General features: G+C 35.7%; 2 long non-coding RNA genes across 5 annotated transcripts; one reads left to right on the top strand and one right to left on the bottom strand.

Annotated features, from left to right (window-relative positions):
• The first annotated feature begins 20753 nt into the window (after window positions 1-20753).
• On the top strand, window positions 20754-33635 carry LOC131052382 (uncharacterized). 2 transcript variants are annotated; one of them, XR_009107333.2, is made up of 5 exons: window positions 20754-21302; window positions 22165-22440; window positions 22525-22702; window positions 23020-23107; window positions 33406-33635. It is a non-coding gene; the product is annotated as an uncharacterized LOC131052382 (long non-coding RNA). The 2 variants fall into 2 exon arrangements; XR_009107334.2 differs by having other exon boundaries at window positions 22533-22702.
• A 6542-nt stretch (window positions 33636-40177) lies between these two features.
• On the bottom strand, window positions 40178-46847 carry LOC131052383 (uncharacterized). Of its 3 annotated transcripts, XR_009107337.2 has the most exons (5): window positions 46645-46847; window positions 46353-46464; window positions 45156-45460; window positions 44881-45071; window positions 40178-40497 (listed from the first exon to the last, which is right to left on the bottom strand). It is a non-coding gene; the product is annotated as an uncharacterized LOC131052383 (long non-coding RNA). The 3 variants fall into 3 exon arrangements; XR_009358997.1 differs by lacking the exon at window positions 46645-46847 and having other exon boundaries at window positions 45156-45418; window positions 46353-46636; XR_009107336.2 differs by lacking the exon at window positions 46645-46847 and having other exon boundaries at window positions 46353-46636.
• Window positions 46848-72089: the final 25242 nt, after the last annotated feature.

Below are 72089 nucleotides of genomic sequence, written 5' to 3' on the forward strand. Positions count from 1 at the left end.
AACAAGAAGATGAAGAGAAATTCTATTATTGCCAAAAATCTATTTGACACTCTCAATTCTAATGGAAAGAATACCAAAGAAAGAGATAAGAGAGTCGCTTGAAGAGTGATTACAACCTCCTTAGTAAGCCATCAATTGAGGAAGGCTCATCAAATGAGACAAACTTGTGTTGATTTTAACATAAACCGTAAAACTTTGGATAGAGCACTTGCACAAAGACAAAGACTTGATGATCAACTTCAACAAGATACATAGGCTTTTGGTGGGAGGCTTCCACATGTTGATAGAAAGTTGACTGACAATGTGAAGGAGGAGATTCAAAAAAATTGGCACTCTAATTCTAAAGTGTCACCCAATGTAAAGGACGTTTTGAAATTAAGAATTGGCAACCAAGACCGTACACCACATCCCAAACATTTCTTGGACTCAAGCCAAACAATGTTGTACAATTTTTTTTGTGAAGTACATCCAACTTTGCAAATATCACAAAGGGCCTTTGAATCTTTGAAGCCATTTTATTGTGTTCCTCTTAAAATTTGTAATACTTGTTGTTGCAAGTACCATGTGGAGTTTTGAATGTACCATGAACTTTTATGTCAAATTCGTTCTACGATGCATACAAATGAGATGTTGCAGGAGTGTGATGCAATGCTATTTCTGAGATCATCAAGAGACTTGCAAGATCTATTTTTATGCCCTAGAGATGATGACTGCTATTTCTATAGAAATGATTGTTTGAATGAGAAGTGCTCAGAATGTGGTGGGTTGTCAAAGTTTGTTTCATTTTTTCATGAGGGCAGCGAACACGAGTTTGGAAAGAATTATGTTGAGAAAAAAAGATATGAGACAGTGAAATAGACTTTGAAGAGTGGAGGTGAAGGTTCTAGATGCGAATTAGTCTCAAGAGAAGTGAGTATTGCTGATTTTATTTTGGATTTTAAGGAAAATATTTTCTACAAGTATGCAAGGCACACCCATAGGTCTCAGTGGTTGGATCAACAGTTCAAGATGTGTAAGAACTCTTTCCCGATTGGCACTATTGTAACAGTGGTTGATTTTGCAGAGAACTATACATTGCAACCATAGAATGAGGTATAGTCTCAGTACTACAATTCAATCCAGGTTGTTATTTTTGTTCACATTACATATATACATGCTCCTGATAGTATAGAAGAGGACAAGAAGATAATCAAGGAGTATCATTTTTATATGAGTGATGATAGATCACACTCCTCCGAATATGTGCAACATTCTTTCGAGAATTTTTTTGAGTTCTTGCATGAGAAAGATATTGCAATTGCTCGATATATCATATGGTCAGATAACTGTATGGGTCGATTCAAGAATGCCCATATGTTTTATTGGTTGAGTAGAATGCATGTAGAGAGGCGTATACCTCATATTTGGTGTTTTTTGGAGGCAAGGCATGGGAAGGGGGAGCATGATGGAGCAAGTGCATGTTTGAAGAGAGCTCTAGTTAAGGAGCAATTGAGGATTTCAGGTGCAAATTTCTTTGATGCACATTCTATTGTTGATTGGTGTGGTTCAGCATTGTCATATGGAGGTACTCTTGATTCAGCAGTGACCAAATTATTTTGGTTGGTTAAGGAGGGCACAGTGGGAGATAGATTGGATTGTCAAACAATTAAAGATTCTTCAAAGATGCATTCATTTCTCAGCTCAGATGCAAGTACATCGACCATTTGGAAATGAGCGTTGGCTTGTTTTTGTCAGAGTTGTGTTTGGTGTGATTGGGATCAGTGTGAGTCAAGTGAGTGGGTTGATACGTGGGTTCCCCAATATCTAACTCCTTTATCTCAAACAATATCCTTGTCAAACGATGACATAGAAAGTTCACTTGAGTATGACCGTCTATCAGATCTTGTACAACCAGGACATGTTTTTGTAGTTGTTTCACCACAAGGGAATGAAGAGAGATCAGAATATTGGTTGGTATGATGTGTACAGGGAAAAAAAAGCTAACACAACCAATGACAGATAATGATGGGTTCACATATCCTACAGGTTCAGTTGTTGTTGTGGGAACTTGGTTGCGAACATACATGATTAGAAAGAATGACATACCTACATTTGAAGACTATGAGAGACACAAAACCATTATAATATATTCACACCTTATTATAGCTATAAATGTCAAGTTGTTGAAGCATCAAGCAAAACCGAAGACCAAAGAGCTATGGCTCACTGTTGATCATGAAGCAATACTGGATACTCTTAAGCAAAGATATGACCCTTCGGGCATACTTGAGTAGTAGGTCTTTAATGGTGCCTTATTGTTTTTATCATGCATTTCATTTCAAACAATGATCATTAAACCTTAATGTTCAAGTTTTTACGTGTATATTAAGGATGTGTTCAAAGTGCAGGTCTATTGATGAACGCATTTTTTGGCAACACGGTTTTTGCATGCACATAACGGGTACACTCGATATAATTGGAAGGGACGTATTTTTGCAACACGACTTATTATCATGCATTTGATGAGCTTTACAATTTTTGTTATTAGATAACACTATTTGACAATTTTTGATGATATAATTATCGCAAAACCTTTATGCTCATGCAGGTCTTTTTTGATGATATACAACAATATCACATTATGATTTTTGCATCAACATAGTGGGTTATGTTGATATAATTCAAAGGGACATATTTTTATGGTATATAATCCCACCTTTTCATTTATTATAATGCATTTCAGTTGAAGTGATTATCAAAAATCCTTTATGTTCATCCATCCATTTTAAGTGTAGACTAACAATTCTTAAAAATATAGGTTCATGCTAGATCATTCGTCATTGACAAGACCCTCTCTTGGTGATGGTACATATTCCTTTGTGCATTAATGAGATTAAATTTTGTTTATAAAAACTAAGTCAAGTGAATGTATTGCTATTTAGAAATGACCATATCTACCATCGTCTTCAACAGTGCAGAGAAATGCAGTGAGAAGGGCTTTAATCAACATGCGTCTTTCTTCAAAGTTATGCTTGTATACTTTGCAGAGAAATTGGAAATTTTTGTAATTATACAATCTTGTACGTCTTAAAAATGTTTCAAATGATCTATTTATAATTTGACAAAATAATTTGTATTGTGTTATAATTTGTTTCTTGTAGCACATCCATTCTGCATAAAAAGGTTACTTATTTTGGTCTTCATTTATATGCAGACATTGTTGTACGTAAACTTTTCTCTTAGGACATGAGGATGTCTGATTCCGATGAAGTGGGATGTTGTATTTGTATATGGATATGAATTTATGTAACTTTTTTATGATGATATACAATGTCCATGAGCAAATTGGTTTAGTTATATTGATGATATACAATGTATCTGTACATGAGTACATTGGTGTAGTTGTATTGATAATGAAAAAAAATCATGTTTGCATATCCCTTCATGGATGTCACATGCAAGTGTAATGGTAATTATGTGTATACAATACATGGAAATATTGATGATCATTATGTGTCTACAGTGTAATGCTTGTTTATCTATATTTTTCATTGAATGAGACTGACGATTTTTTTTCCAACTTTGCAAAAAATGTTGCCCTGATAAAACCTAAGGGAAACCACCCTAGTTCTCGGCACGTCGAGCCTGAGAAGGTCTGGCTTGACATTCTTACTGGAAAAGTGACCCGAAACGCCCCCACCCCATTCTAGCCACCGGGGTGGGGGGGGCATGTTACGTATGGAATCGAGTCCTATTATTCTATTATGAAACTCTAGTCCCACCGTTTTCGTTATTCACAACAGGCTGATTTGAGAAGGAACTCGAGATGCCCTACTGGAGTAAGAAACGATAGGCAAAAGTTAATAGTTAATTAATCAACTTGCTAGGATAAGGTGCTGATTAATCACCAAAAAAGCGGATAATATAAATAAGGAATAGCGGAACAACGAATTTTTTTTCAACTATTATTGCGAGCAGATAATTGGTTCGGATTTTATACGTAACATGCCCTCGGTTCATCAGGATGGCGCGAATAGTATGGGCCCCCGAATAACCCTACAATAACAACTATGATGGGGGGGTGGCCCCCTAATTAATGTACACCTGCTATAATAATTGAATGGTAGGGGCTCCCCCTACCCCTACTATTTGCCCTTTTTCATATTATTTCCCCTTTTTCAGATTCTTCTAGTTGGAGGTAGATTAGAACCATACTAGCAGTCGGGCATGTTATGTATAGAATCTTGCCCGGGAAGGGTGGGGGATATTGGTGAATAGTTCTTCCAGGGCTACCCCTACCAATAGAGAAAGAGGGGGGTGGGCATGTGTAGTATAGACTCAAGACTAGTCTAGCCCTCCTCCTAGCCATTCCCACCCACCCTGCATGCTAGGAGGCAAGTTACGTATAGAATCTAGTGTTTGCCCATAGAATTGGGCGAGGCTTCTTTAGTTAGGTAGATGAGAAAAAATTGAAAAACTAGGATAGGATTTTTTAGGGACCCCTCTCGTAGAACCGTAGGTTCAAACAGACCATTTGCAGGTGCCACAGATTCCGAGTTAGGGCCCGTCAAAGTTTGACAATTTTTAGCACTTAGGGTGCTCAAGGGACGACGTCGATAAGGTATGACCTTGAGTGTTCGACCGAGTGGGGGGCCAAAATAGGAGCATGAATAGGGTAATAATTCCTAAATGGACATGTCGGAGCCGACTGTTCGTTATCATGATGAGCAGAACGAGAAATTGGTCACACGACAACATTCGATTGAATGAGATTGATGATTTTTTTGCCAACCGAAAAAATGCTGCCCTAATAAAACCTAAGGGAAAATTGAAAAACCGAGATAGGATTTTGTAGGGACCCCTCTCATGGACCCATAGGTTCAAACAGATCATTCGCAGGTGCCATGAATTTCAAGTTAGGGCCCTTCAAAGTTTGACAATTTTTAGCACTTAGGGTGCTCAAGGGACGACGTCAATAGGGTATGACCCTGAGTGTTCGACCAAGTCGAGGGGGGGGAAATGGAGCATGCATAGGGTAATAATACCTAACTGGACATGTTGGAGCTGACGGTTTGTTATCACGACAAGCAGAATGAGAAATTGGCCACGCGACAACATTCGATTGAATGAGACTGACAATGTTTTTGCCAACTGAAAAAATGCTGCCCTAATATAACCGTAGGGAAACTTGAAAAACCAAGATAAGATTTTGTAGGGACCCCTCTCATGGACCTATAGGTTCAAATGGATCATTCGCAAATGCCACAGATTTCGAGTTAGGGCTTGTCAAAGTTTGACAATTTTTAGCACTTATGGTGCTCAAGGGACAACGTCGGTAGGGTATGACCCTGAGCGTTTGACTGAGTGGGGGGCCAAAATAGGAGCATAAATAGGGTAATAATTCCTAACTAGAAATTTCAGAGCCGACGATTCATTATCACGATGAGAAGAACGAGAAATTGGCCATACAACAACATTCGATTGAATGAGACTGACGATTTTTTTGCCAACCGAAAAAATGTTGCCCTAATAAAACCGTAGGGAAAATTGAAAAAATGAGATAGGCTTTTGTAGGGAGCCCTCTCATGGACCTATAGGTTCAAATGGATCATTCATAGGTGCCACAAATTCTGAGTTAGGGTCCATCAAAGTTTGACAATTTTTAGCACTTAGGGTGCTCAAGGGATGACGTCGGTAGGGTATGACCCTAAGCATTCAACCTAGTGGGGGGGAAAAATAGGATCATGCATAGGGTAATAATTCCTAATTAGACATGTTGGAGCCGATGGTTCATTATCACGATGAGCAAAACAAGAAATTGGCCATGCGACAACATTTGATTGAATGAGACTAACGATTTTTTCGCTAACCGAAAAAATGCTTCCTTAATAAAACCGTAGGGAAAATTGAAAAACCGAGATAGGATTTTATAGGGACCCCTCTTGTGGACCCTTAGGTTCAAATAGATCATTCACAGGTGCCATGAATTCTTAGTTAGGGCCCGTCAAAGTTTGACAATTTTTAGCACTTAGGGTGCTCAAGGGACGACATCGGTAGGGTATGACCTCGAGCGTTCGATCGAGTGGGGGGGGGAAATAGGAGTATGCATAGGGTAATAATGCCTAATTGGACATGTCGGAGCTGACGGTTCATTATCACGATGAGAAAAATCAGAAATTGGCCACACGACAACATTTGATTGAATGAGACTGACGATTTTTTTGCCAACCGAAAAAATGCTGCCCTAATAAAACTGTAGGAAAAATTGAAAAACCGAGATAGGATTTTGTAGGAACCCCTCTCATGGACCCGTAGGTTCAAATGGATCGTTCGTAGGTGCCATGAATTATGAGTTAGGGCCCGTCAAAGTTTGACAATTTTTAGCACTTAGGGTGCTCAAGGGACTATTCGCAGGTGCCGGTAGGGTATGACCCTGAGCATTCGACCGAGTGGGGGGCCAAAATAGGAGCATGCATAGGGTAATAATGAATTGTATCAAGTATTGTTCATTAAATGAATTGTATTGTATTATTCATTAAATGAATTGTATTGTTCATGAATTGTATTCTTCATTAAATGAATTGTATTCTTCATGAATTGTATTCTTCATTAAATGAATTGTATTGTATTGTTCATTATACAAACAACACTTACGATGAAATGAAATGAATTGTATTGTTCATTAAATAACCATTATTAACCATTGTTAATTATTGGAATGAAGATTAAATATTTCCATGATAACACCATGCACAGATGAACAACAATTAATATGATCAAATATCAACTTCTGTATATATGAAAATGTCAAATGATTACAAATGTATGTCCATACACAAATATTGCATAAACGCCAACTCAAATAAAATGTATGTCTATATACGTGAATGTATGTCCATATACAAAATATGCATTCCAACTAGACATGTAAGCATCCCAAAACTATCTATAGCATCCTAAGCTGTTGATGGATCATCAAAATTGATCCTCTTCGCAACACTGCTCGGCTCTGAAGGATCCTGCACAAGAAAAGAACAAACCACGATTAATATTAGTTATATTATATAACTCACATTCGAAAAGTTAACATAAAAATGAACTATTCTTGTTTACCTCATCTCCACATTTTCTCTTCAGCTTTGCAGGACTCTTGATGTATGTCTTCAGTAAAGGAGGTATGTTTTCAATATTTTCATACACAACCTACATATGTTCACAAACATGACATTGATACAAGTTAGCATATAATTGTCACTGATAATAACAAATTATATCTACTAAACACAAAATAAAATAAACACACATGTACTCGATGCATCTCTTCTTCTTCTTCATCTTCAGGTATACTGGGTGTAGTCAACAAGGATGTGAAGCCAAGAATTCTCTGTACATATACACAACAAGTATATGAAACTATCAATCTATGTCTAGACGTGTACAATCACTATAAGTTATTTAAACTATTCATTCAATCATATTTGCATGCAATTACCTTTCCCTTGTCTCCAACTGCACTACCAGATCCTAAATCACACTGCTTCGCACTCATGTTGCTTGTGCCCTACAAGAGTAAAATAAGATATACATGCAAGTTACTACATAATCTAATTAATACCAATATAAATGATGAGCATGTATGTACAATAAAATACAAACAACTAGGTGCAATAATATATGCACCGTCAAGCTATCAAAGCCAAATGAAATGGTTGTCAAGGTGCCCTCATGAATCTGTGTCAACTCCTCCTCGGTCATCAACTGTAAAATAGACCATGTAAATAAAAATTAGTACTTAATATTGTTTAGATTATAAATATTCATTTAAAATATAGCATGAACTGTGAAAATACAAATCTTACCACTACATCATCAATGTATGATGATGGTGCCTCCTTGCCTCTAGCATGTGAGGACTCCCCAGGGTATCCTCCAGTCTGTGTCATAACATATGGTGCATCGTGCATCTCATGTACCTCATAATCTACACTATCCACAGGAGGATCCATAGGTTGTCCAACTGGACCCAAGCATATGTGCCCACACATGACACAACTATGGGGCACACAAATGTGTGGAGCTAAGGATGACGTAGGCTAAACTACTAACCCAGCCTAAGAAACCAAAATGCTACTCAAAGAGTGAATAGTCGATATGGTTCGTGATGTCGCCTCATGAATGATATTTGGATGCTTCACTGGAGGTAGGGGATCAACAGGAGGAGGGGGGACATATGGGCCCTGGACTACTCTGACTGCCTCCACTCTATTTTGGGGCATACTTAAACCCACACCCTAGAAAGGCTGGATGTCAAAGTAGTTCACATGTTTTCCTAAAACAAATGCAGCATACAATTTTTTTATGAAGTAGAAGGGGACATCAAGATTGTTGTTGGGTGGTTTGTTGAAAACCATCCACCAACGATCCCAAAAGTTTTTCACAATACCATCATTTGTGCACCATTTAATAGAAAATTTTATTTTTTGGGGTCTACAGGTTGACCAGTGCAGGGATTCACAAACAATGAGGTGATATCGGCTTTGGATATCTCGAGATCCTTGATCTCCTTATAGGACAAGCCATCCGCATATTGTTCCCTCATAGAATCTCGCCACAAAAGGATGACATTGTGCTCCTCAGACATGGTTTCCATACTCTTTATGATTGACGTGAGAGGATGAAACATTGGGTTTAGGCGAGGGATCCTACGATATACATCTGCAATCCCCCTCAATTCATTCAAATTTTGTGCAATTAAATCTGAATTGAGGGGGAGTTTGGCAAATGAGGGTTTGGTTGTTGCGATTGATCAATGTTTTCACTGTTATCCCCCATTTTTAACCTAATTGAATGTAAACAATTGAATTTAGTTAACAAACTTAAACAATTTTATATTTGATTTAAAAAAACCTAGTTTTCATGAAAAACAAATAAACATTAAAAAAAATACAAAAATTGAATGAAAATGATTGAAAACAATAAAAATCTTACCTTTCAATGTATTTTTTAGCAATTTATGGGCGAAAAACTGGATATCGGATCCAACCGGATATTGGATTCCCAAAAATCGCGTAGCCTGTGGGTTAAAAATAATTCACAGGCTGTCACAGTCCAAATATATTGTCTTAGAAAATCGGATATCCAATCCGATTTTCTGAGACAATATACAAATAAACATTAAAAAAAATACAAAAATTGAGTGAAAATGATTGAAAACAATAAAAATCTTACCTTTCAATGTATTTTTTAGCAATTTATGGGCGAAAAACCAGATATCGGATCCAATCGGATATTGGATTCCCAAAAATCGTGCAGCCTGTGGGTTAAAAATAACTCATGGGCTATCACAGTCCAAATATATTGTCTCAGAAAATCGGATATCCAATCCAATTTTTATACTTAAATTATTTTAAAATAATATTATATAATATAATATAATAATATATTATATAATATATTATTATATTATATAATATATCATATTATATAATATATTGTAGTATTATATAATAATATAATTATATATTATATAATGTAATAATATATTATATAATATATTATTATTTTATATAATATAATATAATATTTTATAATCTAATATTATATTATATATTATGTATTATATAATATATTATATATATTATATATTATGTATTATATAATATATTATATATATTATATATTATGTATTATATAATATATTATATATATTATATAATATGTAATATACAATATATTATTATATTACATTATATATTATATAATTTAGTTTTTAATTTAAAATTACAAATAAAAATCGGATATCCGATTTGCTTAGGTGTTTACCATGCCAAGGTGTACTGACACCCAGGCCAAGCAAAAAGTCAACACGGATTTTCACGTTTTTAGGCGAGTGGAGAAGGCTATTTTTTTTCACATCTCCACTTTTTGCCCCCCCCCTCCCCATGATCCTGCACTAACCCGAAAGCTAAAGCAAACTATGCCTAAGGCATATGAGGGGCATAAGCCTAGACTGGAGGATTTTTGAGCAAACCTCCAAGATAGTTTTGAAGTGAGAAAAAAATTATAACAAGTTATTAGTACCCCAAATAAGGGATCTCGAAATTGAAACCAATCTCCCTAAAGACTTGAGGGATGATGGAGACTTGCTTGATGTTGCATATAAAGAATAAGAAATTGATAAAAGAGCTCTCTCCCCAATAAGGTGGTTTGCAAACGAGGATGTGAATATAGAAAAGATCTCCCAAGCAGTTATCAATAGAACCAAACAATGGCTAAGTCAAAGGGTCAAGTCGAGTGCCTCAAAGGGAAAACAAAAGGAGTCTACCTCAGTCAAGGGGTTATAAGGAGTATGCTCGGAAGACAAGATTGAACTCAAGAAAGAATACATCTACTGACCTTGATGAAGAAGTGGGGCCCCAAGATAGCAACAGGGATCTAATGAGAAAGCTTAAGGAGAAGATGAGGGAGTTTGAGTTATTAAAGAAGGTTGTAGACCTGGGGGTGACAGATGGATTAGGAGCGGTGCCACTCGCCAAAGTCCTTCCACCAAGGACAACTATAGGGAAAGCAATAGGAGAAGGTGCTAAGGAGCAAGAGGAAGGAATAGAAATAGATAAAGATGTACCCACTCAACCTCCTCCAAAAGCTGCAGTGCAGGTTCCAGTTACCAACACCCCTGTACCACCATCAGTCAATCCAACCATAGGGCAACTTGGGATATAGGGATTCAGGTCGAGCACTAAGGAGGTAATTATTAGAAATGTTGAATCGGACTTGGACCAGGAAGAGGAACAACCCAAGGAACAACAGTCACTTGGAGGGGAGAAAGAACGAGATGAGGCAGACGATTTTCTAGGTGAAAGATTAGTCTTAACCCCTTAGGATCAAGAAGACCTCTTTAAGGACATAACTGTTGGGCAAGGTGGAACAGAGGTGGATGAGGAAGAGATGACATTCAACTAAGAGGTCAATGATAAGTTAGGAGAGTTGCATAAGCAACAACAGCTGAATGTTAATATTGCTCTCCAAACTAATCTAGCTCATCAAGTTGCTTCACCTCAAGATCCTAAACAAACAGACGCAGAAGAGAGGGATGAAGCAGAGGAACAAGCATATATTCATATTGTAACTACCAACATAGTGTCACATCAAGGTGACAAAGATGAAGATATATCACAGTGGCTTGAATTTACTTTTGAGAAGAAGAGGAGAAAGGTAGAGCTTCCTAAGGTGACATTGCAACAGGTAATCATAGAGGAGCTCCAAAATGTCAAGAAGCCAAAGATTGTACATCATATGTCAATAACAGGTTCCGGTGAAGTGGTTGCAGATGTGACAATTCCACTCTAGACTGAAGGTCAAACCTCTCCCAAATACCAAGTATCCCAAGTAAAATTGGGTAAGCAAACCAAATGGGGAGAGTTAGACACTTTAGAACTGGCCACCAGTGTTGTCAGGGGGCGCATGGAAAAGGAGCATACCTCCAACATAGATCTTAAAGCACAACTAGGGCAATACAAGAACTTGCTAATAGAGATGAGTAAACCTTTAGACTCTTGTAGGACTGACAACCTACCTTCAACCTCATCGCTGCCAGAGGGAGAAGTAAAAGCATTGATTGAGGTGAGACAGGTGGCTACTGCAGCCAAATCATGGGCTCAAATAAATGCTGCTAAGATTAGTTTATTTTTGCAGGATACCATGGGAGTATACCGAGAGGCAGTATAGGCAAGCAGAGCATTAGCTTCTTGTTCTATGCAATGGGAATGAAAACTAAACATTTTTAATAAATAGTTCTGAATTTTGAATAAAGTTTTGCATTTAGGAGAAGAGGTAATAATGGAGGAGGATCTCTTGGGAGGAGATAGTTGTAAGAACTTGCAATCTTATGAATACATTTTGGAACTGAAGATTGAAATGCTTCAGCAGTATGTGAAGGATGTGGCAGATATCTGAGTCCCTCTCCTTAGGGAAATTTTGAAATATGAAGAGTTTGTAAAGCATTTTCTCGGAGCTTTTGGGTTAGGGTTAACCAATACGGGGATCATGGAAGAAGAACAAGTATTGAATTAGTGGGACACATATGAGGCCCAACATCTAGGACCTCCAGCTTAGCTCGATGTCACACTGATGGACAGATATACATACCTGATTACCCAATGTGAATAAGTGGTTGAAATAGTAGGGGAGTTAGAGAAGGGGAAGAAGCATGCAGATGAGGCTTCGAGGAAGTACAAATTTAGAATTAAGCATGTAGCTGACCCTCCTATTCAAGAAGTTGCATGTATTATTAATAATTATAAATCTTATAAAAAGAAGTAGAAGATGAACCTATAGTTTCTAAAGATAGAAGGATTTATAAGAAGATATTTTTGCATGGCATCTCCACTAGCACTCCAACGGTAGTTCCAGCTCATGTTCCAGTTTTGACCAAAGTTCTGCATGACTACGAAAGCTTGAACCACATAGCATGGTCTTCGTAATGCTCATTCAACCTCCATTTTGTAGTAGTTAACTGGAGTATTAAGGCAAAAACTTGCAAGTTAATTGCGGCTCCTAGTTTTGAGTTCTTAATTTAGGTTAGATTTATTTCCTAGATAGTAGGGTAGAAAACTCTATAAATTGAGAATTTGGATTCATTTGTAGGGGTCCCCAAATTGATGATTTGTGACCCACTTAGAGATTTTTAGATTATTTTGCAAATTGTTAAGAATTTGAGTCATTTTTGTTACACATTCTTTGAAATTAATACAAGAAGCAGCTTGTAGATTGCCTTATCTACGTCTATATTCTACAAAATTGTTCTATGTAATCTGGTAATGTCTGTTATTTGGAATTAGCAACGTGGTTTGATCTTTTGTTTATTGCTTTATGAATCATATTGCGCACGTGAGTGGTGTATGAGAATTATTGTGGTAGGCGATATTGTTTATGATTTTATTTCCATAAGTCTATGAAATTGATGATTTTGCAGGTTTACTGGAGGTCCATTATTGAATACTAATTTGAATAATATTTGATAATTTCTTGGATTACAGGGAGCTAACTGAGTAGTTTGTTAATTTATTATTGAATTGGTTTCATTGTTGTTTTGTTGTTTCCTTTACTCTTCGCAGTTTATTTTCCAGAGTATATTAAATCATAAAAATACAAAAAAAAAAGAGGAAGTTAAGCCATCAATGATCAACGGGATTTAGTTTCAACCAGCAAGCCCCTTAACAGGCACAACCATATCAACCATTGGGTTGCCCATCACCGTTGTGACCTGACTATAGAGACCTTGGAGTAGTGAGTTTTCCTAAAACTTATTGCTTTTTAGGAGAGGTGGTGAGTGTTCACATTGGCTACCTGACTGTTGGCGGGTGTGTCCAAACAGTCGTCAACAAGACCTCTGAGACCAAGTGGAGTCGATGTCTAGTACCTGCAATCCTAAAAGCAATGCCAACCAAGATGCAACATATACAACAATATATCATAATTTAACAAGCAAGTGATAGAGAATTGCAACGCCATATCATGCTCGTAGTGAGTGGTATGACCTCATCCCTATCATGAATATATGAATGAGACAGTCACACACATCATAGCATCATCTCCTCTAATGTAATCATCAAGTGGGGTTAGCACAGTCATGATATAATCATAGTCCCATAAGAAATATAATCTATGCATGAGAAATGAGTACATCTAGATCACTACACATAGGTCTACCCATCATAATAGTCCAAGACATAACTTCATCCACATAAATCATAATGAATCCACCAAGACTATCAGTATAAAGAATGAGACAAGAGATATCAGAACATACACAAATCTAAAAATGTTTATCACATCCTCTCATAAAGGATGAGTCGGGTAGGGGCACTGCACCTGGAGTAATTTCTACATATACCAATAATTTCTTCCAAAGGAATTCTATTGATATCTTCTTTTCCCATTAAATTCAAAGCTTCTCTAGACTCATAATCAATTCCTCATAAGAAAATTGTTCGACTGATATTATCATTGAGTCCCTCAACATATCTTTTATATACAAACATGAATTTATCATCATAATCCTCCAAACTCTCATATTCCAGTTGTTTCATTTGAAACAATTCATCCTTCCTATCTCTTACTAGTCAATAATCTTGGTATGTATCCAAGAATACAGTTTCCATCTCTTGCCATGTTGAGATAGAACCAACTTGTAAACCCATAAACCATTTAAATGTTGATTCTTTTAAGGTAGAAGGAAATAAATTTAACTTCTGGTTATCAGATGTATAGTCATAGGTTTGACAAAGGACTTTAAATTCAAAAAGAAATTGATCGGGATCTTCAAAAGTTTTTCCTCTAAAAGTTGGTAATACTAAGGGAAAAATATTTTTCATAGGAGGCTCATGATCTCCTATATTCAAATTAATAGGTTATGAAAATGTCCTATTGGGTGGGGGATCTTCATCTACTACACGATCACCCATTTCTTCTTCGCATTGTTGTTGTTCGAATTGTTCAACTTGTTCTTCAAAATCATTTTGTTGTTCTTCTTGTAATTGATCAAGATTGTAATGTCTTGGAAGAAATCTTCCAAATTGATCTCCTCATCATTTGCTCAACTCTTTCCTTATCAACTTTGAGGCTTTAACTTTGGTAGCCATATTTTTTTAATCCCTGAGAACGGTGCCAAAAATGGTGGGCAAGGCTATTGATGTCACAACTTGCACCATTTAATTTCTTTTAATATCGAATCAGGTGTGTCTTAAAGCTATCTGCAATAAGGGTTTGGTTAAAGTTGGGGGTTTTTGCACCATAAAATATTGACTTAGGTTCGATCATACTCTATTAGGAGCTTTCAGGGTCTCTTTTCTACGACTAAATTCGAAGTCTAAAGATGTTGTACAAGTCTATGTTAAAGAAGATGAAACTAACCTAAGTAAGATTTTGGCTCTTGTATCAAGAGTTAAACAGGACACGATCAAGACTCATTCGTGGAATTATCTACTTTAAAACTAGAACAAACTTTAATTTCCAAGGAATTCAAATTCTAAGTTACATGATAAAAAGTAAATCTATTTTATGTTTGAATGAAACAAAGTTTATTTTACACTTTGCGAGAAACAAAATCTATTTTACGCTTGCAGAATTCAAAACCTATTCTATTAAACATTTGAAACAACTAAATTCCACGATTCAGTCTGATCAAATCTTTATTCCAATCTTAATTCCAAATTCCATCATCTCCATCAGTTATTATGAAAGAAAATACATGACTGGAAATGAAATTAAGCAAAACTACAAAAAGATTTTTAACAGTAGATCCTTTCACTAAGGTACTTCAGCATGAAAATGAATAACTATGATTTCTTTTGCAATCAATTTCATCTACTCAAAATCATTACAATTGAACAAAACATAATGTAATGACATCAATGCACAGAACATAAATGGAATTTAAGCAAAGATCACCTCCCTTCGGTCAAGCGGGCTCTGCTTTTCCTCCGGTGGGATTTGTAGCACAACTACTCTTGTATCAACTTCAAATCTTCATTGAAATAAACTTCCAAAAGGAAGTAGAACAAGTTTGCGAATTACAAAATATGAGACTCTAAACTGTTGGCTAAGTTACAGACTATCTAACTAACTAGCTAGCTTTCACAAGAAAGCAATGGGATATTTATACATATCCTTATTTTGATTCAAATGTAAAGTTACCTGCTTAAAATAGAGCAACAACTAAAAACTAAACTAAAGAAGACTTAACACTAAATTAATAACTTCAAATAGAAGTTAAAGTTCGTTAGAAATAGCCGATAGAAACAGAGTTAGCGGAGATCAAGGAAATCTCTCTAGTTAGAACAATCAGGGGTGTTCATCATTCGCATAGTGATTGAACTGAACTTCAAAACTCTTTGTCTGCTTGTTAGATTCAAACACATTTGAAAACGCATTTGAAAAAATAGAACAAAATAAAAAGGCAATCATTCTGAACATTCAGCCATTCATCCATATTAATAAGCAAAAAGAAACATTTAATCACAAGATATTACTTCTAATATACTTCCTAATTAGCAAAATATAATAGTAGAAAAGAGTAAATATGCATGCATTATATCTGCCGCCAGGCATAATAGTTCACAAAATATTAAAAGTTTTAAGTAGAAAGTATAATTAAAAGTAACATCATTAATGCTCATCAGGAAGGCCTTTTACTCTACTGTGAAGAGTAATGAGATCATTATCCTCCTAAATGAAGTCACTATGAGGAAGAGTTTTAGGCCACCTTAAAATTATAGGCCTAAAGTTTTTAACCAATTATCATTGATGTTCCTCCCGCACTTATCTGAATTGTTGTCATAATAGGTCACAACTAATTGCATATCAATATTGGCATATTGATCTATGGGTGGGAGCTTGAAAATTGTGTCAAAGAAGTCCTCATCAAGCTTGATGAGCGTCTTCTTTCCATATGCATTCTTCACTGATCTGGTTGTAGGGTCATACCTATTAGCCAGGGCTAACACAAATTCTAGATTTCGTGCAAACATGGGAAAGGTTGCCACTAGATGAATTCCACTGTTGATGGTGGGCTCCATTTTATAGGACATTGGCGGCTCTCTAACTCTTTTCAATAATTCTTCAAGGTCTACATTTCCAATTTCCATATCACTGATATTGTCAACATTGGATGATACAGGAGAAGGAGGAAAGACCAGATGGAGTTCTTGCTTTTGGAACTCCATTGTTCTTGTACTTGGCGAGGGCTCTGTCATTTGCAATAAGTACACTACAACATGAAATGTTTATCACCATATCGAGATGATTAGCCTCCATAGAAATCTCATTTGATAGAACAAAAGCCATCGATCAATCATAAATTGGTTAAAAATCACCAATTTTATGAGTGTGTGTATTAGGTGCAAATCAAACTTACAAGTTCAATTTGCACTAATATAAGTGAAATCAACAACAAGTGCATATCGGACTTGTAAGTCCGATTTCCACTTAAGAGAGGCAAAAAACAAACTAAGTGTATATCGAATTTATATCCTCGATATACACCAAGAGAAGACCACAAAATATCAAGAGGTGCATATTGGGTTTACAACCCCAACATGCACTTAGGAAAAAACACCATAAGAAGGTGCATATCGGGGTTGTAACTTCCATATACACTGCATCTTATTAAAAAATAAAACATTGACTAAGTGCATATCGGACTTGTATGTCCACTTTGCACTACTCAAAGAATAAAATTACATAAGGTGTGGATCGGGGTTGTAACCTCGATTTACACCTTAAGGGACCAATTTGGTGTAAGTTGAGGATACAACTCCGATCCACACCTAAAGAAACACACTTAGCAAAAAGCACAGTTAATATGCAAGGTGGCATCGGACGAGGTTATAAACTCGCTAGACACCGCAGTGAAGAAAGGCAATGGTGATGGTGGGCGGCAAGTTTGTAACCCTACCACACACGATTGAGCAAGGCTCTAGTGTATGGTGGGCTTACATCCCCAACACGCACCAAGGAATGTGCAAAGTGTAAAGTGTTGAAACGATGTGAGTCGGGTTTGAATCCGACACACATCGTAGCCATTTGCTTTGGTGTGTGCCAGGTTCAAAACCCAACTTCACACCATACAAAGCCACAATAAAACAAGTGGAAGGCAATAGTGATGTGGGTTAGGTTTGAAGGCCCGATACACATCAAAGCTGAGGCTTTGGTGTGTGTCGGGTCTTAAACCCGACCTTACACCAAAACTAGGGTTTCAATGCAATCAATAAAAAAGATAATGCAAGTTCCAATATCAACAATATTCATCGAAGTAAAATTTCAATGTATATTATTGATGTTAAAACTTTGACAAAGATCAAGCTTGTAATAAAATACGAGGATAGGGCAAAATTATACATACCACGGGTTGAGAAAATTCGACTTCAAAAGAAATTGCAGTGCCTTATGAATCTCCTTATGAATAATGAAAACAAATAAGGGCACAAATCAGTAATATAGGAAGAAAGAAATCCGATATGAATCGAACTCTCAAAACATTAAATGACAATATGTGATACATAATGACGTAAGTCCGATTTGCATAAAAAAGGACTTAAAAGTGCATTTTCCGGGTTTAAAACCCGATTTTACACCTAAAGACTCAAAATGATGTAGAGTCGAATTTAAACCCTGACTTTTCACCAAACAAGAAAAACTCACTCTTAAGTTAAAATTTGAATTTCAACTAAGAATACGAGATTTTTAAGATCGAACACAAAGTGTTCAATGACAAGTGAAGCGAAAAAAATGCTTCAAAACTCACAACTTAGAGAAATGAGGACAAATTTAAGAAAAATTTGTAGAGGGTTACCTTGTTTTCATACAAAACGAAAACAAGGATAACAACCTTATTATATTTTATATTAATTTAGATAAATTTTGAACCATTTAGAAATAAGTAGCAATAGAAAATATTTGATTAACCTCAAATAAAATTCAAAAGGATGATTTTGTGTAGGGCTTTAAATTATATCTCTAACATGTTTAAGGTTCATTAGATAGAATTAATTGAATCTATAGTTATTTATTTTATGTTTATAATTATTCCTCAAATCTTTTTAGCATACTTGTTAATCTAAACACAAAAGGGAATGAGTTTTATTTCAAAGTCTAAATTGAGATATTTTAACTAAGAATACGAGATTTTTAAGATCGAACACAAAGTGTTCAATGACAAGTGAAGCGAAAAAAATGCTTCAAAACTCACAACTTGAAGAGAAATGAGGACAAATTTAAGAAAAATTTGTAGAGGGTTACCTTGTTTTCATACAAAATGAAAACAAGGATAACAACCTTATTATATTTTATATTAATTTAGATAAATTTTGAACCATTTAGAAATAAGTAGCAATAGAAAATATTTGATTAACCTCAAATAAAATTCAAAAGGATGATTTTGTGTAGGGCTTTAAATTATATCTCTAACATGTTTAAGGTTCATTAGATAGAATAAATTGAATCTATAGTTATTTATTTTATGTTTATAATTATTTCTCAAATCTTTTTAGCATACTTGTTAATCTAAACACAAAAGGGAATGAGTTTTATTTCAAAGTCTAAATTGAGATTCTATTAATGTGAGTTGTTTGGTAGTTTTTATCCTAGTTGATTTCCTAGTTGAATGGTGTGGAAAACTACAAATGTGTGTGATGGGCATGAGTAGTATTCAATGACCATTAATTTTGTGGAAATATATATCAAATCTTTTTTTTTTTTTGAAATGGTTGTCATGTGAGTTGGAGTAGATGCTATAATAACTCTAATTCTTAGTGAAAGAATTTTATCCAACAAAAGGTACTGAAAGTAATGGGTGTTATTTGAATATTAGCAAAAAAATTAAAAAATATTTTTTGAGACCCTCTTTATGTTTGGATTATTTCAAACTTTTAAAAATTACATTACAAAGGATTTCATGAAGTATACAACAAGAACATTAAAAAGGTATATATATAGCTATATAGATTATATAATGGTAAAATACATTTTTTTATTTTAAAAATTTCATGACAATTCTTATTTAGATAAAATGTTTGAAAAATGTTTACGACTACGTAGCAAATGAGTTATCAAAATTATTGAAGGAGCTAGGGTTATAGTGGTCTCAAGTTCAAACCTCATTTTAGTCTTTCAATCGAAGTATACATTGCGACAAACAAGAATCCAAGCCACAATCACCTATTGCTTTTTGAGAAATAATGTGTTAAGTGAAATAGTAAAATAAGATTCTAAATGTATTTACTTATCCATAGGTCCTAAGATGAAAACCAAGAAATATTTAAGGTTTTTGGCATAATGGAGTTTTTGAAATCATGGATTTATCTTTGGAATAAAGGGGTATTTTTGGAGTCATAAACATTGCAATAAGGGTGCATTTTCATTCAACAACTTCTTATATTTGTATGGATCTTATACACATGTCTAAAAATCTTATTTTTGTTGATAATGATTTTAGAGATTGACACGTTGCATATGATGAATGGAGTTTAATAGGTTCAAAATAGAATTTGCGGATTCAACAAGAAGCTAGAGCATAATTGCCTTCTCCAACTAGTTATTTTCTAAAAGTTTGAGTGAATTGTGTAAAAAATTTCTTATAGGGGTAGATTATTTTACTTTTAAGGTTTAGTGAATTGGCATTGCAATTTTGATGTGTAGTTATAGCTGGTATATTTATTCAATTTTTGGTTTTTACTTTTGAACTTTCATGAATAGCAGACTAAGTTTTTTTATTAGTTTCTTATTGCAAGAGCTTATCACATTTTGCTTGATAAAGGGGATGAGAGTGTATTGGCCATGAATTAATTATTTGTGATTATACAAGTCGATGGGGCTTGCTAACACCAATAGTATTGAGCAATGTTGTTGAGCACCAAGGTAGATATGCCATACACACTAGTCATTGGTGATTTTATGATTTGATGTGGCTTGCTAGCACCAATAATATTGACCAAAGTGAGGTTAGTGGACATCAAGTAGACGTACCATATAAACTTTTGAATACTCATTGAGACATTACCGTTGATGTGGTTGAGAAAACTATGATTGTGTGTATGCTATAGTACACATATACAATAATAAAAGATGATTTACATGTCAAAGATAAGTTCATCATCCATATCACAACTCATTGAGATAGTGAGATTCTATATAACATATCATTATTAATTAATACTAATATGTATAATATGCAATTACAATATCATCTTTTGATCCCTTGAGAAACCCTTAGCAGGATGGAAATCAAACAAAAGAGATAACAAAAAAAATGGAAATGCCCGTGGTAACCAAAGAAACCCTTAGCATTTGGGTGGGTCATCGTGTCGGAGCCATTAGCTGGAAGGCCGCCGGCGACAAAGAATATCGCCCATAAAAGACTAGCCGTTGAGAGAATGCTAACTACAAAGAAAATTCAAATGGGAGCGTGAAAAAGCATTTGAATTTCAATATAAATATAAACAATTCAGTTTCATTCTGTTACAGACATTCTTTCTTTCTCTGATTGCCCCTTTCTCTCGATGTTCTGTTCTGTGATTCTCCTTTTCTGTCAATGTTCTGTTCTCTCTGTTTTCTTCAAAAAATTTTATAAATGTTCTGTTCTGTTCTGTTCTCTCGATGTTCTGTTCTGTGGTTCTCCTTTGCTTTGTTTTCATTTTTCATTTTTCTGGTTTTCAGCGTGCACGCTGGTCTGTCTGTCTTTTTTTTGGTATTACATTTTTCTGGCAGCGGGGGAAAGGTAGAGCAGAGGAAGAGGCAGAGCAACCGAGAGCAAATTCTTCTTCCAGGTAATCCTTTATAGACAAGAAAGATTTCATTATTGTTTGTTGCAAATCCAATAAATTCAAGTTGGCATGACAAACTTTGCAAGGAACTTTCATTTTGGATTGAAATTATTAAGTCTCAGTAGGTTTTTTATTCTCTTAATAGCAACTTCCTGATTCCTTTCTTGTCTTTTCTGACCATTCACACCATTTTCATCCTCCATTTGAATGGATTCAGTCCCAATCGTATCAGGTGGAGGAAATGGTGAAACAACCGCCATAACCAGAGTAATACAGATCACCTTTAATGGGTCTTTTCACATTTCCCATTTTGTGCATTTAGAGATCATGGCACGTCATGAGACCACATTTCTTTCAGGAATTCTGTCAAACAGTTCACGAGCTAAGCCTAGGGTTTCACATTCCTATGCATATATATCTGCCAGATCATTTCCAACTATACCGTCTGACACAATAATGTTAACGTAAAATAATTAAATGAGTTTTATACACCCTTAGTATTATTATCGTCTACCCTTGAAGCTGTAAGCCCTGCTTATTTACCCTTAATATTATAATCTTCGAAGCTTTTGCTGTTGCTTGCATTACGATGACAGTGATGGTTTTGACCTGTTTGGTTTTGGAGATAATTTAATTATATAATGTAATTAATACATTTTCACCTAATACCCATTAGTTATTCTTGAGAAAATTGATCTGTAGATAAAACATTTTAGATTTGGACGGCTATTTTTCTCTTAATCTATCAGGTTCCACACTGTTTTTATTTTTTTGGGGAATGAATGGTTTGGTTTATTTTCACTCATGTTTATTTTTAATCCTTTTGGCTTGAGTGAAGGACTAATGAAGTGAGATTCCAATCCAGGCATGAGATGCAGAACCCAGCAAGTGTTCATATAACTGATGCAGAGAGGAAGAAATGGGAAGTTCCTTATGACCTGCTTTGTTTATAGCAAGTAGCTGCTCTAGAAGGAAACCATATTTTCAAAACAGCTAACCCAGTGTTTGAATTCTCCGTGTTCTCAGGCAATGAGTTAATCTTCTCCTACACAGCTAACCCATTTGGATTTGCTATCAAGTGCGGATCCCATGGAGAGGTTCTGTTCAACTCTTCATATGGTAGCTTTGTTTTCAGTATCCGGTAATCAGCACAAGCCTTCCTACATCAGCTTCACTGTTACTTTTGTATGAATCGATTTATAATAGGAAGAGTGATTTTGGCTAGGTGAGCAGATACAAAGTTGTTGAGGACTTGGATGTGCTATCTGTACCATGACTGTAATCCTGTGGTTGTGCATGGAGATGTGCACTAATGTCACATGGAAGCTCGGATGTCTGATTTTTCTTAGCCAGACTCATGCAGAAGGAAGCCACCATGTGCTCTAGCGCGTACATTGTACTAGGTATTTACTTGTCACTGTCATTTAAGTTGTACATTTGAATTAAGAAAATTCAATGTGTATATTTTGATATAGGAAATAAAGCTTTGAGCCATTCTATATTTTTTTATCTTCCTATGTTGAGATTGAATATTTCTTTAAAAGTGATTGGTTTTTTAAGACGAGTAAAATGATTATAGATTCCCCCATGTTCCATACTTTGTTTTCCATACAAATATTTTGTAGGTTAAAAGCATGGATCACAAATTACTGTTCCAAAAGTCATTACTTAAAATTGTTCCAAAAGTCATTAATTAAAATTATTCTGTGATTAAAAACAGCCACATGGAAGCTCAGATGTCTGATTTTGCTTAGCCAGAATCATGTAGAGGGAAGCCACCATGTGCTCTAGCGCGTACATTGCACCAGGTATTTACTTGTCACTATCATTTAAGTTGTACATTTGAATTAAGAAAATTCAATGTGTATATTTGATATAGGAAATAAAGCTTTTAGCCATTCTATATTTTTTTATTTTCCTATGTTGAGATCGAATATTTCCTTACAAGTGATGGTTTTTTTAAGATGAATAAAATGATTATAGATTCCCCCATGTTCCATACTTTGTTGTCCATAAAAATATTTTGCTGGTTAAAAGCATGAATCACAAATTACTGTTCCAAAAGTCATTACGTACAATTATTTTGTGATTAAAAAGAATCATTTGATATTATGGATTTCGAAAGCCTAAATGTTTATTCCAGATATATTTTAATTAAATGTTAATTATGGAGTTCTATTGATGAACAACTATGTAATGGATATTTTTTATACCAGCAGTAAGCTGACACACAAGCTAATAAGGGGTTTGCTGGACTTTTACGTTCGTTTCCACTAGATGTAGTTCAACAGTTTATCTTAAGTTGTTTCAGATTCAAGGATTAAATCCAGTAGGCATATAACTAGGATTATGAACTTATTCTCACCACCAGATTAGCAACTTTCCTACACTGCCATGGATGATGTCATGCCATGAAACTCCATATAACACAATTCTAACCTAGAGATGCTATTCACATGTTGTAAAATAGCAACGCCACAGGTTGAAATGCAAAGCTATGTCAAGTATTATTTGACCATCTTATTCAGTTACAAATTATTAGCGTGTAGTACCTAGTAGTTATGAAGGGGAAGAGCCAAATCATGTGCAAAATACAAAGATAAACTCATGTCCTGATGCACATCCAAATAATGTAGTACCTAGTAGTTGAAATTGCTAAATACAAGAAAAGTTGTATGGACAGTTTTTTGCCAGTTGCCTTGGTTTTTTCCATGTTTTGAAAAGGTGCAATATCAATTGGTGGTGCACCTATATTGGCAGCATTCATACAATCTCATTTGTGTTGCCATTGTCACCAAAATTGCACCCATGATGCTCAAGCTGAAAGCTCATCAATCTTGTCAACCATGGGATGATTTTCGAGCGTGTGGGTTGCCTATGATGGAAATCAACCTCCAGAGTGATTTCCGTCGTAGGCAACCCTATAAAAAGGAAAACTGGTTCTCTTTGATGAATCTCCTGTAAATTAATCTCTGATGGGAAAAAGGATAGAAGGATAACTGAAATGAAACCTATCCTAAGAGGAGGTTTTGCACCAAATGCAAAGACTTGCTTGTAGCCCCTGAATCACAATTTATTTCAGAAAAAGATGTTTGTTCACAACTCAGCACAAGATGCTCAATACATAAATGTTTCATGAAAAGGATCTAAGATTTTAATGCTTGTTTGAAGGAAAAATGTCTATCTCCACAACTCCCACACATTAAAACTCATAATCACAATCCATGACCTGCATTAAACACATCATTCCTGCATGCATTCTAATAGGAATGAGACAAAATTGAAGGATTTATAGGCAAATCACAACAATTATATCAAAATCATTCATCGTAAGATGAGACAAGAATGATAGGAGAAGGAAAACTACTTTTATTCAGTAAAAAGGAATTGCTGCTATTACAAATCTGGAAAACTGAGTTACAAATGCCTTCTTCAGCATGAAAGAGCTGGAAAAGCTACAATACATGCTCCAAGGAAGAAAAGAACTAGAGAAAAGAAAGAACACGAGACTTATAGAAAAGAATGTTGGTTTTAGCAATCAGATTAGCAATATAGAACAGAAAATCAGAGTGCAAAGTAAATCATACGCATAACACACATGTACCCTGGGATAACCTCCCTCTTGGAGGTGAAAAACCTAGCAACAACTATCTCAGATTGTATTATATTAACCACATAGTAGATTTACAATATAGCCTTCTAGGGCACAAGCACAACTTATCTGAGATATAACAATTTGAAGAATCAAATCCCTGTAGCTCAATTTGGCAGCCCTCAGTTCGTTGTCTTTGTATGAAGTTTACTCAGCCTTGCAAGATGTTCGCACTGGGTTGTAACTCTACTTCACTTGCTGAAGATTGCAGATCAGAACACAAGGGTAGATCGCTGACTAGTAGTTCGCTCACAGCTGGAAGGAGTTTGCTGACCTCTAGATTATGTTCGCTGATCTTCCAATCAAGTTCGCTGACTTCTAATACTGATTCGCTAATCACTGACTACTTGATGAAGATAGAGGATATTCGTTCTTGTGACCTCAAGTCACTTCCTTTATATACATGCCTTTAACCCTTATGCCTAGGTCGGCCTTGATGCCAAATTACAAATTCAATTTGCAAATTACATAGAACCTACCCAAGTTACAAGTTACATATTCAATAGGTCTTGACCTATTGAATTACAAGTTACACAATGAATAGGTCTTGCCCCATAACCCTTATAAGTTACATAAGTTGAGCGCCCAAATAGGGCCTGCCCTTAACATTCACAAGTTACATTGATATCTATCTGGGCCCAGCTCAATTACAAGCTATCCAAATTGGGGCTCAGCCCTAAACATTAATCAATTATATCAATACAATTAATTTTAAGGCCAAGGGCCACATTAAAATTAATTATGCTAGGGATTTGACCTAGCTACATTTCAACAAAGAATCCCTAAAAGCAGGTGATTGAAGAGCTGGTAGTGCCTCCTAAATCTGAGCCGAAAGTGATTGCTTTCCACCTTGTCTTTATCTTCAAATCTGCATGATGAAGCCTTGGGTCGAATTTGAACTAAAGCCATGCAGAAAGGAGGTCCAAACTGATGGTAACTAGAGGTTGACTGCTTCAAAGTTGTCCTCAACTGATGGTTAACCCATGAGGGGTTCATAACTACACTAGGACTGCTAGAACTGCTTCAAACTTCCCCTTTTTGAGGGCCAAACTGATGTAAACTCAGAATCCCACTTCTTTTATCTCAAACTTATACTTGCACTGCTTGATGATGACTTAACAGATTGATAGGTTTGTGTACTTTGAGCTTGAATTCGAACTTGAGGTTTACCTACCCTCATGAAAGTAGGGTTTCTAAGTTTCTCTTCACTGATTTTCCTTGACCCGTATGACATTCTCCAATGATTATGTCTTCAATTAGATGTATGATTTTTGAGTATATTGACATATGCTTTATCAAAGTAATAACTTAGAACCCTTTCTTTATGACTAAGATTAATATCATTTCTGCTACTTTATCATGACATAAATTTTCATTGTATTGCTTTTTAAATCATCTCTGTTCTGATGACTGTAAGAAGCCTCATATCGTGTGGATTGACCATTACATTGACTGCTTGACTGTAACAATACCCTTCCTCTTTTTGACAGTTATGAAGATTGACATGAAATTTACTAGTCATGACCTTACTGTCTTTACATATCTTGATGGCATTGTGACTGTCTTGGCTGTGTCTTGAACATTTGAATATATTAGTAATCACTGGTTCTTTTAGATATGATATCACCGTTTCTTGTTCACTGAATGATGGTTACCGCAATCTCGGTCTGTGATCTTTTGCCTGGTAACTCAGACCTACCACGACTATAGCTCACCTTACCCATCTATCTCCTCTCCTAATAAGCTCCTTGGTTGATACAAACTCACCTTGTATCAAGACTGTTTAATGACTACTGTCTCATGATTGGTCTATCTTTGGGAGATCTGCTCACAATATAAAACTGCTTTATACATGTTATGATAGTTATTTTCATTGTTATTGGACAGTCATCATTGTAGGAACTACCATTGCTTTTCACTGTAACTATCCATTGATCTTATGTGTCTGTGACTGTTATACTTACTAGGACTATCATTAAGTTTTTGGGAAACACCAACCTTGCTTCTTTGACTGTTCATATGCCCTCTTAGCTCTAATGCTGGCATTCCCATTACTGCTCTTTTGTTGAAGACAGTCTTCATAGTCTCTATGCTAGGTGCTTTTTATCTTGCGTTTGTAGTTTAATGATGACAGACCATTTTATTTGCAACAGTTTCTGTTGAATAGGCTCTGTCATTATGGATGATCCCTTTATGGCTATAATCTTCTCATGTCTTTGACTATCTTTGTGACTGTTTCCTTGATGTGGGTGCATGCTGGGAACTATCTCTTCATGAGCCCTTGCCCATGAGGCTCTGCTTGCAAGACCTTCATAGAGACCTCTGATCTCCATTTGTTCATCTCATGGCTGGGAACTATCTCTTCATGAGCCCTTGGCCATGAGGCTCTGCTTGCAAGACCTTCATAGAGACCTCTGATCTCCATTTGTTCATCTCATGGCTGTGGCTTTTTTTGAATCCAATAATGACTATGATTTGTCATTATCTTGTCTATAACCCTGCACTCTTTAGTATGATTGTAATGTTGCATTTTTTAGATGCTGCAACCTCACCTTGCACCTCATATTTTCCAGAAACTCTTACTGCCTTAACCCCATTATGCCTTGGACTGCTAAATGAGTATACTCTAAGGCTTGCTACTCTAAATGGGCTGCCCACCATTCATTATTGATACACTTTGTGACTCTTTTTCTGGAAGGCTTGAGGCTGCTCCTTACTGCTTGTCAGGCCCTAGGACTGCTATCTATCTATACTGATCACTGTAATTTCATTTGGTTTTCTTTACCCAACTTTTATCTCCTGGTTTGAATCCTTTCTACAACTGTGACATGGAAACAGTTCATGCCCTTGCCTGCTGTTATATAAACTCTGCCTTTCTTTGAATGTGCTCTGTTCTTACTATGAAGTAATGAATGCCTTGAATTTTGAACCCTTGTCTTGATCTTGTATTGGCCTGCTATCCCTGTTTTGACAGTGATGAGATCGCTGTGCCTGCAACTTTTACACCTCATTATGCCTCATGACTGCTAAATCAAAGTTATTTTCAGACTTGCCCATACTTTACATTCCTTGAGTATTTATGCCTCTTGTACAACATGATATAACATCATTAATGGCCTTCAATACAACAACTAGGCCTTTTAGGGTGCACAACAGAGTGTGATTGCAGATGTAAAGGAACTGAAGTGGATCTGCCTTGGAATTGAGTGCTGTTATCAGATCAGTGCATTACCTGTTGACTTCTAAATCAAAGTTATTTTCAGACTTGCCCATACTTTACATTCCTTGAGTATTTATGCCTCTTGTACAACATGATATAACATCATTAATGGCCTTCAATACAACAACTAGGCCTCTTAGGGTGCATAATCTCTGTCATATTGTTGATTTGACTGCTATAACCCAGCTCAATATAGTCCTTTGATCAATGTTCATGAAAAAGCTCTTTGTTGTAGGCCTTCACATTGTTTTGTCTATCAACATGTTCACTTTGATGCATGGATGGTCCTCTATGTACTGTTACAGTAATCCTTATGGCTGCTTCTGTCACATCACTGTGTTTACTGATCATGCTTAGAACTTACCAGGTCTTGAGTTTCTTTGGTGAAGATTTGACATTATCACACTGTGATTATATCCTTGAAACGGCCTAGCTTTTGTTTGATGATTTTAACTGTGATTTTCATGCTCTCCATGGCTGTGACTGCTCTGTTCATGGGCTTATGACTATCATGCTTATTCTTGTTTTTCTACACCCATTTCTCCTTTGCTTAAACCTTGCACTATGAGCTATCTCAGACTTAGGGCTAAGTCTGTTATTATGCAGAGATCACTGTGCACCCTTCATACCTTTACCACTGTATTTGCTCTTTTAACTGATTTGGTTGCCATGGCATATATTTATGAGGTTCATCACAGTCTTTCCATCTTTGGGTTAAGGTGCTGCTCTTCTAGGCTGTCAAAGGCTCTCTCTTGGCTGTTGTGGACAGTGATATCCATCTTTGCTGTCTTTATGCATGCATCCTTTGACTGCTATTTAGCCTTCTAGTGGCTGTCCTTTGTATGCAACAGGGTATTGTCTTTCATGGTACTCTATACATCATGCTACTCATATAAGCCTTCATAGGGTATATGTCTATATTTGAGCGATGAAACCTTCCTTTATTTTACTTTGTCAATTCCTTGCTAAAGATTTGTTGGGTGTCTCACCATTAAGGACTATATTTCCTTATATTGTATGCACTCTTCATTAACTTCTAAGTTCTCGAAGCAACCTTATTTTTAGCATACGTAATAATAGAAATATTCTCGTAGGCTTGAAAAAATGAACATCCCATTGATGAATGGCAAAGAGAGGGTTTTAGAAAGGTGGAACTGACCTTTTATGAGCTGTTTGTGTGCATGATCTCTACATGGCTTTGCATGGACTTGATGCGGATTCAAGAAGATATATCCCATGTGCCCTGCATGAACCTGACTCCATCACATCCAACCTCTAAGAATAAGCTGTTAATGACACTTCAAACTACTGATGCATTTGAGTGAATTCTTCATAACTGAGAGTATACATCAGGTTCAAACATGGGTTTCTCTCTTTAAGTTATTGCTGGAGATCTGATCATTATGGTGACCATTATGGGTCTGTATCAGCAAGAGAAACTCCATAAATCCAGCTTTCATGTATAATAATTCAAGCTCATGTTAAGTAAAAACCCAACTAACTTATGCAACGTGTAAAGCTTTATTTCTTTTAAAAGCTTTGTTTCCCTCCAAAGCTTAAGACCGAATTTTTTCAACTTCATGCTACATGGACAACTCTTATCTTGAAATTCCAATTTCATCTAATATGAAATTAATTTATTTGATCTTTATTTCAACATGGAGAGTGCTTTTTGTGGACCTTCTCAAATATGATATAAATAAATCCAAAACGTTATCTACTCCTTTATTTAAACGTGACCATTAGCTTGACTTCAATGATCTAAGGCTTTGGAGGTAAATTTTTGCCATCTTTAGAAAGTTTAAAACCTTTTAAAACTTCATTATGAGCTCCAAACCTGTATAGGCTATTTTTCTCCTACATACTTGAAAAATAGGTAACAGTTGCGTTTTGCAAAATGAATCTACTTGTTCAAATTTTACCGTGGAAATGCCAAACCCTAAGCTCATAAACACTTCTAACTGTTTTATCTCTAATTCCACTCGCTCTAGTCACCTTTAGATGATAAAAGAATAGGCTTGAAATCTTGCAAAAACGTTACTGAATTCAGAGGCAGCAAGAAGCTCAGTGACAGTGGTAGCAAGTTTTTGGTTAGGTATTCATGTGTGCGCAAAAGAGTTACCAGACAAGTTGATCAATCAGTTTGCACCCAATAGGCCTACTGCTAAGAAATATGTAATTCAGCAGCAAATAAGCTAACCAGATTTGAAAATTGACCAGATTGGCAAAAATGTAGATTGATCTATCTAATTTCACTAGCATCTTTTATGTTGATTGATATAATTTAGATCATATCATTTAGTATTGAGATGTTTGGAATGTTTTGAAAATTTATTAGGTGGCTACTATTGTTTTTTCATTAAAAATTAGTTTCACAACCATTTGTGTGATAAACTTTGGCTCATGCTACCTTGGCTCGTGTTCATGTTTTGTATTTGTTATGAAACACACAGGCTTTAACAAACTATGGTGGTTAGAAAAAATAAGTTTACAGTTGATCTCAAAAGTGATTTTAAAAAAAAATAGTGTTTTGTTTGCATGTCAATATCATGTCTATAGATTGGTTTTATAGAAGCAATATTTTTGTTGTAGATTGGAGAGAGCTTGAATAAATAAGCTATTTTTTTGTTATAGATTAGTGTTAATTTGCAGTGCAAAATGTCCTTTTGCCAAATAGATCTTAGATTTTGATTTTCTATTGTCGACCTTAACCTAGTAGATATTGTCCATTCATAGATGCCTGAATCACTTCACTTACAAATCTGGTGATGCCAAGTGAGTCTTCTAATACAATAGAAAAACTTAGTTTCTTCATTTTTCTTAGTCACTAAACTGCGAGATGCTATATACATATTAGTTTCTTGATTCTTCTTAACTAGAACCGGTTACTTTTCATTGTCATTATAGGGCTGATAGGTAACCCATGAGCATGACATATACCTTGACAGCACTAACTAAAAGAAGTTATGAGCAAACCTTTTACTCAAGCCAAACTTAATTAACTAACTAAAGGGTCCTGCTACAGCTTCAGTGCAATGGTAAAACCACATAAAGAGCAGATTCTTGAAAGTGCTTCTATCATGGACAAACTTCACACTTCAAATCCATTAAGTGATATTTTACATTGAGACATTCTCCAAAAGTGGTCTCTTTAGATTTGAGTCCATCTGAGAACGGATCTACAAGAGAGCCAGAGTCTCCTCCGTTACCTCCACCTCCTCTTTCACCATCCCCACCATCATCTATTATTGTTTGCAACTTTGAAGAAAAAATTTCACCTTGCAAAATTTTTATAACTGTTTTCAAATTCAAACAGTTTTCTATCATTGTGATGTTTTTTTGGTTTGTTTGTGGTAGTTGTAAATTGCATGAATCTTTTAGCATCCTAAATTTCATTTTCTGGATTGGAGATTACCTCTATTATCATTTTTACTTGCAGCATTATGCTGATCTTTGTCCTCTCTGATCTATAGCAGACTATGCTCTTTTTAGCAATGACATTTTTTCCCATGAACCTTTGGCTCTTCTTATTGCACACTGGCCAATAAGGACTGCTCCTGACTCTCATTTGACCGTGCATCTTCCTTTGTTCATTTCCCTGAGCTGTCAGGACTGTATTTGGTTGCTATTTGGTCTCACAAAAGCATTCCAATGTTTCTCAACACATTGTCTACAATTAGTATTTGTTACTGCTCTTTGACTGTGTCAATGGCTATTATACTTTCTTAGGCACTGCTAATGCTCTTTTCTATGCTAATGCTCTTTTCTATTTGTCACTATCCTTGGATAGGGTTTATGACAATGATATGAAGAACTATGGAGTGTCTTCTTACACTGTAATGAGCTTGTGTGAGGGCTGCAACAAACACTAAACTGTTCCATTTCTTTGTACTAAGTACTAACACTATTTGATGCTTTTTATCAATCATTGTCATGAGGCTGCTAGATGACAGGGTTTTCATTCTTTGATTTGCCCTTGACACTTAGATCTTTATCTTTCCTTCCTTTGTGCTGCTCCTTTTTAAACTTTGATGCTCTGAGTCTATCTTTCATGACTGCTATTAGGCTTCTTGAGGGCTAATGTCATCTTACTGTAGTTTACTATTCCAATCCTCTGTTCATTGCCTTAACAGTTGATGAACTCACTGTCATTAATTATTCTCTTCATAATTCTTTGATTGTTGGGACTGCACTGAAGGCTTTGATACTGAACCAAAAATTTATGGTGATAAGGCTTTGATACTAAACCAAAAATTTATTGTGATAGTATCCTCAGATTTATAAGTCTTTGAAAGCTCCAGACTGTCATACATGTAATCCTCATCAAAAGGACTGCCATATTGATTCTTTTGCTATGAAAACTTTGTCTTGTACCCTAAGGCTGCTATCCATGATCTCTATAGACTGTCCTAAATATGTTCTTAATGCATTCTTCGCTGAGACAAGGGTTTTGTGTTTGACTGTGACTGATTTTGACTGATGTATGATTCAGGTCTGCAATATTTGTCTTTTTGGCGCATTTCTATAGTCCTTGCATTGTTACCATTGATGCCTTTTTGTGCCTTGGGAATGCAAATCTCCTTTGTATTTTTCATCCATTGTTCCTTATGTGCTAAGATCACTTTGTCACTGAATGCTGCAAAATTCATCTCTGCCCTTTTGTACTGTGAACACAAATCACTGCTATGAAGTCACTGTATTTGCAGGCGTGTCTTCTCAACTTTGAAAGCCCGCCATATCTATTTTAGCCTTGCTCTTCCTCGCATGATCATATACTCATTGCTTTCACTATCTGGAACTAGGGTACCTTGACTAAAAAGTCATTTCATGCTTTTGAGGTTGTGATATCTTATGACTGTAATAATAGTTCATGATACTGCACCTTCTTTGTTTTGTGCTTTGATGATCGTCCAAATGATTCCTTTTGTTTTAAATCTAACCTCCACTTATCTGAGCTTTTGAAATAAGTTTGAAAGCGCGAACACCATTAAAAAAAATAAAGAGACTAACACGAGATCCGTGCAAGTTCACATAAAAGTTCATTTTTTCGTTTCAAAATCTATTTTTAACCTGGGGGCAAAAAATAGGTAACAATGTTTATTTGGTTTGTTTGTGGTAGTTGTAAAATGCATGAATCTTTCAACATCCTAATTTTTTGGATTGGAGATTACTTCCATTATCATTTTTACTTGCTATATTATGTTGACTAATTTATGGTTGAATTGGTATGACAGGGTGGCAGACATGTAAAACAAGATCCCTGAGTAGCTTTTTGAATTAGTTATTTTTCATCATGGTGTATTCAAAACAGCAAGAGATGGAATTAGGCTTGCATTATTTTTTTAGTTATGTTTTGGTCAAGCATTTTGACTTGATAGCATTGTAACATGTACAAATACGATGTTTAATAAAAAAATTATTGGATTGGAAGGGGTTAAAAACCCCTTCTAAAGACTTAAATGAATAGTCTTGAGCAACTTTTTGAATTAGTTCTTTTTCATCATGGTGTATTCAAAACACCAAGAGCACCAAGAGATGGAATTAGGCTTGCATTATTTTTTTAGTTAAGTTTTGGTCACGCATTTTGACTTGATAGCATTGTAACATGTACAAATACGATGTTTAATAAAAAAATTATTGGATTGGAAGGGGTTAAAAACCCAATCTAAATACTCAAGGGAATAGTCGAAGCTTAAAGAATGGTCAATAGGCCAAAGCCATTCTTTAAGATTTGTGTCTCATTTTCTTTGCATTTTTTTTATTAGCTTAATTTTTATTTAAGCATTTATTACTTTTGATTTCAGCATTGAAGTTAAATTTCACAATTTCGAAAATAAATTTTATCATTTACCCACCTTATCATGAATTCACTTTACTAGTACAATATACATGATAATATAAGAATTTCATGATAATTATATTTCATGATAATATAACTAACATATCATAAAAGATGACAACGTAACATAACCATCATAAATAAATATTCTCCAAGCTATTCATTTTAAATAAATAATATTTTATAAATTTAAGGTAGTTATTGCATGTTGAAATTCTTTAAGTAAAAAGAAAATCGTGATTGCAAAAAGGTTAAGTAAATAATATTTTTTTAAATTGAAACATATAATGATATATTTTTTTAAACAAAGTATAATAATCTTAACCCCAAACAAAACATAGTTCCAAGCATTATTATTGTTTAGGGTTTACAGTTAGGATTTAGGGTTTTGGGTAAGGTTTAGAGTTTTGGGGTTTAGGGTTATGATTATAGTTAAGTTTTAGGGTTAGGATTATTGTTTAGAGTTACAAATCCTACAACCCTAAATCCTAAATTTGAACCCTAAAATTTGAAACCCTTAAAACATTAGACCCCTTATGATTATAGTTTACAGTATAGGGTTTGGATTTAGGGTTCGGGTTTAGGGTTAGGATTAAGGGTTCAGGTTTATTAAGGTTTAGGTTTTAGGGTGGGTTCGAGTTTAGGGTTTGGATTTAGGATTTAGGATTCGTGTTTAGGTTCAGTTTTAGGGTTAGGGCTTAGATTTAGGGTTTAGGTTTAGGGTAGTGTTTAGAATGGATTTAGGGTATACGAATTAGGGTTTGGATTATGGTTTACAGTTCAAATTTTTGGGTTTAGCATTTTGGGTTAGGGTTTACATCATGTGTTTAGGGATTATAGTTGATTTGGAGTTTATTGTTGGATTTTATAGTTTAGGTTGGGTAGCAATCGTAAACCCTAAATCCAAACCCTAAACCCTAGAACCTAAATTGGATCCCTAAAACATAAACCCTGAAACTCGAACCCCAAACCCTAAGCCATAAAATCGAACCCTAAATCCTAAAGATTCATAAACCCTAAACCCTAAAGAATCCTAAACCCCAAACCTAAACCCTAAATCCAAACCCTAAAACCTAAATTGGAACCCTAAGACATAAAATTGAACCTACCCTAAACATGTATCCTAAACCTTAAATCCAAACCCTAAAGATTAATCCTAAATCCTAAACACCAAACCTAAACTAGAGCCTTAAACCCTAACCCATAAACCCTAAACTTGAACCCTAAATTCGATTCTAAACCCCAAACCTAAACCCTAACTAGAGCCTTAAACTCTACCTAAACCCTAAACCCTAAAACCTAAATTGGAACCCTAAAATCGAACCCTGAAACATAAACCCTAAAACTAAACCCTAAGCCATAAAATTGAACCCTAAACCCTAAACATGTATCCTAAACCCTAAACCCTAAAGATGAATCCTAAATCCTAAGCCCCAAACCTAAACCCTAAATGCAAACCCTAAACTAGAGCCCTAAACCCTAACCCATAAACTCTAAACCCTAAACCCTAAATTCAAACTCAAAACTCTAAACCCTAAACCCTAAATTCAAACCCTAAGTTGAACAACCCTAAACCCTAAATTCAAACTCAAAACTCTAAACCCTAAACCCTAAATTCAAACCCTAAGTTGAACAACCCTAAACCCTAAGCCATAAAATCGCCACCCTAAACCCTAAATCCAAACCCTAAAACCTAAATTGGACCCCTAAGTCATAAAATTGAACCTACCCTAAACATGTATCCTAAACCTTAAATCCAAACTCTAAAGATGAATCCTAAATCCTAAACACCAAACCTAAACCCTAAACTAAAGCCTTAAACCCTAAACTCGAACCCTAAATTTGATTTTAAACCCCAAACCTAAACCTTAAACTAGAGCCTTAAACCCTAGCTAAACCCTAAACCCTAAACTCAAACCCTAAAACCTAAATTGGAACCCTAAAATCGAACCCTGAAACATAAACCCTAAAACTAAACCCTAAGCCATAAAATTGAACCCTAAACCCTAAACCCTAAAGATGAATCCTAAATCCTAAACCCCAAACCTAAACCCTAAATCCAAACCCTAAACTAGAGCCCTAAACCCTAACCCATAAACCCTAAACCCTAAACCCTAAATTCGAACCCTAAGTTGAACAACCCTAAAGAATCCTAAACCCCAAACCTAAACCCTAAAACCTAAATTGGACCCCTAAGCCATAAAATTGAACCTACCTAACATGTATCCTAAACCTCAAATCCAAACCCTAAAGATGAATCCTAAATCCTAAACACAAAACCTAAACCCTAAACTAGAGCCTTAAACCCTAACCCATAAACCCTAAACTCGAACCCTAAATTCAATTCTAAACCCAAAACCTTAACCCTAAACTAGAGCCTTAAACCCTACCTAAACCCTAAACTCAAACCCTAAAACTAAACCCTAAGCCCTAAACTAGAGCCTTAAACCCTAACCCATTAGCCCTAAACTCGAACCCTAAATTCGATTCTAAACCCCAAACCACCCCAAACCTTAACCCTAAACTAGAGCCTTAAACCCTACCTAAACCCTAAACTAGAGCCTTAAACCCTACCTAAACCCTAAACTCAAACCCTAAAACCTAAATTGGAACCCTAAAACTGAACCCTAAGCCATAAAATTGAACCCTAAACCCTAAACATGTATCCTAAACCCTAAACATGAATCCTAAACCCCAAACCTAAACCCTAAATCCAAACCCTAAACTAGAGCCCTAAACCCTAACCCATAAACCCTAAATTCAAATTCAAAACTCAAAACCCTAAACCCTAAATTCGAACCCTAAGTTGAACAACCCTAAACCCTAAGTTGAACAATTCGAACCCTAAGTTGAACAACCCTAAACCCTAAGCTGAACAACCCTAAAACCTAAATTGGAACCCTACTCTAACCCTGAACCCTAAGCCATAAAATCGAACCCTAAACCCTAAACTCGAACCCTGAGTTGAGCAACCCTAAACCCTAAAACCTAAATTGGAACCCTCAATTCGAACCCTGAAACATAAACCCTAAGCCATAAAACGAACCCTGAACCTTAAACATGTATCCTAAACCCTAAACCCTAAAGATGAATCCTAAATCCTAGACCCCAAACCTAAACCCTAAATCCAAACCCTAAAGATGAATCCTAAATCCTAAACCCTACTAGCCCTAAATCCAAACAAACCTTAAACCCTAAACTCGAACCCTAAATTTGATTCTACACCCCAAACCTAAACCCTAAATCCAAACCCTAAACTAGAGCCCTAAACCCTAACCCATAAACACCAAATCGAAGCAAACATTAAACCCTAAACTCAAACCATTCAACCCTAAATTCAAACTCAAAGCCCATAACCCTAAACCCTAAAATTGAACCCTAAAACCTAAATTGGAACCTTAAACTCGAACCCTGAAACAAACCCTAAATCAAACCCTAAACCCTAAACATGTAAACTCGAACCCTGAAACAAACCCTAAATCGAACCCTAAACCCTAAACATGTATCTTAAACCCTAAACACTAAACCCTAAAGATGAATCCTAAATCCTAAATCCTAAACCCTAAACCCTAAAGACGGATCCTAAACCCTAAACTAGAGCCCTAAACCCTAAATCCAAACAAACCTTAAACCCTAAACTCGAACCCTAAATTCGATTCTAAACCCCAAACCTAAACCCTAAATCCAAATCCTAAACTAGAGCCCTAAACCCTAACCCATAAACCCTAAATCCAAACAAACCTTAAACCCTAAATCTTAACCCTAAACCCAAGACTCGAACCCTAAGCTAAACAACCCTAAACTCGAACCCTAAGTTGAACAACCCTAAAACCTAAACTCGAACCCTGAAACATAAACCCTAAAACTGAACCCTAAGCCATAAAATCGAACCCTAAACCCTAACATGTATCCTAAACCCTAAAGATGAATCCTAAATTAAATTCAAACTCAAAACTCAAAACCCTAAACCCTAAATTCGAACCCTAAGTTGAACAACCCTAAAACCTAAATTGGAGCCCTAAACTCTAACCCTAAAACATAAACCCTAAAACTGAACCTTAAGCCATAAAATCGAACCCTAAACTTGAACCCTGAAACATAAACCCTAAAACTAAACCCTAAACCCTAAACATATATCATAAACCTTAAACCCTAAACCCTAAAGATGAATCCTAAATCCTAAACCCCAAACCCCAACCCTAGCCCATAAACCCTAAACCCTAAATTCAATTCTAAACCACAAACCTAAACCCTAAACTCAAACCCTTCCTGAACCCTAAACCCTAAACTCGAACCCTAAATCGAACCCTAAACCCTAAACATGTAAGATGAATCCTAAACCCTAAATCCAAACAAACCCTAAACTTGAACCCTAAATTCGATTCTAAACCCCAAACCTAAACCCTAAATCCAAATCCTAAACTAGAGCCCTAAACCCTAACCCATAAAACCCTAAATCCAAACAAACCTTAAATGCTAAACTCGAACCCTAAGCTGAATAACCTTAAACCCTAAGCTGAACAACCCTAAAACCTAAATTGGAACCCTAAACTCGAACCCTGAAACATAAGCCCTAAAACTGAACCCTAAGCCATAAAATCGAACCCTAAACCCTAAACATGTATCCTAAACCTTAAACCCTAAACCCTAAAAATGAATCCTAAATCCTAAACCCCAAACCCCAAACCTAAACCCTAAATCCAAACCCTAAACTAGAACCCTAAACCCTAACCCATAAACCCTAAATCCAAACAAACCTTAAACCCTAAACTCTAATCTTGAAACATAAACCCTAAAACTGAACCCCATAAACTTGTATCCTAAACCCTAGATCCAAACAAACCTTAAACCCTAAACCCTAAATCCTAAACCCTAAAGATGATTCCTAAACCTTAAATCCAAACCCTAAACTAGAGCCCTAAACCCTAAATCCAAACAAACCTTAAACCCTAAATCTAAACCCTAAACCCTAAACTCGAACCCTAAATTCGATTCTAAACACTAAACTAGAGCCCTAAACCCTAAATCTTAACCCTAAATTCAAACTCAAAACCCTAAACCCTAAACTCGAACCCTAAGCTGAACAATCCTAAACCTGAATTGTAAACCAAACCCTAAACCTTAAACCCTAAATCTGAACACTAAAACCTTTAACTGTAATCGTAACCCTAACCCTAATCCTCCCTAAACCTTAAACAATAATAATGCTTGAATGGTTTTGGTTGGGGTTAAGATATTTTTAAAACAAGCGCCAAAAAAATACCAAACAATTTAAAGAAGGAAACCCAATATTTTACCATCTTGAAAACATATCATATATATTTCTAGTTTTAAAAATATTATTTACTAATTTCAACATGCAATGAACTACCTTAAATTTATTAAATATTATTTATTTAAAATGAAAATATTTACACATAAGCTTCTTTAGCTTTGAGAATATTTATTCAAACCACAAGAAAACATATCATATATATTTCTAGTTTAAAAAATATTCTCTACTAACAAGGCCAACCATGTAGAAGCGAATCTTCGAGAATATTTATTCAAACCACAAAACAAAAAAAACACTACACAAACCACACAAGACAACACAACATATGTTTTATTTTATTTATAACAAATTATTTACATAGTTTAAACTAAGTGAGTTAAATGTGATGATTATAGCTTTAAATATGCAACTTGAATGTGATGGTTAAGTTGTCATATTTTACGATTTGTTGTTAGTTATGGAATATAATATAGTGTTAATATATTGAGTCAAAATATATATTTATTATAATTATGGTGAAATTCTTATGTTATGTATATTGCATTAGTAAAGTGAATTCGTGATGCTCTTTTAATGATATTTTGTAAGGGTAATTCATGATTAGTTACCAATCATTTACAATAATAATGTTAATTATCTGATTGCCATTTTTAACATTTTAGTGGCATAGTTATGTAGCATGAATTGCATTCATAAAGTGAGCAAATTTAGCTATTTATGATTATCCTTTGTAAACTATGTTATAAATGTTTCATAAAACGTTTAGGGAGTGTGTAAATGATATTTATTTTCGAAATTGTGAAATTTAACATCAGTGCTGAAATAAAAATTAATAAATGCTTCAATAAAAATTAAACTAATAAAAAAATGCGAAGAAAACTAGACACAAACCTTAAAGAATGGCTTTGGCCTATTGACCATTCTTTAAGCTGTCAGAAAACACGACTTCAAGGAATAACCATGGCCAGTGACTATTCCCCTCAGTCTTTAGAAGGAGGTTTTAACCCCTTCAAATCCAATAATTTTTTATTAAACATTATATTTGTACATGTTACAAGGCTATCAAGTCAAAATGCTTCACCAAAACGTAACTAAAGAAATGATGCAAGCCTAATTCCATCTCTTGTTGTTTTGAATACACCAAGATGAAAAACAACTAATTCAAAAAGCTGCTTAGGATCCTTCTTATCAGACTGCAACATGGTTGCCACCCTGTCATACCAATTCAGCCATAAATTAGTCATCATAATGTAGCAAGTAAAAATGATAATGGAAGTAATCTCCAATCCAGAAAATAAAATTTAGGATGCTGAAAGATTCATACATTTTACAACTAACAAACAAACCAAAAAAACATTGTTACCAATTTTTTGCCCCCAAGATAAAAATAGGTTTTGAAAGGAAAAAAAAATGACCTTTTAGAGTTTACATCAAAATCTTTTCAAATATTTGTATCTAGGAGTTCTTTTTTAGGGATATGAGCATATGTGTATATGAACCTGCATGGATCTCGTGTTAGTCTTTTTATTTTTTTTGAATGGTGTTCTTATTATAGTTTCTATCATTTTTTCTTCAAGATAGAAAATTGTTTGATAAGTGGAGGTTAGATTTTAAACAAAAGGAATCATTTGGAGGATCATTAAAGCACAAAACAGAGAAAGCCTTGTCAGAAGGCAGTGAACGCATCAGAGATAACAGCAACAAGAAGGTGCAGTATCATGAACTATTATTATAGTCATAAGATATTACATCCTCAAAAGTATGAAATGACTTTTTAGTCAGGGTACCCTAGTTCCAGATAGTAAAAGCAATGAGTATACGGTCATGCAAGAAAGAGCAAGGCTAAAATAGATATGGCAGGCTTTCAAAAGTTGAGAAGACACCCCTACAAATACAGTGACTTCATAGTAGTGATTTGTGTTCACAATACAGAAGGGCATAGATGAATTTTGCAGCAGTCAATGACAAAGTGATCTTAGCACATAAGAACAGTGCATCAAATGACAGTCAAACACAAAACCCTTGTCTCAGTGAAGAATGCATTAAGAACATGTTTAAGACAGTCTATTAAGATCATGGATAGCAGCCTTAGGGTACAAGACAAGGTTTTAATAGTAAAAGAATCAATATGGCAGTCCTTTTGGTGAGGATTACGTGTATGACAGTCATGAGCTTTCAAAGACTTATATATCTGAGGACACTATCACCATAAATTTTTGGTTCAGTATCAAAGCCTTCAGTGCAGTCCCAACAATCAAAAGAATAATGAAGAGAAGTATTAATGACAGTGAGTTCATCAACAGTTAATGCAATGAATAGAGGATTGGAATAGTAAACTACAGTAAGATGACATTAGGCCTCAACAAACCTAATAACAGTCATGAACGATAGACTTAGAGCATCAAAGTTTAAAAGGTAGCAACACAAAGGAAGGAAAGATACAGATCTAAGTGTCAAGGGCCAATATAAAAATGAAAACCCAGCCATATAGCAGCCTCATGACAATGATTGATAAAAAGCATCAAATAGTGTTAGTACAAAGAAAGGGAACAGTTTAGTGTTTGTTGCAGCCCTCACACAAGCTCATTACAGCGTAAGAAGACATTCCATAGTTCTTCATATCATTGTTAATCCCTATCCAAGGATAGTGACAAATAGTAAAGAGCATTAGCAGTCCCTAAGCAAGTATGATAGCCATTGACACAGTCAAAGAGCAGCAACAAATACTAATTGTAGACAATGTGTTGACAAACATTGGAATGCTTTTGTGAGACCAAATAGCAACCAAATACAGTCCTGACAGCTCAGGGAAATGAACAAAGGAAGATGCAGTCCTTATTGGCCAATGTGCAGTAAGAAGAGCCAAAGGTTCATGGGAAAAAAGGTCATTGCTAAAAAGAGCAAAGTCTGCTAGAGATCAGAGAGGACAAAGAACACTGTTAGAGGTATGTTCCAAGGCAAAAGAGCACCAGCAAAGCATAGTCCATCATTAGCAGCATTCAAGCCATAAATTAGTCAACATAATGTAGCAAGTAAAAATGATAATAGAAGTAATCTCCAATCCAATAAATGAAATTTAGGATGTTGAAAGATTCATACAATTTACAACTACCACATTCAAACCAAAAATACATCACAAAGATAGAAAACTGTTTGAATTTGAAAATAGTTATAAAATTTTTGCAATGTGATATTTTTTCTTCAAAGTTGCAGACAATAATAGTTGATGTTGGGGATGGTGAAAGAGGTGGTGTAGGTATTGGAGGAGACTCTGGCTCTCTTGAAGATTCATTCTCAGATGGGCTCAAATCTAAAGGGACCACTTTTGGAGAATGTCTCAATGTAAAACATCACTTAATGGCTTTGAAGTCTGAAGTTTGTCCATGATAGAAGCACTTTCAAGAATCTGCTCTTTATTTGGTTTTACCATTGCACTGGAAGCTGTAGCAGGACCCTTTTAGTCAATTAATTAAGTTTGGCTTGAGTAAAAGGTTTGCTCATAACTTCTTTTAGATTGTGTTGTCAGGGTATATGTCATGCTCATAGGTTACCTATAGACATGATATTAACATGCAAACAAAACACTACTTTTTAGAAGATCACTTTTGAGATCAACTGTAAACTTATTTTTTCTAACCACCATAATTTGTCAAAACCTGTGTGTTTCATAACAAATACAAAACATGAACATGAGCCAAGGTTAATCACACAAATGGTTGTGAAAACAATTTTTCCTAAAAAAATAATAGTAGCACCTAATAAATTTTCAACACATTCCAAACATCTCAATACTAAATGATATGATCTAAATGATATCAATCAACATAAAATATGCTAGTGAAATTAGACAGATCAATCTACATTTTTGCCAATCTGGTCAATTTTCAAATCAAGTTAGCTTATTTGCTGCTGAATTACATATTTCTTAGCAGTAGGCCTATTGGGTGTAAACTGATTGAACAACTTGTCTGGTAACTTTTTTGTGCACACATGACTACCTAACCAAAATATTGCTACTTGAACAACTTGTCTGGTAACTCTTTTGTCACTGAGCTTCTTGCTGCCTCTGAATTCAGTAATGTTTTTGCAAGATTTCAAGCCTATTCTTTTATCATCTAAAGGTGACTAGAGCCAGTGGAATTAGAGATAAAACAGTTAGAAGTGTTTATGAGCTTAGGGTTTGGCATTTTCATGCCAAAATTTGAAGTAGATTCCTTTTGCAAAATGCAACATAAATGAGGTTGTATGAATGCTGCCAATATAGGTGCACTGCCAATTGATAATGCGTAAATTTCCCCTTTTCAAAACATGGAAAAAACCAAGGCAACTGGCAAAAAACCATCCATACAACTTTTCTTGTATTTAGTAGTTCCAACTATTGTATGACATGTAAAATTTGGGATGTGCATCAGGACAAAAATTTATCTTTGTATTTTGCACATGATTTGGCTCTTCCCCTTCATAACTACTAGGTACTACACTCTAATCATTTGTAACTGAATAAGATGGTCCAATAATACTTGAAACAACTTTGTGTTTAAACATGTGGGGTTGCTATTTTACAACATGTGAATAGCATCTCTAGGTTAGAATTGCATTATATGGAGTTTCAATACATGACATCATCCATGGCAGTGTAGGAAAGTTGCTAATCTGGTGGTGCGAATAAGTTCATAATCCTAGTTATATGCCTACTGGATTTAATCCTTGAATCTGAAACAACTTAAGAGATAAACTAAAATTTTGTTTCATATTATTTTACTAAGAATAATATCTAATTGTTAGTATCTTTTGGATCACTCTGGCACTATCGCAGATTCTAGTCAAGTCTAAAAGAATAGCATACACAAGAAACACAAAAAACAAAGGCAGTAACACAAAATGGTAGTGAAAACAATCTAAAACGTTAGGCACATAAATGTACCGGGTCCCATTTGTAATCATTCATGTCAACTTCATCAAGCACTTCAACTTCAACTTCAATAATCCCACTGTTTTTTCCTGAGAGAACAATAGCACTCAGCTAATAAATTTTCAAAACATTCCAGACATCTCAGTACTAGAAATCGGGATTTTATTCTCTATTCTATAAAACCTGCTAACTTGAAGCCAAGGAAAATCATATCCATGTATCCCATTTGAAATATTAAAGAAAATGAATAAATCCAGCAAACCTACTAGAGCATCCAAAACAAGGAATCCAAAATAACATTACACGCTGAAGCAGAATTACTAAATCCCAATGGTAAAGAAACTTCTCTACACGGTAAAATACGTAACCAATAAAGCTAAGTTAGTTGATACTTTGGCCTTATTAGTGTAGATGATTTGCAGGTTCTGTAAAATATTTGAAAGCCAATAAACAATACAATGCTACACCAAAAAATTGCAGAGCAGGGAATCTATAGACATGCAGTTGTATGTCCTATGAGTGCAGTGAATTGCTGAACTACATTGCTGAATTCCAGACATCTACTGGAAATATACACATTGGAAATATAGAATGGCTAAAAGCTTCATCTCCTATATCAGAATATACACATTAAATTTTCTTAATTCAAATGGACAACTTAAATGACAGTGACAAGTAAATACCTGGTGCAATGTACGCGCTAGAACACATGGTGGCTTCCCTCTGCATGAGTCTGGCTAAGCAAAATCAGAAATCCGAGCTTACATGTGGTTGTCCGTTAGTACATTGGTGCACATCTCCATGCACAACCACAGGATTACAGTCATGGTACAGATAGCGCATCCAAGTCCTCAACAATTTTGTATCTGCTCACCTAGCCAAAATCACTCTTCCTATTATTAATCGATACATATAAAAGTAACAGTGAAGCTGATGTAGGAAGGCTTCTGCTGATTACCGGATACTGAAAACCAAGCTACCGTATGAAGAGTTGAACAGAACCTCTCCATGGGATCTGCACTTGATAGCAAATCCAAATGGGTTAGCTATGTAGGAGAAGATCAACTCATTGCCTGAGAACACAGAGAATTCAAACACTGGGTTAGCTGTTTTGAAAATATGGTTTCCTTCTAGAGTAGCTACTTGCTATAAACGAAGCAGGTCATAAGGAACTTCCCATTTCTTCCTCTCTGCATCAGTTATATGAACACTTGCTGGGTTCTGCATATCTCATGCGTGCATTGGAATCTCACTTCATTAGTCCTTCACTCAAGCCAAAAGGATTAAAAATAAACATGACTGAAAATAAACCAAAACATTCATTCACCCAAAAATAAAAACAGTGTGGAAACTAATAGATTAAGAGAAAAATAGCCGTCCAAATCTAAAGTGTTTTATCTACAGATCAATATTCGCAAGAATAACTAATGGGTATTAGGTGAAAATGTATTAATTATATTATAGAATTAAATTATCTCCAAAATCGAACATGTCAAACCCATCACTGTCATCGTAATGCAAGCAACAACAAAAGCTTCGAAGACTATAATATTAAGGGTAAATAAGCAGGGCTTACAGCTTCAAGGGTATACGATAATAATACTAAGGGTGTATTAAACTTATTTAATTATTTTACGTGAACATTATTGTGTCAGACGGTATAGTTGGAAATGAATCGGCAGATATGTATGCATAGGAATGTGAAACCCTAGGCTTAGCGCATGAACTGTTTGACAAAATTCCTCTAAAGTAATGTGAAACCATAGACACTGGGTGTGAACTGTTTGACAGAATTCCTCAAAGAAATGTGGTCTCATGGCGTGCCATGATCTCTAAATGCACAAAATGGAAAATCTTAAAAAACCCATTAAAGGTGATCTGTATTACTCTGGTTATGGCGGTTGTTTCACCATTTCCTCCACCTGATATGATTGGGACTGAATCCATTCAAATGGAGAGTGAAAATGGTGTGAATGGTCAGAAAAGATAAGGAAGAAAGGAATCAGGAAGTTGCTATTAAGAAAATAAAAAGCCTACTGAGACTAAATAATTTCAATCCAAAATGAAAGTTCCTTACAAAGTTTATCATGCCAACCTGAATTGATTGGATTTGCAACAAACAATAACAAAATCTTTCTTGTCTATGAAAGATTACCTGGAAGAAGAATTTGCCCTCGGTTGCTCTGCCTCTTCCTCTGCTCTACCTTTCCCCTGCTCTGCCAGAAAAGTGTAATACCAAAAAAAAGACAGACAGACCAGCGTGCACGCTGAAAACCAGAAAAATGAAAAATGAAAACAAAGCAAACACTATAATTTTTTTTTGAAGAAAACAGAGAGAAAGAACAGAACATTGACAGAAAGGGAGAATCACAGAACAGAACATCGAGAGAAAGGGGCAATCAGAGAAAGAAAGAATGTCTGTAACAGAATGAAACTGAATTGTTTACATTTATATTGAAATTCAAATGATTTTTCACGCTCCCATTTGAATTTTCTTTGCCGTTATCATTCTCTCAACGGCTAGTCTTTTATGGGCGATATTCTTTAAGGGCTCCAGCACGATAACCCAACCAAATGCATTTTCATTCTGCTAAGGGTTTCCTTGGTCACCACGAGCATTTACATTTTATTTGTTTTCCCTTCTGTTTGATTTTTTGGCCTTTTCTGTTTGATTTATTTTATATCATTCTAACCTATATACAAGTATAATTATTTATCTTAAATTATATAAAAATAATATATATTCGAATCCAAACTCAAAAAATTCACTTGATCTGAAGGGGACCAAAAGATGATCTAGGGCATATAATTGTGACCTAAAAATCTATACCAAACAAATTGACATACTATACATATTAGTATTAATTAGCCAATGTTACTAAACATAGAATCTCACTATTTCATGAGTTGCAACACGGATGATCAATATATTGTTGGCATGTTAATCATCTTTTACCATTCTATATGTGTACTATAGTATATACAAAATCATGATTTTCTCAACCACATCAATGTTAATGTCTAAATGAGTATTCAACCGTGTATATGACACGTCTACCTTGATGTCCAATGACCTCACTTTGTTCAACATTATTGGTGCTAGCAAGCCCCATCAAATCATAAAATCACCAATGACTAGTGTATATGGCATATCTACCTTGGTGTCCAACAACATTGACCTCACTTTACTCGATACTATTGGTGTTAGCACACCCCATGGCCATTACACTCTCATCCGCTTATAAAGAAAAATGTGAGAAGTTGTTGCAATAAGAAACAAATCAAAACAACTTAATCTACTCCTCATCAAAGCTCAAAAGTAAAAAACCTAAAATTGAATAAATATACTAGCTATAACAACACATCAAAATTGCAACATGCTAGAGATATGATATAAAGACTTACACAAAATCATCCCTTTGAATTTTATTTGAGGCGAATCAAATATTTTTTGTTACTACTTATTTTTAAATTGTTCGAGTTTACCTAAATTAATATAAAATAGTAACAAAATATAATAAGGTAACAATGACCCAACAATTAAATTGATAGTACTTTTAGGGTAAGGACTCCCATTGATGTAATTACAACTTTTCTTGCATAATCTACAAATAATAAAAGAGACTCAAGTACAAGAAAATCAATGCTCACAACAATCTTATTGGATATATCACTCTTTTTTTTCAATAATATTTCATTAGACAAATGTAGAGGGCCGCTTCTCCTTCCCTTGCAATATGCCTATCCCTAGTTAACACATATAGTAATCAAATGGTGTCATTTTCCTAACACTCACAAAGATTAAGGATGGGCATCTATTTTTATTTTTACAAGATTTGTTGCACATATTTATGTTAACAACTAGAAATATGCTATTAAGAGGATGATAATTATTGAGACTTCGTAATTTCAATCCAAAATAAAATTTATTTAGAAATTTTATCACACCAACTTGAATTTATTGGATTTGCAATAAGCAATAATGAGATTTATCGAGGGTCACTTCTTCTCCCCTTGCAATACACCTATATCCCTAGTTAACACATATAATAATCAAGTGGCATTCCTTTACATAACTAAGATTAAATATGGTTATATATTGTTTATTTCTACAAGATTTGTTGCACGTATTTTTGTTATACTCTAGAAGTATGTTATTAAGAGAATGAAAACTACCAAGACTTAATAATTTGAATCCAAAATGAACATTCTTTAGAAATGTTATCACGCCAACTTGAATTGATTGGATTTGCAACTTGAGCAATAATGAGCTCTACCAAGGGTCGCTTCTACTTCCCTTGCAATATGCCTATATCCCTAGTTAGTGAAGGGAAATGTGAGCATCCCAATAAAACCTTTGGGATCAGTTTGCACCTACAATATCATGTGTTTCTTTAAAATGGATTACAACATGCTAGTACAAACATATACTACTATGCCATAAAAGCAAAAATAAACATAGTTGATTTCTCATAATTAAATCCTTAAAGGAAAGATCATGCAACAATAAATTTCAGCAACATTATGACATACAGATTTAATACTTCAAAATCATGAAAGAAGAAGAATGAGATAGAAGAGAGAACATCTATATATACAAGGAAGAAACCCTTTCAGGTAAAAACCTCCACACTCCAAAACATTGAGCCAATGTATCATTCAGTAACAAGTTACAATACATTTTCAGGCTCTAAGCCTTTACATGAAGATTTACATCTTTCTCTTCTTAGGAGGAAACATGGTAGCATAACCCTTGTAAAACAAACAACTCTCCCCTCTTCAACTCTTGTAGCAAACACTTGTATTTATAAAGCATAAGATGCATTAAATGTCAAGTTTTGAAAGCCCATGCCTAAGAATGGATATGTCAAATTGAAGGTGCCAAATGCATCACACATGTGAAAGATAACTTTACAAATGACAACTCATGTAAATATATGCAATTGTCAATTATTACCAAACTTGCATAAGAAACCGCACTTGCCAAATAAATAGCTACACCTCCAAAGGTGCCCACATTCCATGTAGAACTTAACATGAAATAAAAACTTCATTTATGCATAATTCTTGCTTAAATTGCAACTTCCAAACTTTACTCTTTAAAGTGGGCACCAATATCCTAGAAAAAATAGAAATTCATGTCATGCACTCATCTTCCCTATAAGATGCCACCTCACTTAGAGGTCCCACAAAGACGACATGACATAAGGAAGTCAAAAAATACATGTGACAATTAACTAAATAATTCAACATGTTAGGACTCTAAGGTGAGACACTTTAACCCAACATTCTCCCACTTGTTGAAGACCCGTTAAGAGTTGTTGCAAACAACAAGTTTTAAACTACTAAGAGCCAACTGATGAAATCAGATGATCACTGTCATCCATGAAACTACATAGATCTAAAACATGCTCTCATGCTCCATCAAGACATTAGCAACAACATCCAAGATTGCCACCATCTCAGGCAACAATCCCTGTCATCCTCCTACATGCCACCTCTGGAAGAAAAGGAATTAGCCAAGTTGAATATGTACAAATCCAAAGAACACAAGCATAATATTCCAATGATATCAAAAGCTATAGGATATTGCTACTGGTCACTCCACTATGCTCACGAGCTATACAAATGCATCAACAACATCAACTTCAAAGCCCGTAACCAGAACATAATTTTGAAGTCAAAATACTCCTTTTTGAAAACAAGATAGAACATCAGCTAGAACAACAATCAAACTAACTACATCTACCCAACTGATAAAACCACATGACTAAAAATATCACCCACAACAAGTGCTAATGGACATCCAATCACATATACCTCAAGGGTATCCAACATCAACAAATTCATGCAAACAACATAACTAACCCATAACTGTAACAAGAAGCTTCATGTACAAACCAGTCAATAAGAAAAAACACATCCAATAACTCCCAGTAAATGGGCAATGTCTAATCTAAAAGATCAAAGGCACAACACATAAAACTGTAACCATGAAGTACCAAGGACCATCTACAAAGATATGCACATCGTGCGAGCAAAACTACTACAAGAAACATCTCTCCTAACAAGTCTCCACAACTCTCTCAAGTTCTCCATACATGAACCTCCATGTCATCACCCAAGAACTAAGTGACAACACATGACCACAAACTAGTGATCATCATAGCTTCACACACAACCACACATCCAATGTCAAGTGAATCCAAACCTTAGTTTTGTAGTTTTGCTTAATTTCATTCGGTCATGTATTTTTCTTACATGGTAACTGATGGAGATGATGGAATTTTGAATTAAGATTGGAATAGAGATTTGATTAGACTGACTCATGGAATTTAGTTGTTTCAAATGTTTGATAGAATAGGTTTTGAATTCTACAAGCATAAAATAGATTTTATTTCTTGCAAAGTGTAAAATAGACTCTGATTTGTAGACACCTAAAATTAATATTTAATTAATTTAAGCCTATCAACATAATTAATTGACTTAATTGTGTTATCCTTATTCCTCTCAGAATCAATTAAATCTAATTTGATTAGTCCTGTCACTATTGTCCAATAATTAATTTATCAAATAAATTAATTATTCCCCTATTCTTCTAAAGTCCCCTCCAATAATCATTTCTTCTAAACCCACTCAGTTAATTAATTTTAATTAATTAACCTAGTCATGTGATTCCTACAAATCACTTTTCCAAATCTCATTAGCCTAATTAATCCTTCTAGAATCTCTCATAATCATGCTTATCATTATCCCTCAATTTTTAATTCCCACTCATGTAACATCAACATTGAGTCTCTCAAAGAAATTCAAATTTCTTTGAATCCCTCAATGCATCCTTATTTTGGAAATTTTAATTTCTCATATTTGAAATTCAAATTTCTCCCCCCTTTTTCCAAGGAATTTTATATTCCTTTTTATTTTCCCAAAGCACCCTTGATCCATGCCTTCTATCTAAAATCAATCTCAACCCTTCATAATCAAATCAATCTTGGCCCTCCATTGGCCTTCTCCAATCTATAAATTGGAGCCTATTCTCCTCACAAATGATCCACTTCTCATGCATAGTCATGTTGCCTATTTCTTCTCTCATCCTCTTCATAATCCTCTATCAAATCCATCCTTCCTTATATTTCAATCCAAATCCAATCCAACAATCCACTTACCTTGTTGAGCATTTGGAGAGCATTCCACATCCATCAAGAAGGAGCCCATCCAATCAAGTTGAAGAGAGGCACTATTCAACTTCATCGAAGGCTCAATTCGAGGAAGAGGTAAAATAGCAAAGGTATAAAATGATCTTTTGATGTTTTATGGTTTTCTTGTTTATTTCATTGTCATTTTGATCATCTGACCTTTCATCTTATTTTCCCCTCTTTATTCTAGCACGCCCGATGGGACCCACGTCCCTAAATCTAACATTTTAGTGAGTTTTTTGTGAGTTTGCAAATCGTAGGTATCAGAACAGCGCGAGCGCCTGCAAATCAGCATGAGCGATTCAAGTTCAGCGCGACAAACATACCTCTTTAGCACATGCGCAGGCGCACCAACGCGAGCAAACTTGAAATTCAAAAAATAAATAAATTCCCACTGTCTTTTTTTTAAAATTTACTAACTCTTTTGTCTTTTCAGCGCAAGCGCATGCATTTCAACGCGAGCGGAAGCTTTTCAGCGTAGGAGTAACTACATCAGTGCGACTATTTTCAAAAATCCCGCTCTCTACTTGAAATTTCTTAAATTTAAATTTTGAAAAACTAACCGCTAACTTTTATTCCAAGTCTCAGTGTTTTAGCGCGAGCACAGGCATTTTAGCACGAGCGAGAGCATTTCAGCATGTGCACAGGTGCTTCAGCGCGACCGATCCAGAACAATGCGACTGACAGGTATAAAATCATGATTTCTCTTTGTGTTAATTGCTTTTTATTTGTTTAGGTTTCTGCTAACTGCGACACATACACAGACATTTTGGCGCCTGCGTAGGCGTTTCAGCGTGAATGACTGCATTTCAGCGCGTGCGCTGTTTCTGCAGGCCAATAACTACTGATTTTTCTTTTTTTTGAGTGTTGCAGCTTCTTCGATTGTCCAAGACCAAAGAAACACAAAAACCTACTAATCTGAATTGTTTTGCAGGTTGCCTAAGAGTTCCAACCAAATATTGTGTATTTTTCTTAACTAGGCACCTAGATCTAATTAAAGGATAAATGAACCATTGTCTTTTATGTTTTGTGAAAAGCGTAAAAGTAGGAGAGTGTGCTCTCATCTAGCTAGACGATAAAAAATCCAGACCCTCCAAGTTTTTCATGTTTGTTGCATGCTTACCCTTAGCGGGCCTTCCCTCCCAACTTGCTCTTTGAGAAGGTAAGAGGGGAACGACCCAAGTGAGTACACTCGGACCTGGGGTTCCCAACTCACTATAATAAATAAGCCATTGATAATGAAAGGGTCAATGGTTGGGGCTATATGAGAGTTCACTCTCACATTGGGTGCTTAGTAGGATCCTAGAGATCTCAATCATGCTTGCATGACTACTAAGTTCTTAGTGCTTCATTGGGCTATAGGCCTCAATTGCGCTTGTGCAACTACGAAGGGTAGCTCCTAAGGGGAAGACATACTAAACACATTGTGCATAGTGGCTAAAAACCTTCTAGTCATTGGCGCAGGAGATCGGACCTTCGAAGCCGCCCATATTTTTACGGCCCTTAGTAGAGACACAAAGTTTTCCATGAGGAGTTTTCATGGGAATTGATGCTTGGCTGCCCCGGAGAAGTGAGTGCCATGGAGGGGAACCAGTGGGGTCAAGCATCTAAGTGTCTCCTCTGGGTAAGCGTAGCTGGGAAACCAATTAGGATCCATTGACTATTGTCCTTACTCTCCATAGGATATGTTGTGAAGGAGCATGAGTGTCTTTTGAGTCAAACTTCTTTTGACCATTGTGTTTTCTTTACTTGACATCTCTTGCCAAGTCCACCCCCCACAACCAATCAATCCTCCCTCTTTCCAAATTCCATCTTCTCATCATCAAATCTTTAATCCATTTCTATCTATCCAAGAAATTCTCGAATCCCCAATCCACTTTCATCCATTCAAACAATCATCCTTCCTCAACTAATATTCATTTTTCCTCTAATCCAATCAAATCTCCAAAATTCCAATCAATCAAATCCATCCATCTTCCTAATTCAGTTATCCAATCCAACCAATCAACCAATCTAATCTAATCCAAATCCAATCAAGTCCTAATCCAAGGACCAATCCAAATCAAATCCAATCCAATCAAACCAAGTCCTAATCTAAAGACTAATCCAATCCAATCCAATCCAATCCAATCAAATCAAATCAAATCAAATCAAATCCAACCTAATCCAATCCAATCCAATCCAATCCAATCCAATCTAATCCAATCCAATCCAATCCAATCTAATCCAATTCAATCCAATCCATTCAATCAATCAACCAATCCAATCAAATCAAGTCCTAATCCAAGGACCAATCCAATCAAGTCCTAATCCAAGGACCAATCAAATCAAGCCAAGTCCTAATCCAAGGACCAATTCAATCAAACCAATTCCAATCCAAATCAAATCCAATCCAAATCTAATCAAATCTAATCAAATCTAATCAAATCTAATCCATCATCATTCTAAGCCAAGTCCTAATCCTCATCTTCATTTAACATCATCTTCATAATCTTTCCCCTCCAAAACATATTCATCCAATTCCAATCTAATCCTTCACTCTCAACATGACTACCCAAAATTTCAAAGCTAGGTATGAGAAGATGCTCATGGAAATTCATGAACCTTCCTACCAAGTTAATCCCATGATCACCCACTCGCCTATCAGACCTTCATCCATCCCATCTCAACACATTACACCCAATCCCAATCTATACCATATCTCTTATCCTTCCTCTACCTTCAACAAGGGAAATCCATCTTATTCCACATCCGTATCTCCATATTATCCCTCATCCACATACTCCTCTAATAAAATAGTTATACCTCAATCTCCCCTCCCATCCATATCTCAATCCCCATCCTTTCACAACACATTCATTACCTCTACTCCCCATCCAAATCCTTTACTCAATATTCCTCCAAGCATTAATCTTAATTCCCCAATCCATTATCCTAATCCTCCATCCAATCCCAGTCCCAATCCCACATCTAATCCTAATTCTCCATCTAATCCTAATCCTCCAAAATCCATATTGTCCATGTCCTCCAAATCCATCATCCATAATCTTATCCAAGACATGATAGCAAAGGAGACAAAATCCTCACCTCAAAGAAAAGTGACCAAGTCTCCTCAAGTCCTCCATCGACCCCAATCACCTCCACCTCAAAACAAATCCCAATACCCCACACTTATGATACCCCCATTTCCCAATCTACTCACATCAAAGCTTCCATACCTTCCTCCATCACACAATCCCCACAACTCCAAACATGCCAAAACCTTGTTCCAAAGCATTCTAGCATAGAAACCTCTCCATCTCATGATGCATCTCCCTCCACTCCATCTAATGATCCCATCCCCTCCACTTCCTCTCATGATCATATGATTCCTCTATCATCGCATGATCCTCTTCCATCTCATGATCCAATCACCCCTCCCACTCCGTCTCATGATACCCCTCCTAGTCAAGATCAAAGTATCCCTTCATCTCCATGTCACGATCCCAACCATCTAAAGATCCTAATCTTCCTTCCACATCTCATCCCCCTCAAAATGGACTCGCATCTTGTTTCCGAAATAATAAGGGTCCTCAAGATAATGCTCAAGATGTTTGTACATCCTCTATTCCTCCTAAATCCAAATTTCCCTCATACAAATCAAAATCTTGTTATCCTCATCGTACGCATCCATTTTGGGACCCTATGTTCCAAAGTTAAACCCTTCATTCCTTCCATCCATTTTGGGCCCCTATGTTTCAATGCTCAATCCTCCATCCCTTCCATCCATATTGGGTCCTTACATCCCTCCATCCACCACTCCATCACCTCAAATAATCCCTAAGCAAGATCAAAAAAGGCACACATCCTTGGATGCCTACCAACACTCTCTTTCCACCATCCCATCCATAAAATCCATCAATCCTTCATCCTCATGCACCCATCCCATTGCTATTGGAAGCAATTTGGATGCCCAATATAAAAAGCATAAAGCTAAAAATCCACAAAAATCAAAGGATCAACATGTCCCCTCAAAACAACATGCTCAAAAGAAAAATATGATCCGAAAGAAAGAAAAATCAAAAAGGTCACAAAGGCCCCAAAAGAAAAAATCAAAAACTATGTGGATTCCCAAAGAAGCAATGCATCCCAAAGTAAAATCAAAATTGACATCCAAACTTGCTAATCCAAAGGCTCCATCCATTCATAAGTCCTCCAATCCTCCATCTAATACTCCTCCATCTTCAAAATCCATTTTGGGTCCTTATGTCCCAAAATCCACCATCCCAACTTCATCATCCCCTTCTTCTATTTTGGGTCGTCATTTCCCAAAATCCACACTCTATCCCCCATCTAATTCATAACACTCTCCTCCACTACTCCACCACCCTTCAAGGTGTGTGCCAATGTTGATCTTCCACAAATTCTTCAAAACCCCATCCATTATCCACCATCCACTTTTCACAATCTCATTCCATTAGTCCAATCCTTTCCAAATCCTTATCTTCCATCCCCTATCCATTTTATTGTTACTAAAATCTATGAGCATACCCCCACTTCAAAGGAATACTAAGGGATACCATCTATGGAACTAGATGCTTGAGTCCTCCCTTCCTCCTTCACTTCTTGTGGCGCCTTGGGTAAGTACCATGATGAAAACTTGGCAAACAAGCGTCATGTGTAATCCCCTCATCCCATTTCACTCTACACTTGGGGGCAAGCTTCATCCACACAATCCTCCCATCCATCTACATCTTATCTAAGTCCATTCTCTTTTCCTATCTTTGATCTTGACTATCCTATCCATATCCTCCATCTCATATCCCTCATCCTATCAAAATGACTCCTCCATTCCTATCTTTTGTCTTCATCATATAAGAGGTAAAATAAAGTATATGCATGCATGCTTTGGAGCATTCAAGCCTTAATCCTCTACCATCCATATCCATTACACACTATCTTTCAAACTCATTCGTCTTTATCCACCATCCTTACATCCTTAATTCCACTACCTCTAGCGTGAGGCATTGCACTCCTTTGCAACATAGTCCTTGGGTTTTCATCAACCTACCCTCCAGTTCTCCATATCCTATACATATCCATCCACTCCATCCATTTGTCTCCTATCTAAACAATAACTCCCTCCTTCCATTCATCCATCCTCTTACCCACCCATTGGTTATCCCTTGTCATTGGTTCCAGTCAATCAAATCCTATCCACCAATCCACCCCATCCTAACCATTTTCTAATCCAATCCTATCTCATCCAATCATATTCTCCATCTCTTCTAATTCAATCATTAATCCCATCCTCAATCATTCCTCCCCTTTGTTTTTCATCCTATCTAACCATTTATCCTTCTTCCAATCCTATCCAATCCATCAAACTGAGCTTCCCCATCTACCTAAGCTCACATTGACTTGTGTCTAATCCAAGCACCCATCCATACTACGCTAATCAAATCCAAGTGAAAATCCTCTCATCTACAGATTGCATGCATCCAACTTGTCTTTTGTCCTCCATCAATCAATCCATCACCCTGCCCATCAGGATGCATCCTTCCCTAGTCCGACAGTTTATCCAAATCCATGTCCTACTCTTGGCAAGGGATGTAAGTTGGTCATGTGCATATTATTTGCATGCTTGAGATTTTCACTTTGTTTTTCATCTTGTGTCCCACAACTCTACTTTTTCAGGACTGCCTTGATCATCCTCTATCTTGGTATGTCTTGGCTGGTGTACAACAGGGCATAGTGTGTTTGAAGGTCTTCCTTGTATGAACCAACAACCCTGCATTAGTGTTTATCAACACTTACATGATTGTGTGCAAGGCATTCCTGTTTGACTAAGCATTAGTCCACGCCTCGGATCTTCATATCATCATGGTTCTTATAATCAGTGGTGTAGAGTATCCATGGCAATATCAAATCTAGGTTTGCTCTCTATATTTTCTCAACAAGAAATCCAATCCATTTATCATTTCTTTGTCTCATTTCATTCACAACACTCCAACTCATCCTACTTCCCTATTTCATTATCTTCATCCTTTCATCGCTTATTCTTCTAATTCCTTTCGAGAGAACACCCATGCTCTTCAAACATGCATGTCCTCTCGAGGGGGCATACAAATACTTCCTCGTCATCCTTACTCCTCATCATTCTTCCTCATCTCATGACTGGGGCATCATGCTACTAGACCTTATCCTTTTTCTTTATCTCATGACTAGGGCATCATGCTACTAGTCCTTATCCTTTTCTTCCACTATGTTTTTTTCTTCTTTGATATAACATCATTTCATGATGCTATATCAAAGAGGGGCAAAATGTAGACACCTAAAATTAATATTTAATTAATTTAAGCCTATCAACATAATTAATTGACTTAATTGTGTTATCCTTATTCCTATTAGAATCAATTAAATCTAATTTGATTAATCCTGTCACTATTGTCTAATAATTAATTTATCAAATAAATTAATTATTCCCCTATTCTTCTAAAGTCCCCTCCAATAATCATTTCCTCTAAACTCACTTAGTTAATTAATTCTAATTAATTAACCTAGTCATGTGATTCCTACAAATCACTTTTCCTAGTCTCATTAGGCTAATTAATCCTTCTATAATCTCTCATAATCATGCTTATCATTATCCCTTAATTTTTAATTCCCACTCATGTCACATCAACATTGAGTCTCTCAAATAAATTCAAATTTCTTTGAATCCCTCAATGCATCCTTATTTTGGAATTTTTAATTCCTCATATTTGAAATTCAAATTTCTCCCCCCTTTTTCCAAGGAATTTAATATTCTTGTTTATTTTTCCAAAGCACCCTTGATCCATGCCTTCTATCTAAAATCAATCTCAACCCTTCATAATCAAATCAATCTTGGACCTCCATTGGCCTTCTCCAATCTATAAATTGGAGCCTATTCTCCTCACAAATGATCCACTTCTCATGCATTGTCATGTTGCCCATTTCTTCTCTCATCCTCTTCATACTCCTCTATCAAATCCATCCTTCCTTCATGTTTCAATCCAAATCCAATCCAACAATCCACTTACCTTGTTGAGCATTTGGAGAGCATTACACATCCATCAAGAAGGGGCCCATCCAATCAAGTTGAAGAGAGGTGCTATTCAACTTCATCGAAGGCTCAATCCAAGGAAGAGGTAAAATAGAAAAGGTATATGGTTTTCTTGTTTATGTCATTGTCATTTTGATCTTCTGACCTTTCATCCCATTTTCCCCTCTTCATGTTTCATGTAAACGTAAAATAGATTTACTTTTTAGCATATAACTTAGAATTTGAATTCATAGGAAACTAAAGTTTGTTTTAGTTTTAAAGTAGATAATTCCATGCATGATTCTTGATCGTGTCCTATTAAACTCTTAATACAAGAGCCAAAATCTTCCTTAGGTCAGTTTCAACTTCTTTAACATAGACTTTTACATCTTTAGACTTCAAATTTAGCCTAGAAAAGAATCCTAAAAGCTCCCGATGAAGCATGATCGAACCTAAGTCACTGTTTTATGGTGAAAAAACTCCCAACTTTAACCAAACCCTTATCGCAGATAGCTTTAAGAAACACCCTGTTCGATATTAAAAGAAATTAAATGGTGCAAGTTGTGACATCAATGGCCTTGGCCACCATTTTTGGCGTCATTTCTGGGGATTAAAAAGATCTGGCTACCAAAGTTAAAGCCTTAGTGTTGATAATGAAAGAGTTGAGCAATTGATGAGAAGATCTAGAGATCAATTTGAAAGATTTCTTCCAAGACATTACAATCTTGATCAATTGCAAGAAGAACAACAAAATGATTTTGAAAAACAAGTTGAACAATTCGAACAACAACAAGAAGAAGAAATGGGTGATCATGTAGTAGCTGAAGATCCCCCACCTAATAGGACATTTTCATATCCTATTAATTTGAATATAGGAGATCATGAGCCTCCTATGAAAAATATTTCACCCTCAGTATTACCAAATTTTAGAGGAAAAAATTTTAAATATCTCGATCAATTTCTTTTTGAATTTAAAGTCCTTTGTCAGACCTATCACTACACATCTAAAAACCAAAAGTTGAGGTTATTTCCTTCTACCTTAAAAGAATCAACATTAAGATGGTCTATGGGTTTACAAGGTGGTTCTATCTCAACATGGTAGGAGATGGAAACTGTATTCTTGGATAAATACCAATATTATTGTCGAGTAAGAGATAGGAAGGATGAATTGTTTTGAATGAAGCAACTCGAAGATGAGAGTTTGGAGGATTATGCTAATAGATTCATGTATGTATACAAAAGATGTGCTAAGGGACTCAATGAAGATATTATTCAAACAATTTTCTTACGAGAAATTGAGGATGAGTCTAGAGAATTTTTGAATTTAATGGGAAAAGGAGATATCAATAAAATTCCTTTGGAAGAATTATTGGTATATGTAGAAATTACTCCAAGACCAAAGTTGGGACTAGAGATTCTAGAAAAAATAAAGCTTTAGGGCCTGATGTATCACAAATAATGGATGAATTAGCAAACATGAAAACAGATATACTCCTCCATCTTAATACTCAGGTAGACAAGAAAAACATTGAGCCCTTAGCCATTTACTGTTCCAAATATAGGGAAAAACATCTTCTAAGGGAATGTCCATTAAATCACATAGATCTTTGTAAAATTTGTGAAAAGAATCATGCAACTATCTCTTGCAATATTTTACCAAAAAATAAAAATCATTTGAAGAAACCTCCTATGGCAGAAGAAGAGCTTAACTATGTTTGACAAAGATCTCAGAATTCAGGGTTTAATGCCTATTCGAGACAATTTGGTCCAAGGAATTATTGGAATTCAAACCTGTGGAAAAATACTAATCAATGGAACCCTTTGTATCAAATGCAACCACCCCCTACATCACGGGGACCTCCTGAGTGGGTTAGTCCACAATGGAATCAACCATAATGGCAACATAACCAACCACAATGGAATCAACAATAGTGGCAAGCTAATCCACAGTCATGGCAACAAAATCAATCTCAATTTCAACCATGGCAAAATTAAGGTCCAAAATGACCTTGGGGACAACCTCCCCCTCTTATCACAAGACAAAATACTGCTAATGAATAGTTGAATCAACCTCAAATTCAAATTTTACCTATTCCAAATCCAAAGAACAATCATCCTTAGCAATCATTCAATATTGATTCTAATCCTCCTAATTTGAATGTAATAAAAGTTAATGATTTCAACTAATAAATCTTAACATTCCTTCAAAGCTCGGTGCTTTGGACAAAGAGGAGGAGACGAATGAAGAATCTTAGGAGAAAAATGGGAATTTTGATAAATCTAGAGTGTTTGAAGACATCATAGATAGCTCATGATTCCTCTCGATCTGATCATATTAGTATGGCAAATTCTCTGCTTCTTTGTGAATTGAATGAAATCAACATAGAGATCCCTTTGTTACAAGCCATCAAGGACATTCCAAAAATTAACCAACTTGTTAAGTCAATTTGTGTAAGAACACCTAGAAGAAAATGCAAGTTCCCTTCCACAATCCAAGTAGGGACCAAACTTACAGATGTATTGTCAGGAAGATTGCTTCCTCATAAATATAGTGACCCTGAGAGTCTTGAGATTAATTTGAGCATAGGAGGAGAGTTGAGATACCTAATGTGTTGATTTATTTAGGAGTATCCATAAACCTTATCACTGTTGATACAACAAAAATGTTCGGAATGACAAGAATTCAACCCACAACAACTGTACTTCAATTAGCAGATCAGTCTATTTCTAAACTTGAAGGTGTCCTAGAAAATGTCACAATTACTATTGATACTTGGGACTATCCAATTGAATTTTTGGTACTTAAGGCTAGAAAGAGAGAATTAGGATACCCAATCATATTGGGAAGACCTTGGCTAGCAACTACAACAACTTTGATAGACTGCAAATATGGGAGTATAACTATTTATAATGGTCAGAAGCAGAAGGAATTGACCCTTTATCCTCCAAAAAATCCAACATTTAATTTAGAAATAAATCTTGTGCCAGATTCATGTTCGTGTAGCTCCTGATTGTTCATGAAGCATAAATCTTATTTACAAGAAGAATTGTCTCATTATTTAATACTTATTTAGTCCATGCAGATAGAGCTTTGAGTAATTCCTGATCAAACTGTTGGTTTATTATCGATGAAGTTGATACCTATTCTCTGGATGGCTCTTGATCAATATGTTGCTTTGTCTTTTTGGCAAAATGGTCAGTCCTGCATGATAGCTCCTGATTGACATGCATTAATCAATTCTATGTGGAAGCTCATGACGAATATGCTTTAAATAAGTAAAAAGGTATACATTAGTTACAAATATTATTTTTGAAATATTATTTTCTTAATTTGTAGATATAAGGTAGAAGTGATAAATTTTGCTTGTGTAAATATCTCTACTAGCCTATTACTAAAAATCTACAGCTATCATTTTGTCCTTTTAAACCATTTTCGCCATGGCATTATGATTTATGTCCCTTATTATTTCGCTTGTTCTTTGAATGATAATGTGGCGGATTTCATTAAAAATACTAAATCTATTCCTCTTGCCCATCAAGGCCTTATCCTCTCGATTTATGAGTACAATAAGGTTAGAGCTAAGCAAATTCAAAATAACTCGGGGGAGATGATAAGGAGTATGAACCAAGTGATGACCATGGGGAGTCTGACTCTGAGGAGGAGGAGAATGTTAGTTCACCTCCTATATTGGGGGATAATTCCATGGATCATATGTCTGATCTTGAGGAGGAGGGTAAGTTATCTCTGAATGAGTATGAAGAACATGATTTTGAGCCAATGGATTTAGATTCAGAGGACTTACAGGACAAGTCAGTAACCCTGATTGATATATTGGGCATTGCAATGAGATCCTATGTTGATCTTTACTGTTTCAACAAGTGGAATTTCCATGAAATTAGGACTCTAAACTTAAAACTTAGAGCCACAAATGCCAAAATTGAAGAGGGGGAACTTAAGCAACACAAAGATAGGCAGATGGCAAAAAATAAGAGGGCGGCTTAGGATACAGATGAGTATACTACTTGGACTGTGGGGGAGAAAAATATGATGTTAGAGATTTTAAAGAAGAATGGCAAGGCAATAGAACTGTTGAAGAGCAGAAATGATCAGAAGAACAACGAGATCAGCCAAAAGATGATGCAAATTGAGGAAGGTATGAAGAAAATTATGGAGAATAGTGCTGCTATGATGAAAGTTTCTGCGGTCAACATGAATGCATTGGTTTACAGGATGGAGAGAATTCATGATGAGAAGAATGTTGTGGATATAGAAAATGATGCTGGGGCCTCGAGCTCGAAGATGACTCCTTGCACCACTAGGAGAACAAGGCAAAACACTAAACCGGTGGAAGAGTCTCTTCCACAGGACCTGTTGGACCTTAAGAAAGATGCCAAGGCTATGCTGCTGCTTGAGAAGGAGGCCTCCTAGGATTTAGACATTTTTAAGTAGGTGGTCTGTGTTTCTATTTTTGCTAGCATCTCGCTGGCCTTTTGCTGGTCTTTCGGTGGCTGCTGGGTTTTTTTGCTCTTAGTTTGCAGCTAGTCTTGTTTCTTAGTCTTAGGTCCTCTCATGATTCTATAATTCTTTATCTTTAAATATTTGATGTAAGGGGTTTCGGGTCTCCTCAAAACCTATTTTTGCTTAATCAATAATAATAATATTATAAGTTGTAAGTATTCAAGTGGAGAAATAAGGGATAAATTTGGTTGATGTAATCTGTCATTTCAAATTTTAAAAAGTAATGATCAGATTTTAAAAGTAATGATTATGGTGATAAAGTGCACATGTTAAGGTCACCGCCAAGTCAACATATCCAGAACAAAGTACGAAGTGATGGCAGGTGGATCGTGCAGAATGAGTATGAAATCAATAAACCAATGTGTGTATAATTAATTGATATTTGAGATAAATCTTTTATCTTGAATTGAAAATTAAGTCATTACTCATTTTGCAAACTAAGCTCAAAGTTGCAGAGTTGAAGATAGAGTTCTCTGAATTAAGGTGAAAATGGGAAACAAGAGAATAATAAAGCCGGAAAATTTCAGTCTAGATCTAGAAACAAAGAGATTGATGGAACATGTGAGATAGCTAAAATTTGTTATAATGTATAATGGATTTGAACTTGGAATAGTCAAAGATTTTGTGAAAAAATTCATGTAAATGTTACCCAAGTGGGTGGAGAAGTGATAGAAGTAACACCCCAGGTCATTAGTGAAATATCAGGCATTCCTATTGAAGGGGAATTGGTAAACAAGGACCACATCAATTTTTATGAGGTAATTAATGCATTTCATTAAAGAAATGAGAGACGACCTAAGTTGCAAATACACAAGGGTAGCACAAAAGGTGTGAACAAAAGTAGTTTAGATGAGCCATGGAAAATTGTAGTACTCTAGCTCATGAAGTTATTCACTTGTGAGGGACAATACGACACTATGTTGGGCCAAGGCATGCGACTTCTAGTTCACTTGAGGTATGCGAACACCAGACCAGAGGCCAAGGTATGTTAGAGCCAATGATAGTCCCAAAGACACTGAGAGGGGGGGTGAATCAATGTCTAACCGGTTAGCAAAATATTTAAACTTATTAAGAACTTTGTATCCCAAAACACTGAACCGGTAAATAAGAATTAATGTAGCAATTAAGAATAACAGAGACAACATAGAGAACACACCATAACACAAGATATTTAACGAGGAAACCCGGTGTGGGAAAAACCTTGGTGGGATTTGTGACCCACAATATTCACTCACTGTCCAATGAATAAATATTACTTACAATGAGGAGCGTGCACATGCAGGAAGGCTAGCAGCCGAGAGCTCACTGCTTAATTACAAAATAGAAGTCTCACTTACTTACAAATGGATTATCAAAATCCAATACAATGTACTGCTTCAGATCAACATCAACTATGCCATGTTCAGTACCAGTTTAAGCTCAGTCTATAACCAAAACCTTCGCTGTCAACTATATCACCTTATACAAAATTGCCTTATACTTATCATCCATATTCCTCTCTCTCTCTCTCATATCAAAATGACCTATAAGATCTCATACATATATGAGTCTTTTACAATATGCCATGTCAGCTTTTACAAGAGATAATTACATTATAAAACAATAAACAAAAGTTTATTCCATGTCGGATTGAGTGTCGGTATGCATTGTTGCCGCTGCCTAGTGAAGTGCCTAACAGTATATGTAGAAGTCTATTGCCGGTGCCGATAACTCCCGGTGGGTTGCTAGATGATTTCCAGTTGGTTGCCATCAATGACAACATCAACTATTCTCATAAGAGTGTAGAATGCCAACAATCTCCCCCTTTGGCATTGATGGCAACACTCATGAGAAAAATCCAAAAACTATTTCCAAAAACTGAAATCCAAAAAAGTTTCCAAAAAGTTGTGCTCCCCCTAAGCAACTGATCTCCTTTGAATAAGCATTTTTCTCTCCACTACTCCCCCTTTGACATCAATGACAAAGGTTGTCAAAAATAGTCAAACGAGTACAAAAATTTCACCTCAAAGTTTGTAACCGGTTGGTTACAATCTGAAAAATATCTGCCAACACTAGATTTAGACTTTGCATAAACCTTTTTCTGTCATTCAAGGTTGCCTCAGTCTGTTGGATCATACCAGTGAGATAGTGCATGTTTTCTTCCGGTGATCGCTCTCCCTGAAGTAATGCCTTAGATATTTTAATTCTCTAAGAGATAAGATTGTCCAACTTGGGACCAAGTTTATTTTTAAGTTCTCGAGCATTTGACCTTATCCTTGCCTTCTCTTTCTCAAGTTTCTCTAATTTCTCCTCAAAACCTGCCATTTCCTTCTCAAAAAATGATATATGTCCGGATGAACCAATTATTTTATCAGCCATGTCATCGATTTCTTTCTATGTTCTATTGATCTCTTGATCTATGTCCTCTATCAGAAGGTGAGGTTTGCATGTTTCCCTATAAAGCTCTTTGTACTCCAAAATTGTAGAGTTAAGTGCCGATAATAATGTATTCAAGTGTTCTGTAGACTTCTTTATGGTGTCTTCAAAGAATTTGTCCTTCTCTTTTTCAACTCTCTCCTTTATTGTGTCCTCATTCACTTTATCAATGGTTATTATATTGTCAGCAATAAATTTGGACAATGTGTCCAATTTACCTAAAGAATCCTTAATATGATCTATGTTACAATTTGGTGCAATCAATTTAAGAATAGCTACAGTGTTATCAATTGCCTTGTAGGCCAATGCATTGCAATCTGTTATCTTTTTTATTGAATCCAAAAGTACCTCTGTAAGATTGGTAGGTCTGAATTCACTTGTAGATGTGTTGAATGTCTAACCAGTTACCTTTATTACCTCTGTGCTTTCAATAGGTATAACTACTTTTCTTGCATTTACCTCCGGTGGATCAGTCTGGGTTTGCATCTCAACCTGCAAAGGTTTCTCAGACTGTTTTAATGTCTTAGTGATCGCCGATTTTTTTGACTCAGTGTGTACCTCTGCCACAGATTGTTTTTTCTGAAAGTTCAATTGCTGGTATCTCTGTCTCCGATGGCCCTATGCCAGCATCTATACCTTTATTAGGTTTTTCAGTTTCTGATGGTTGATCTGTTTGGGTTGGGATCTCAACTTCAACAGTTTCTACCAATTTTTCTGCCATGTTGCCACTGTCAACATTGTCTGCCTTAACCTCTAAACTATCCTTATCCACAACAATATTTACTTCCTGAGTATCCACATTTATGGTAAAGAGTATCTAAGATTCAGGATTTGTATCATCATGTGTAATACCTTAAGTGTCAATAACCGGTGGATCATCTATGTGTACCGGTGCAGTATCCAAAGGTGGTGGTGGTAGATTGTTAGTAATCTTGATGTTTGGAATTCCACCAATTTTTCCTTTGTCCTTGTCCTTGTCCTTTTGATACACTTTAAATGTCTTTTTCAGTTGGTTCATTTCCTCTTGTTTTTCCTTCTCCACAAAAATATATCCCAATTTTCTGTAGTCTCATTTGCAATCTCTTTTACTCTTCCTTCCATTAAGCTTACTTGTCAGTGCCCACTAGAAAAAATGGATCGGTTAGCCTCAAAAATCAATTCATCAATTTCTTCTTTTGAATTAACAGGATGTATAGCTAGAAGTTTTCAACATTCAGTTTCTTGTCTAATTCCATCACTGCTATCCTTTTTGCTTCCAATCTTCTTTACAGTTCATTTGGTAAATCATCCACAACTTCAATTAGAACCTTCTTATATATATCCAAGTGTAAATTAATACCGTTCTCAATGCTTTCCTTGTTAGAATCATTAAATGTATTATACAGTTTGTGTACATTAGCCAAATTACTATCACTAGTTATTTCATTCAGTAAATCATTCAAAGAAGGGATAACAGGTTGTTGTTTCTTCTTTGGTGTTAGTTTCTTGGGTGGTCCCCTTACTGCCTGCTATTTCTTTCTCAAGGTCCTTGTTCTCTTAGGTGAAGGAGAGGATACCGATGAAGGTTTTCTCTTCCTCCTTTCAACTCTTATAAACTCTGTTTCCTTCTCACTGTCAGTTCCAGAAGATGTGTCAATCGGTGAAATATGTGCCTCTGGTTGAAGTCCTTCAAGCTCACTAGCCGATATGCCACTAAGGTTCATGACATTTTCTTTGATTTCCTTTACTTTCTTAGAAGCATCTCTAATATATTTTTCTCTTTTCTTTCTTTGCTTCAATAGATTTACATCACTCTCAATAGTTTCGGCACTACCAAAGACCTGTTCTGATGGTTCTCTCAGTGCTTCCAGTAAAGCTTTGGCATATGTCTCCAAAATAGTAAGATCTACTTCATTTCCCATCTTGGTGACCCAGATAGTCCTAGGGAGTACTACTTACAATGAGGGGTCTGCACATGCAGGAAGGCTAGAAGCCTAGAACTCACTACTCAACTACAAAATAGAAGTCTCACTGACTTACAAATGTATTATAAAAATCCAATACAATGTACTGCTTCAGATCAACATCAACTATGCCAGGTTTAGTACCAGTTTAAGCTCAGTCTATCACCAAAACCTTCCCTACCAACTATATCACCTTATACAAAATTGCCTTATACTTATCATCTACATTCCTCTCTCTCTCTCTCTCTCTCTCTCTCTCTCAGTGAAGTGTCTACCAATGTATGTAGAAGTCTATTGTCGGTGCCGGTAACTGCCGGTGGGTTGCCAGGTGATTGCCAATTGGTTGCCATCAATGACAACATCAACTATTCTCATAAGAGTGTAGAATGCCAACAGGGTAAACCTCCCATCTTTCTAGGGTAAAGGAAAAAGGTAGTCAAATTAAGTATCATAGTTTGATTCACTTCATTGTTAAGCATCACTTCTTAAAGAAGTAATCTAGAAAGGAAAAATGGCTAGATTTTTTGTCTTCACCTATCAAAAAAAAGACGAAGAAGGGACCCATAACAAAAAGGGTAAAAATAGAAAAAGGGGAACCCTCACAAAAGAAGATGAAAAGGTCAATTGGGGAAATTGGGTCCACAAAAAATGATAGACCAAGTAAAAAGATAAGGGTAGAAACTAATGAGCCCAAAACCTCAAGAGTTACTTGAAGCTTTGTTAGAAGGGTAACTGAAGAAAAAATGGATGAAAAACCCGATTCTCTTGTCGCCACCCATTTAGCACTTGATGAACCCCCTGTGTCAAACCCTAGTGAACCCATTCCACAAACCCCTATGCAAACCCCTCATGGCTCTCCATCTATTGAGGTTCAACCTCATGTATCAATTATGCCATCCGTGTCAACTCACCCTAGTTAACTAGATGTTGATAATGTGCCACCAAAATAATCAAAATTGGAAAAAACCACTAAAAATTTTTCAACTAAGATCATTACCATTGATGATGAATCCTCAAATGATTCTGGGATGCGACAATTACCTTAGTCCTCCACACCTTCAAGAGATGATACTGAAATTAAGGAATCTTCTGAAGGAATTATGTTTACTCAAAGCCAGTCGTCTCCTTCCCATAACTTTGAAACCCCATTACCTTCATCCCCTCCATAGTTTTCCAGAAGAGAAGGTAAAGAAATTTTGGTTGAGGAATAAATTCCTTAGACAACAAAACTACTACAAGAAACATCTCTCTCAACAAGTCTCCACAACTCTCTAGAGTTTTGCACATCTGACAAAAGAAAGAGATACATGAACCTCCATGTCATCACCCAAGAACCAAATGACAACACATGACCACAAACTAGTGATCATCATAGCTTCACACTTAATCTCACATCCAAAGTCAAGTAAATCTTAACCTCTAGAAATATCGCTAAGGCCAAAGAGAGAAAGTGCAAACCATAAACATTTAGCATGCCCTTCTACATACACCTCTAAATGCTAGTTGTGCCAAGTAAGATCTCCTTCACAACCCCAATATAAAAAGCCATAACAACATCCAAACTCTTTCAACCTCAAGATATGCACAGTATATCTACATGGATATAAGCCTCTCAAAGAAGATTAAACTACTCCATTTCCCATTCTAGGAAATCAACCCACTAAAATTCCCTATGATCATCATAAATTAAAGTCCATACCCAATGATATAACCATGCTATCCATCTCTCACAATGAATCCTCCAAAATTATTTGACCACATCTCAAGATCCATGATTATGAAAGAAAATCATAAAGCACCTGAGAGAAAAATGGCCAATGCCTCTCAAGTGATAAATTGTTGAGTAGACCAAGCGGGGGGGATGAGAATGCTCCTCTAGAATATCCAAGTCATCATGACTCATCCAAGGAGACCTATAGGTCTCTTTTGAACTCATGTCCAACCAATGTGTAGACTCCTTAGACTTCCAGTTGAAATCTTGTCAAGAGTAACCATCTCAGCACATGTATCTCATCTCAAGAGAAATATAGCCTCACCTAAGTTTCTATGTACATCCACGAGTACTAAAAATTGATCGGTCCATGCTAAACTCCAAATCCATCTTTGCACTTTCATGAAGATCTCAAGCACATGACTAATGTAACCAATACAAAGAGAACTTACCAGACCATTGTCAAATCTACAATCATCTAAATCAAGAATCTTTCATGACAACATGATTTTAACATCCCCTCCTAGGAGATTACATGCTCCAAATGAAGATGCCGTGGTCTCAAGAGAAATGTATCATGCCAAAACTCTAATGCACATTCAAGAGCATACCATGACATAACACCAACATAGTCTAAACAAACACCACTTGTTGAGCACTACCAACACCTCAACCAAAGAATCCAAGAATCCTCCATGGCCTCGAGATGTTACATATTGTCAAATACTATACATGAAAAGGTGAAAGAACCCTTTGTAGAAACAAGATCTAAGAATCCCTACAAACCATCTATATCACTAAAGAAGATCATCCATCACCAGGTGATGAATACATAGTCACTGTTGTTTATCTCCCACTGAAATATGAAACTAACATTTCCAAGTACATAACATACCTTCTCTCACGTTTGAATATCATCTAGGTCCACACACATACAAGTGTACTACTAATCACATAAAGTGAAACCAAGATCTCCAAACCAAGGAAATACACCATGCTATAGGTCCCCATTAGTGACTATCCAGATCCTCACTCATCATCCATCCTCTCATCCCAAAGAAACCACACTAATGCACAAGTGACCATAGATAAGGCTAGCTAATAATTCTACAACAACACTGAATCAAAACTTGTGGATATAGACAATCCACATCCTACTTTATCCCACAACAATTGAAGAGATGATTATCCCACACAACTACATAGCTTTGTTGCACATATGTGTTTTCTTGTTGTCATTGATGTCAAACCTTTTAATGTGATTTGGATTTTTGTGTTGTTGGTCCGGATGTATTGTGATGTACTATGATGTTAGTATGAATGTATTTAGGTGTTAGTGTTATGGTTAATAAGTGTTGTTCTTGGGTCAGACATGATGTCTAATTACATCTGGTTGTTGGTCTAGATGTCTATCTGATTGGTTATGTGCTACAAATTTATTTGTAGATTGATGTTGTTCTTTCTAGATAGATTAGGTTGATGATATCAAGTGCTTCCAGAGGATAAATGTTCTTTGTATGGTCTGCAAGTGATGCTGTTATCTCTGCTAACTATTATGGTGAATAGTATCATGGTACAAAATATGTGTTTGAACTAGATATTTTTTAGATGACTATGATGGTACATCTACCTTGATGCCCATTGAGCTCACTTTTCTCAATGTTATTGGTGCTAGAAAGCCACATCAAATTATAAAATCACCAATGACTAGTGTGTATGGCATATCTACCTTGGTGCTCAACAAAATTAACCTCACTTTTCTCAATACTATTGGTGTTAGAAATCCCCATAAACTTGTATAATCACAAATAATTAATTCATGGCTAATACACTTGTTACCTAAATTTTGCTACAACTAAATTTGGCGACATGTTGTAGGCCTTACACATTGCAGTTTAAAAAGGTACACGGTTTTTTTTCAATTTTTTTATTACTTTATAAATAAACATGTATGCCATACAAATATTTATTTCAGATATGCAAGTGTTTAAAACAAAAAGAGATACAAATACAACTTTTGCATGAAATACATATTTATTTATAAAGATATACTGTTCATGAGTTCCCATGCAAGTCGTGGGAGTAGCTGAAAGAGATTTACATGAAGATAGAATAGTAACCATAGAGAAAATAAGAAGAGGTATGCAAGAGTGAGGTAAGGAAACCGTCATTGTGTGAAAATGTTGACAAGTTCCTTCTGAAGGATTGTTGCTCATTCCTGAGATTCGAGCACTCTGCTATCCACCCCAAGAAATGACTTGAAAAGAGAGATAGAAAAGGATTCTTAGAGCTCAAGGTTACTTATCTTACTCTTACATACATGCTACTATTGCCAATATGCTTACAATACTATATCAAGTCAATGTAGAGAGAGTGCCATGAGATAACAAAAGATACCATGTTTTATTTAACATGTTTGTTTCATGTGCAAATATAGGTACAAATACATAGTGCATTATTGATTCATCATAAAGCATGTGGGGTTAAATGAGGCTCCCACAAGGGTTGAGCCCAACATGCTAACCTATCAATAAGATTTCAGAGAAGAGAGGCTTACCATCCACAATTGTGAACTCTCAAGGTCACTATTATAAATGACATGTCAGTGTCCAAAGGAACCATACCGCTAGGATAAAAGGATGGACAACCCTAATGAGGTCTCAGAATGATCATATTGTCTTAGGTTTTTATACAGTAGACAAAGTACCAAATAGCAAGATCTCTTTCCACAATAAAGAGAAATCATGATATCAAGATTGGATACAATCATAATAAAAGCAATATAGTCATGAACCACATAACTAATAATGGGACTGCCACAGAGAAAAGAAATAGTGATATTAAGTGCATTTAGGTTTAGTGTCATAATTTCATTCAGTAATATTTCAACCTTTCATGGATAGAGGTGAATGTAAAGATAATTCATTTGATCACAAAGAGAAAGCATAAGAGGTTTGGATCAAACCAATAATGCAATGAAATGATCTAACATCTTGAGTAAACTAGTGATGCAATGCTTGAGTAACAGGATGGGCTAACTCAAGATTGCCTTTTGTGTAAAAT

This window comes from Cryptomeria japonica, chromosome 9 (assembly GCF_030272615.1).
Source record: "Cryptomeria japonica chromosome 9, Sugi_1.0, whole genome shotgun sequence".
NCBI classification, from domain to species: Eukaryota; Viridiplantae; Streptophyta; class Pinopsida; order Cupressales; family Cupressaceae; genus Cryptomeria; species Cryptomeria japonica.